Below are 72,089 nucleotides of genomic sequence, written 5' to 3'. Positions count from 1 at the left end.
ACCTTTTTGGTTTTAACACTTGTCTCAAAAAGGGGTTAACTAATTTCAGCTTCTTGGGTATTGATATTATGCCACCTACCTGGAAGAGTGGAAATAAAAATAAGAAAGCTTCTACAAAAAGTAGCATATTGGATATACAGTGAAGGAAAAAATTATTTGATCCCCTGCTGATTTTGTTTTGTCTTTATTTGAACAGTGAGAGTGTCACGGGGTCAGGTAGCGAAGGAGGATCCACTATGCAGATATGCACTGTTAGAGAAGTCCAGTAAACAGTCCGCGATCAAAGGGCAAAGGCAGGCGTACGTGGCGTGCGTTGCGTACGTTGCGTGCGTGCGTGACGTAGTAGCGGCCGATGCGGACCTTCGCCACGTCGTTCCCGGCGGTACGTGTAGGTGACGCGCCTGCACGTCCACTGTGTGGAGACGCGATCCCGGCCGAGGTGGAGGAGGCAGGGCTGCCCTGCCGGCGTCGGACCGCGGCGGAGGCGGGGCCGCGACACTGACGTGTGCGCACGTCGGCGGCCGCAGTGACGGAGGTGCCGGGAGCAGGCGAGACGACGCGAGCGCCGGAGGTACGTGCCGCAGCGGCGCACGTGACAGTATCCCCCCCACCAGGAGCTGGACCAAGGGGGAACAGCAGGTGGAAGCGAGCGACACAACGGGGGGCGCGAACGAAGCGAGCTGGCACCCAAGTCCGCTCCTCAGGGCTGTACCCCTTCCAAGCCACGAGGTACTGCAGGCCGTTATGAACCCTACGGGAATCAAGGATCCTGTCGACAACGTACTCCTCATGACCCTGGACGTCGAGCGGAGCAGGAGGCCGAAAGGGAACGGTGTACTGGTTGGCCACATATGGTTTCAGCAAGGAGACGTGGAAGGATCGCGGTATCTTCATGGTAGGTGGCAGAGCAAGGGACACCGTCACGTCGTTGAACTTGGCACTGACGCGGAAAGGGACAATAAAACGGGGTCCCAGAGTCTTGGACGGTTGGCGCAGACGGATGTGTCGCATCGATAACCATACACGGTCACCCACTTGGTAATCCGGTGGAGGTGTTCTTTTGGTGTCAGCAAACCGTTTACAGCGGCGTTGGGCTTTCAGGAGGACTTCCCGGAGGTTCTTCCAATGTGTGTCCATGTCAGACACACGACTGTCGACAGCTGGCACCGTGGAGGAGGAACGAGAAGACGGAGGAGGCAACACGACAGGGTGATAGCCTAAGGCAGCGAAGAACGGGGTACAGCCGATAGACTCATGAAGGGAACCATTGTACGTAATTTCTGCGAGTGGGAGGAGAGATGACCAGTTGTTGTGGCGGTCGTTGCTGAACAACCGCAGGTATTGTTTGAGTGTTCGGTTTGTCTTTTCTGTCTGCCCGTTGGTCTGCGGGTGATAAGCATTCGATAAGTGGAGCTGTATGCCGAGTCTATGGCAGAGGTGTCTCCAGTAGCGGGATATGAATTGTGTACCCCAATCAGACACCATGTGGAGAGGAAGACCGTGAAGACGGACGATGTGGTTGAGGAAGACGTCGGCCAGTTGCAGAGACGAGGGCAGACGCGGCAAGGCGACGAAGTGCACTTGCTTAGAGAAGCGGTCGATAACCACCAAGATGGTGGTATTACCTTGCGACCTGGGTAGATCCACGATGAAGTCCAGTGACACGTGTGTCCAGGGAACCGTGGGAACGGGAAGAGGATGCAGAAGACCTTGAGGACGCCTCCGAGAGGTCTTCTGGCGTGCGCAGGTATGCGCGGATGTCCTTGGTAAGGGATGGCCACCAGAACAACCTTCGGATGTGGGATTCCATCTTCTGAAAACCAGAGTGGCCTGCGAGAAGGGACTCGTGACCCCAGTGAAGGACGTTCATGTGGAGTCTGGGAGGGACGTAGAGACGACCCGGAGGAGGACGTCCAGAAGACGGGATGGCCCCTTGGGACATGCAGATTCTGCTCATCGTGCGGATGGACATGCCAGCGACAAGTCGTGTGGATGGTATGATTGGCTCGTCGGTGTGTCGGTCTCTGTGGTTGTCGTGTTGTCTTGAGAGAGCGTCGGCCCTGATGTTTTTGGAGCCCGGTCTGTAGGTGATATAGAAGTTAAACCGGTTGAAGAAAAGCGACCACCGTGCTTGTCGAGGGCTTAATCTCTTGGCGCTCTCGATGTACAACAGGTTCTTGTGGTCCGTCATGACGACCACGGGTTGTTCTGTGCCCTCTAAAAGGTGGCGCGACTCCTCGAATGCCATTTTGACGGCTAGGAGTTTGCGGTTACCAACATCGTAATTCCGTCCGGCCGTGGAGAAACCCTTGGAAAAGAAGGCACAGGGGTGGTATTTTGTGGTTTTGTCATGACGTTGCAATAATACAGCCGTAGTAATATAGGAGCAGAGATGAAGGCTTGTTTTAGACGTTCGAACGCCTGTCGGGCGTGTGTGGTCCACAGAGATGGATCGACACCTTTTTTTGTCATAGCGGTGATGGGAGCCGTTATGGTAGCATAGTTCCTGATGAAGCGCCTGTAATAATTGGCAAAGCCCAGGAACTGCTGGATGGCTTTGAGCGTTTGTGGGAGGGGCCATGCGGTGATGGCCTCGAGTTTGGCTGGATCCATGTGAAGGCCTTCGGAGGAGACGATGTACCCAAGGAAGGGCAAACTGGTCTTCTCAAAGATGCATTTTTCTGCCTTGGCGTACAAACCGTTCTCCCGTAGCCTCTGCAGGACAGCCTTTAGGTGTCGACGGTGTGCGTCGAGTGTAGGGGAATACACGAGAATGTCGTCCAAGTATACTATGACGTGGGACAAGAGCATGTCCCTGAAGACGTCGTTGATGAAAGCCTGGAATACCGCAGGGGCGTTGCATAACCCGAAGGGCATGATCTTATATTCGTAGTGCCCGAAGCGGGTGTTGAAGGCTGTCTTCCATTCATCCCCGGACTTGACACGAACCAAATTGTAGGCACCCCTGAGATCCAACTTGGTAAAGTATTTAGCCCCTTTCAAGAGGTCGTAGATCTCTGTAATGAGAGGAAGCGGATACCGGTTCTTGATCGTGATACGGTTTAGGCCCCTGTAGTCGATGCATGGGCGTAAGGAACCCTCTTTTTTGGCCACGAAGAAAAAACCAGCCCCGGCCGGTGAAGAGGACAGGCGGATGAAGCCTTTATCCAGGCTTTCTTTGATGTATCTTTCTAGAGCCTTATTCTCCGGTTCGGAGAGAGGGTAAGTAAGACCCCGTGGTGGATCGGATCCAGGCAACAGGTCGATGGCGCAATCGTAGGGCCGATGAGGCGGTAGTCTCTCCGCATCTTTTTTGGAAAACACATCCAAATAATCCCAGTAGTGTTTCGGTACAAGGTTTCTGGGGTCTGTGGGTGTGATTTCGAGGACGAGATTGAGTCGTCGACAGGGTATGACACAACACTCTTGGCAATGGTTGCTCCATGACAGTATGTCTCCTTTTCCCCAATCGATGTGAGGGTTGTGCTGACGTAGCCAGGGATGTCCCAGGATGAGAGGGGCGTGAGGAGACTTGATTATCTCAAACGAGAGCTGTTCCTGATGGGTAACCCCCACCAGCAGGGTCAGAGGTTTGGTCTCCTGTGTCACGAGTCCCGATCCCAGAAGAGAGCCGTCAACGGAGGCCACCAGAGAGGGGGCTTCTTTGGTGCGGAGCGGTATGCGGTTCTCTTTTGCCCACTGGTGGTCCATGATAATGCCCGCTGCTCCGGAATCTATGAAGGCGCGGGTGGCCACTACGTGATCCTCCCAACGGATGGAGATGGGCACCGTCATGCGTGTAGCGGGAGGAGAAGGAAAATGATATGTGCTTAGGGTGTCTTCTCCGGTGCAACCTAAGCGTTGTCTTTTACCGGCCTGGTGGGACAGGAGGGCAATAGATGGTCGGCTTGACCGCAGTAAAGACAGAGCCCCTGTGTCCGTCTGTGTTTCTTTTGGGCCTCGGTGAGTCAGCGAACGGTCCCTATTTCCATGGGTTCGTCGGCCACGGACGAGGAGGATGTGGCAGACGGAGACCTTGTGGGACCGGAGGTGAATGACCCTGTTCTTCCACGGTTGTGTTCGTTCGCCCTTTCTTGGATGCGTTTATCCACTCGGAGACATAGGGCTATGAGCTCCTCGAGATCCGCGGGGGTATCATGGAAGACGAGGGCGTCTTTGATCTTCTCATTGAGGCCTCGTCTGAAGGCGGCTTTGAGAGCGCCTTCCTCCCAGTTGGTCTCATGGGCCAGGGTGCGGAACACCGCGGTGTACTGGGACAAGGTTTTGCGGCCTTGCTGGAGGTCGAGCAGCGAGGACTCTGCGGTCTCTTTACGACCTGGAGCGTCAAAGACAGTTCTTACGGCTTCCATGAAAGCGGGGCAGTCCTCGAGGAGATACGATTCCTGCTCCACAAGGGGAGAAGCCCACAGTAATGCTTCGCCTTTGAGCAGTGATATGATGAACGAGACCCTTTTGGAGGATGTCTGGAACGCTTGGGGGTGGTTCCGGAAGTGGAGAATGCATTGGTTTAGGAAGCCACGGCATTCCTTCGGATCCCCAGAGTATTTTTCTGGCAGAGGGAACCTGGCAACAGCCCCCGTGCCCTCTGAGGTGTCTCTGTAAGGAGATTATCTCCCACTGTTGGGAGAGACGTCAAGGAACGCAGCAAGTCCGTCATGGCGTACACCTTCTGTTCCAGGGACTGTAGTTGTGTGGCCTGCGCAGCAAGACGCTGGTCTTGGAGGTCTTGGCGTGCTTGCAACAGCGCCATATCCGCGGGATCCATGTTTATGACCCTTTCAAAATTGTCACGGGGTCAGGTAGCGAAGGAGGATCCACTATGCAGATATGCACTGTTAGAGAAGTCCAGTAAACAGTCCGCGATCAAGGGGCAAAGGCAGGCAGAGAGGTCAAACGTATCCGAGGTCAAGGCAGGCAGAACAGTAGCAATAACGGGTAAACAGGTCCCAGGTCGTAGGCAGGCAGCAAAGAATCGTGGTAAAAAAGCAGGCAAAGGTCGGTACACAAGGCAATATATTAAATACAGGAAACGGCACACCCAAAAAGCATAACACTTTGAACGGGTGAAGACAGGAGAAAACAATGGGGCTTAAATAGGAGATCTACTTACAGGTCGCGGCGTTGCGTGTGTAGCGTGCGTGGCGTGCGTTGCATACGTTGCGTGCGTGACGTAGTAGCGGCCGATGCGGACCTTCGCCGCGTCATACCCGCGTTCCCGACGGTGCGTGTAGGTGACGCGCCTGCACGTCCACGGCGTGGAGGCGCGATCCCGGACGAGGTGGAGGAGGCGCCCTTCCCGGCTTCAGATCGCGGCGGAGGCGGGGCCGCGACACTGACGTGCGCGCACGTGTGACGGAGGTGCCGGGGGCAGGCGAGACGGCGCGAGCGCCAGAGGTACGTGCCGCGGCCGCGCGCGTGATAGAGAGACAGAATAACAACAAAATAATCCAGAATAACGCATTTCAAATAAATTATAAATTGATTTCCATTTTACTCAGTGAAATAAGTATTTGATCCCCAATCAATCAGCAAGATGTCTGGCTCCCAGGTGTCTTTTATATAGGTAATGAGCTGAGATTAGGAGCACTCTCTTAAAGGGAGTGCTCCTAATCTCAGTTTGTTACCTGTATAAAAGACATCTGTCCACAGAAGCAATCAATCAGATTCCAAACTCTCCACCATGGGCAAGACCAAAGAGCTGTCCAAGGATGTTAGGGACAAGATTGTAGACAAGGGTGGAATAGGCTACAAGACCATCGCCAAGCAGCTTGGTGAGAAGGTGACAACCGTTGGTGTGAATATACGCAAATGGAAGAAACACAAAATAACTGTCAATCTTCCTCGGTCTGGAGCTCCATGTAAGATCATCAAAACGGTGGAAAATCAGCCCAGAACTACACTGGAGAATCTTGTCAATGATCTCAAGGCAGCTGGGACCATAGTCACCAAGAAAACAATTGGTAAACACACAACGCCGTGAAGGACTGAAATCTTGCAGTGCCCACAAGGTCCCTCTGGTCAGGAAAGCACATGTACAGGCCCATCTGAAGTTTGCTAATGAACACCTGAATGATTCAGAGGAGAACTGAGTGAAAGTGTTGTGGTCAGATGAGACCAAAATCGAGCTATTCAGCATCAACTCAACTCGCCGTGTTTGGAGGAGGAGAAATGGTGCCTATGACCCCAAGAACACCATCCCCACTGTCAAGCATGGAGGTGGAAACATTATGCTTTGGGGGTGTTTTTCTGCTAAGGGGCCATATACCATCAAATCTTGGGTGAGAACATCCTTCCCTCAGTCAGGGCATTGAATGGGTAGTGGATGGGTATTCCAGCAAGACAATGACCCAAAACTCACGGCCAATGCAACAAAGGAGTGGCTCAAAAAGAAGCACATTAAGACCCTGGAGTAGCCTAGCCAGTCTCCAGACCTTAATCCCATACAAAATCTGTGGAAAGAGCTGAAGGTTTGAGTTGCCAAATGCCAGTCTTGAAACCTCAATGACTTGTAGAAGATCTGCAAAGAGGAGTGGGACAAAATCCCTCCTGAGAAACGTCTGACCTCTGTGATTGCCAACAAGGGTTTTGTCACAAAGTACTAAGTCATGTTTTGCAAGGGGTCAAATACTTATTTCAAATAAAATGCAAATAAATTTATAATTATTTGAAATGCGTTATTCTGGTTTTTTGTTGTTATTCTGTCTCTCACTGCTCAAGTAAACCTACCATTAAAATTATAAACTGATCATGTCTATGGGCAAACATACAAAATCATCAGGGGTTCAAATCATTTTTTCCTTCACTTGAAAACTCAATGCCCTCTTGGTCTTAATAGGGACTTTGATTTAAGTGCTTTTTTATAAACATTATTATACATTATATATTTTGGTGTGTATATACAATGTTAATGTACGTATTTCTAGATTTATACACATACATGTTATTCAATGCATATTTTTAATTAAATATTACCATTTTCTTTAATTTCTATGATCATTTATAATAGAATACAATATATTTGTCTATGTAATAGTTTCTATGTAGCAATTTGTAAGATATACCGTATGGCTGGGGCGTCCAACGTGCGGCCCTCCAGCTGCTGCAGGACTACATCTCCCATAATGCTCTTTCAGCTAAGGCTCTGGCTGAGGAGTATAGGAGAGGTAGTCCTGCAACAGCTGGAGGGCCGCATGTTGGACGCCCCTGCCGTATGGGCTCGGATATAGGCCGCACCCGAATATAGGCCACACCCTAAAGGTTTGGTGCTTTTTTAAAGAAAAAAAATTGTAATAGATATGCTGCCACTCTGTCCCCCCGAACCCCGTAGATGTGCTGCCACTCTGCCCCCCCGATATGCTGCCACTCTGCCCCCCCGAGATATGCTGCTACTCTGTCCCCCCCATATGCTGCCACTCTGTCCTCCCCCCCTCGAGATATGCTCCCACTCTGTCCTCCCCCCCTCGATATATGCTGCCACTCTGCCTCCCCCCCGACTTACCAGAGCAGACTCCCGGGTGTCTTGCGGGGCCGGCGGGGGACATCTATGCAATACGCGTATACAACTCCCGGTGCCCTCAGCGGAAGTCAAAAGTAAGTAAAAAAAATCGTCAAAAGTAAGGAACCTGAGGAGATCTGTAGAAACACAATGAGCCAGACGCTGGAGTCCCGCTGTCAGGAATGAACGAATCCGGCGATAATAGGGAAGCTCCAAGTCAGGATGTAAGTGTCCATGGAGGATCTGGCAGAAGGAGACCTTGTGGGACCGGAGGTGAATGACCCTGTTCTTCCACGGTTGTGTTCGTTCGCCCTTTCTTGGATGCGTTTATCCACTCGGAGACATAGGGCTATGAGCTCCTCGAGATCCGCGGGGGTATCGTGGAAGACGAGGGCGTCTTTGATCTTCTCATTGAGGCCTCGTCTGAAGGCGGCTTTGAGAGCGCCTTCCTCCCAGTTGGTCTCATGGGCCAGGGTGCGGAACACCACGTTGTACTGGGACAAGGTTTTGCGGCCTTGCTGGAGGTCAAGCAGCGAGGACTCTGCGGTCTCTTTACGACCTGGAGCGTCAAAGACAGTTCTTACGGCTTCCATGAAAGCGGGGCAGTCCTCGAGGAGATACGATTCCTGCTCCACAAGGGGAGAAGCCCACAGTAATGCTTCGCCTTTGAGCAGTGATATGATGAACGAGACCCTTTTGGAGGATGTCTGGAACGCTTGGGGGTGGTTCCGGAAGTGGAGCATGCATTGGTTTAGGAAGCCACGGCATTCCTTCGGATCCCCAGAGTATTTTTCTGGCAGAGGGAACCTGGCAACAGCCCCCGTGCCCTCTGAGGTGTCTCTGTAAGGAGATGATCCCACTGTTGGGAGAGACGTCAAGGAACGCAGCAAGTCCGTCATGGCATCCACCTTCTGTTCCAGGGACTGTAGTTGTGTGGCCTGCGCAGCAAGACGCTGGTCTTGGAGGTCTTGGCGTGCTTGCAACAGCGCCATATCCGCGGGATCCATGTTTATGACCCGTTCAAAACTGTCACGGGGTCAGGTAGCGAAGGAGGATCCACTATGCAGATATGCACTGTTAGAGAAGTCCAGTAAACAGTCCGCGATCAAAGGGCAAAGGCAGGCAGCGAGGTCAAACGTATCCGAGGTCAAGGCAGGCAGAACAGTAGCAATAACGGGTAAACAGGTCCGAGGTCGTAGGCAGGCAGCAAAGAATCGTGGTCAAAAAACAGGCAAAGGTCGGTACACAAGGTGTGTATGTAGCGCGGAGTTTAAGTAGAAGCACGGTGAAGTACGACACTGGGTGGGATTAATTTATTTCCAAGTGACTTCTAATGTATTATTAATTATTTATAATATATTAATATTATTAACAGTATATAATAATTTATTAATACCATATAATACAATTTTTATATAACCATGATTGCATTTGAATTGGTAAAGTTTATAATATTCATTTATTTAATTTGATGATTATTTTTAATAAGGTTATAAATAAAGCATTAGTCTTAAAGATTGGGACATAATAGGGTTATAATAATACCCCAAGCTGTACCGAGGTGCCGGTAAGATAAAACGGCATCCCCCTACTACGTGGACCGCATCAATCGTATTGCCGGTACCGCGACCTTACCGCATTAACGCATTACTGAATTGACGTTCCAAATTTTATAAGCATGGAGAGCAGAATGGATATTTCTGAGAGTTGACTTCTGGTTGATTTCTGGCTGATTGCCGGCTCGTATATTAATCCGTTTGATAAACCCTGCTACAAGAAAAAGGTTAAATGCACTAGAATCGAAATAGAACGAAAACCGTGATATACAACCAATTTCTGGCTACCAAATCCTCAAGAACTGTTATCTATCGGTGATACTGTAATATCGAGATACAACAGGGGCCCTCAGATAAGTTCATCTATTTTTTGTGCATATATACATATAGTTATATATATATATACATTTATATTTACCTATTTATCTACTCAATTCTATTTGGTGTGACCATTTCTTTCTGTCAAAAAACACTAAATATATATATTCTTTACCTGGGCTCAACTTCAACTGACAATATACTATCCTAGAATTTAATCCATGCAAATAGAATTTTGCATTGAATATGCCACCCAAACAGCATATATCCAAAAGCCGGGAAAAGGACAAGAAAGATCTTAAATCCAATAAAGGAGCTACATCCTTTTTCTCTCCTAGGCAACCAAAAGAGACTTTGGACTATTCACAGGCTGAGTCATTGTCCTCTATGTAGGATACACTGTCTAGTCCTACTAGACCCGACCATACATTAATCACGAAAGATATATTAAAGAATGCCCTGGATGACTTAATGGAAAACATAAAACAAGAGATTTCCAACAGCTCCAAAGAAATCAAGGCTGACATTGCTATCTTGACAGACAAAGTTACAAAGATAGAATCCAAGTATGACGCACTGGAGACACACCAGAAATTGATTGCGGAGACTGTTGGCAATTTAGAAAATAAATATCAAGCCTTACAAATCAAACTATCTGATCTTGAAGACCGCTTACGTAGATCTAATTTACGGTTCAGGAATATTCCAGAGACTTACTCTAACAATAAACTTCAGACATTCATACTCGAATTAATACAAGATATGCATATAGAAGATACTCTTCCAGCCAATATAATCGATAGATGCCATCGCCTGAGGAAACCAAAGGAGCTAGCAGAGAATATTCCAAGAGATGTCATCGTTTGCTTCTCTTTCATCCATTGGAAAGAGTCTATATTAAGATTCAGAAGGAATAAAACTTCAACCGATCAGAGATTCGCTGAAATCCAAATATATGCAGATCTCTCCCCTCTAACAAGGAGTTGGAGACGATCCTTTCAACTAGATCTAAAAATCCTCCGTGACAAGAATATTAGATACATTTGGACTTTTCCCAGAGCGATAAAAGTATTTTGGAACATTTCCGTAGAGATATTTACAGATTCAACTCTGCTGCGGGACTGGCTTAAAAAGAGAAACATATAACTATTTTTTTTCCCTATTATGCTTGTATAGATGAATATAATAATCTTTCATAGTTTTTATGACTATAATCTATATATAATCTGGCTGGTAGCTGTATGAAAGTGTTCAAATGGAGTATTTATCTATGGAAATTTTATTATTATTTTGGGAATATGTACCTTATTATGTTTGTATGGATGAACATTCCTGATTTGGTAATGTCTACAAAACCATATGTAAAGCAGTATATATATATATATATATATATATATATATATATATTTTTTTTTTGATGTCTGTTCGCTAGTAGCCTTTTTTCTCATGATCTATGGTATGGAATGGATTAGACCCTATATAAGCATAAAAATTAGTGGCATATTGGAAGACTAATAAATATCAGTCTATATTCAGAGATCATACATTTCAGCACTTTTCCACTGAGTATATTTATAATAATCTTTTACAGTTCTTATGATTGTTGAAATAGAACTGTATCCTCCTTCAAATATTGGGTATACACAGGTCATATATAGCTTTTAGGAACTATGGTAATTAGCGAATTAGTCCCCGAATAGATATTGCTCCTTTCAAAGTTTTAGGAGCTAGGTTAATTAGTGAATCACCTTTCAAATAAATACGGCTTTCTTATAAGCCTTCAAATATTGGTATATTTGAAGATCGACAAATTTTGTTTTTATTTTCTTTCCCTCTCTGCAATAATACCATCTAATGGGTTTCCTTGCACTCCTCCTTTTGGTTCACTATGAACCTTTGTATGTATTTAGATAATATGTTTATCCTTACAATACATAAGTCATGTTTATTTATGTTGAGAAATATTCTCCTTTATGTCTGTTTTATGTTTATTCATGTATATGAGAGTCTTCGGGATGGAGCTATATTATTTGAGGTTGAGGAAATATATTTGGATTGTGGGTGAGATACAGCTCCTTAAGTAGACCGAGATATAAAAAAATGACTTTCATATAAATGGGGGTTAAATGCATCTCAGTTAATACTCAGGGGATGAACTCGCCAACTAAAAGAAATAGGGTATATGCCTGCTTACGAAAGGAAAAGATTGACGTTGCATTTTTTCAAGAAACCCATTGGAGGAACATTGATAAAATCAGATGGGGCGGTAGATTATACCCACATACCTACCAAGCTTCAATGCCAAATAACAAAAAAAGAGGAGTGGCAATTACATTTTCTAATAAGATATAAATCAAATTGAACTTCCTTGAACAGGATAAAGAAGGTCGTTATCTCATTTGGGTCGGCACATTAAATGGTATAAAATATACGCTAGTTAACATTTATTTTCCCAACACATAGCCACTCTCACATCTCCAAAACAGGGGCTCTTATAATGGCCGGAGATTATAATTGCTTCCTTGATGATAAGATGGACAAAGAAATAGGCAAAAACAAGTCTATTACCAAAAATAAAAAAAAAAAAGATCTAAATCTTTCTGCAAAATGATACAAAAAGCCAATCTGTACGATTTATGGAGAATAAAATATCCTACAATAAGAGATTACTCACATCTCTCAAAAGTCCATAACACTTTCTCTAGAATCGATATAGTTTTTGGGGACGAAAAAGCATTAAACCAATTGGAACAAATTAAAATGAGGGAGAACGTCTGGTCAGACCATAGTTTAATTCAGTTTGAATTAAAAGACAAGTGGAATTAATTTCCATTTACAACCTGGCGTCTAGATAACTCAATTCTTTACTCTGAGGAAAACAGACAATATATTTCGGAAATTACTAAGATCTTTTTCCTAGAAAACAAAATAGGACAGACATCACAAGCTATTAGATGGTGTGCTTATAAGGCGGTCATAAGGGGCTATTTTATTAAAATAAAAATAAAAAATGAGACTGACCAATGAACAACCACTGAATGAATTATATATTTCATACTATAAATTACCCACAAAAGCCAGGCTTGATCCTACTCAAGAGTATACAAACCAACTGCAATCCCTCAGAGAAAAAAATTAATCAAAAAGAACTAGAAAGAATTAGTTATTCCTTGGATAAACTTAGAGTAAGATATTATCACAAAAGCAATAGGTCTGATAAAATAATGACTAATCAGCTTAAAAAGAAAAGAGCCAATGATAAAATAACTAAAATTGTGTCAGACGATATCATACGAATGACCCCAGAGGCTGTGGCAGAAGGCTTCAGGTCATACTATGAAAAACCGTATAGCATTTCAACAAAAACCAATGATAAAGCTATAGAGGAATAATTGGAAACAGCGAACCTGCCGGCTCTCTCTGCCCATCAGAAAGATATATTGTATAGACCAATCGAGAAAAAAGAACTAAGCAATATAATCGACAGACTTCAAAAGTATAAAACTCCAGGCCCGGATGGATTTACTAACTTTTTCTACAAAACCCTAAAAATAGACATAATAGACCAATTACTGGGAATGTTTGAGGAAATTGCGAAAGCTGTTCTATGTCCAAAAGAGATCCTGCAGGCAAATATCCTTCCAATATTAAAAAAAAATAAGAATCCAGAGGACCTAAAAAGTTATCGTCCCATCTCTCTAATTAATGTGGAAATCAAATTGTTCTCCGCGATACTGGCAGAAAGATTAAAACCTATGCTGATCACTTTGATTCACCCAGACCAGGAGGGTTTCGTACCTGGTAGAGATTCTACTAATAACACTAGACGTCTGATTGATGGGCTCGACCATGCGGAAAAAGCGGGATACCCCCTACTAACCCTGTCACTAGAAGCAGAAAAGGCTTTTGACAGGGTCAGTTGGGGATTCCTTAAAGCTACTCTTAGATCCTTTGGAATTACCGGTTGGTTCTATAACGCAATTAGTTCGCTCTACTCAAACCCAAGTGCACGTGTTGTCGGCCAAGGGCTTTGTTCCAGTTGGTTTAATTTGCAAAATCGTACCAGACAAGGGTGCCCATTGTCACCTATTCTATACACACTCACTTTAGAATCCTTTGCTAGGAAGGTAAGAAACAATCAGGATATAACTGGCATTAAGATTAATAACGAGGACTTTAAAATATCATTATACGCAGATGATGTGATCATCTCTTTATCGAATCCAATAACTTCAATGAAATATTTCCTACAAGAAGTGGAAAAATATAGTCTAGTTTCCAACTATAAACTAAACTTAAACAAGACTATAGCTCAAGTGAGAAATACCAATCGCCGGACTATAGATAACTTATATGAATGTTTTTCTCTAAATACAAATCTAAAGGAATTTGAATATCTTGGAATCCTCATTCCCGAGAAAATTGAAAATATTGTGGAGAAAAAATTTCTCCGCCTCTTGAGATCATCAAATGAAGCTATTAGAGAATGGCATAAACTAAATCTTTCGTGGTGGGGTCGAGTTAATGCCCTTAATTCCTATCTGATGCCAAAATGGAACTATCTGTTTAGAATGCTCCCACTAAAGTTTCCTCAAAGTTGGCTCGATATTATTCATACGAGCTTTATTAATTTTGTCTGGCGAGGAAAGACTCCTAGAACTAATACCAGACTGATGGGTGCTCGAATTAGAGATGGTGGCATGGGTTTTCCTCAAATAAAACAACAATATGAAGCCAGTATAGTACACCACATCGCCAAAACTTATCAAGAATCCTCTAAGCGAGAGGTCTGGTACAAGTTGGAACAAAAAACCTGTGAAGTTAGCAGTTTAAACAAATTTATCTGGTCTTTAAAAGACAGAGATATAATAACTTATATTAAAGACAAGAATAAAGTGTTAGAGAGCATTATACCGGAATGGTTAAAAATAAAAATTAAGGATTTAAGGATAAACTAATCGATTCCTTAGGTTTCAACATACTTGAAGAAGTTATCAATGATATCTCCCTGATACACTGGTCACAGGCTGGAGTTAATTTAATTACTGACATTATGCTACATGGAAAGATGTCTCCTTTTCCTACTTTATTAAATACATTTACGTCAATAAAACTTACTATCTTTAACTATCTGAGAGTCAAGAACTGCATTAACAAACACGTAGTCGGTTCACAGGATGTTATACTTCAGAAATTAGCCCAAATTTTCAGCCCTAATATTCTGGTAAAACTCCTCTCTAAATGTTTAGAACTAATGAGGTTAAAAGAAGGAAACAATGCACTCATTAAGGTGATAACACGATGGGAGAAGGAATTAGATACCTCAATTTCAACAAACGATTGGCTAAATGAGATTAGGAAGCTACCCCCCAGAATACATGACCTCTCTCTTCTGGAGACCCAATTTAAAGTCCTAAATAAATGGTATTTAGTACCAACTCGACTTGCAAGAATGTCCCTAGCTAACTCTAATGTATGTTGGCGTTGTCACCAGCCAACAGGGTCCTATCTGCACATTTGGTGGTCTTGTCTTATAGTTAGTAAGTTTTGGAAGGAGATCTTGTCCTTTTTGAAATTCATAGATAATATTCATATCCCAGACTCTCCTCTTTCCTTATTACTTCATTTAGGTTGCCCCCCCCTGACTCAGGTACAGCTGAATCTAACCATCCATACATGTTTAGCAGCTAAAAGACTTATAGCTAGGGAATGGAAACAAGACAATTTATTATGACACAGCTGGTAACCCAATTAAAATTTCAGGTTACAATGGAGAAGGAGGTCTCTCGGATTCTATATACATCATTTAAGAAAACTCAAATATGGGAAGTATGTCTCCAAAAAATAAATAACGTAATCTCAGGCAGTTGGATCACCCATCTATAGATCTACCTCTTTTTTTTTAATTTATTTTGCTCCATGTCCGAAGACCTCATTGTGGTTGTATGTGGTTTTTACTGTTGTTGAGTATCGATGTAATCTTATGTATTGCTCCACAGTTATTCGATAAGAACAAGGGCAAATAACATGGTCTTACTATTTCAACATATATCAAATTACTGTTGTATCTTACGTATATATGTTGTATGTACATTTTGTCTTCTATATTTTTTTTATATAAGAAAATAAAGATTAGAACAGGATCTATCTGTTCCCTCCACGTACGTTGAGCTTCAGACTGGTGTATTTTGTCTGTAATAAAAAAGGTACTAATGACTACTCACTACTAAATCCTAGGGCCACTACTCTATGATAATCCTACTTGACCTTTCTGCTGGTTTCGACAATGTGGACCACTCTCTTTTCCTTCAAACTGTTCATGATCTTGGTTTCTGTGACACTGCTCTCTTCTGGTTCACATCCTGTCTTTCTGATCGTACCTTCCTCCATCTCCAGTAACACTTCTGCTCCCCCTCTCAGTCAGGGTACGCCAAGGCTCATCTGTAGGGCCCCTTCTGTTCTCCTTTTACACTGCATCACTTGGCAAGTACCAATACCACCTGTATGATGATAACATTCATATCTACCTATTCTCTCCAGATCTCACTTCCTCTGTCTTACATCATGTAACTAACTGCCTTGCCTCTGTCTCTATCTGGATGTCCTCACAATGCTAACTTTGCCCTATCAATTTCCCTTAATGTTAATGGTGCAATCATCCCCTCAAGCTCACTGCATTGGTGTCACCCTTGACTCCTCTCATTCACCTCCCACATTCAGTCTGTCTCAAAAAACTGCCATGATTTGTTTCTTCTTAACAGAAGGTGCAACCAAGGCTCTTGCCCCTGCTCTCAGTATCTACCATCTTGACTATTGCATCCCTCTCTTAGCTGGTCTCCCTCTTACTCATCTAACCACTCTCCAATCCACCATGAACACCACTGCCAGTTTTATCTTCTTCTCATATTGCTTTACTAACACCTCTACCCCCTGTCAGTCTTGTCACTGGCACTTTATAGCAGTTGCCTGCTACATCTCCTCAATGATCTCTAAATACACTTCGGTCTCTTTGCTCATCCAAACATTTTCTTCTGTCCTCTCCTCTGATCTCTATTTTGCATGTACACTTGCAAGATTTCTCTAGGGCTGCTCCTATCCTCTAGAATGACCTTCCCTGGCTTATCCGTCTTCCCCCTGCCTTCAGTTCTTCAAAATATCCCTGAAGATCCACTTCAACCTTACATGTTAACACCCTCTTCCTCCCGTATTCTTTATCTCACCTTTCCTAGTCCCTTTTCTACAATACTTATACTAGTGTGGCTGGTCCATCCGTAACAGTGGTACTTTTACCTCTTGTGTAAGAGGAAGCTGTTCCCTAGAGAGATGTGTCATTAATAAAAAATAATTGCTTAGTGACCAAATGGCCAATTGAGGCATTAAGGTGCTATCTGGCAGGTGGTGCACTTATCCAGGTGATTGATCATACTCCAGTGAAGTGGCTGGCTACCATAATGGAATTTAACTCCAGATTAAAGCCTTGGTAGCTGGCCTTCCATCGTGCTATAATTTACCTCTGTGAACACCATTCTAAACCCAGTCTAATGCCTTGGTAACTGGCCTTCCTTTCTGTTTTTCCTTCTTCCGCGAACATGCCTTCTGCTCTACTTGCGGGTCCTTCCAACTCTGTGGGAAAGCACGATGCAGGGCATCCCTTGATCAACTACAATAGTTGTTATTCTCTACATCACTGACGAACGTGAATGTGATTAGTGCACGGGAGAGAGTATGGGGTAGATCTGAACTGCAGATTTTCATGCACTCCTGCAAGGCTGCCTTTACGTTGCTCGCACACCGCGTCTCTTCAATGGAGTCACATTAATTTATGTCATGTCACATGACTCTGCTCCATTCCTGGGCGGTACAAGAGAAGAGATGCTGTGTGCGAGCAACCCGAAGGCAGCCTTGTGGGAGTGCACGGGATTACTGGGACCCGCAGGAACATTGTCCTCCCACTCCAGCCCGCAACACCCAAAAAAGCCTGCGCCCGCAAGTTTTTTGAAGGGTCCCAAAGCAGTCCTCTAGTGTGGGGTGTCGTGCACTGATCACACCATGATCAGCAAGCATGGCTCTCAGATCCTGCTGGGTCTCTCCTCTTCTTCAAAGACCTTCCGGTGAGTATCAGCATTGAAACCTACTGGAAGGGAATGCCTGATCGTGCAATACTGACTTCTGCTGACAGGTCAACAGACAGTGTCAGGACCCGGGCCAGCAGATCAGGTAGGAGCCCAGTTGCAGGGGATACCAAGGGCTCTGTCTGTACCCCTTGATGCATCATGACTGGTGGGTAGGCACAAAACAGACAGAAAGCAGGACTGAAATGAAAGAATAAAGGTGAACTGTAGCGAGGACAGGGGAACTGTAGCGAGGACAGGGCAACTGTCAGGACACACACGACTTGGAAGCCATCATCCAGGGCACACGGCTTGGAAGCCCTCAGGCAGGGCACACGGCTTGGAAGCCTTCTGGCAGGGCACACGGCTTGGAAGCCCTCTGGCAGGGCACACGGCTTGGAAGCCCTCTGGCAGGGCACACGGCTTGGAAGCCCTCTGGCAGGCACATGGCTTGGAGTAAGTCTGGGATACACCAGGGTGTGGTGCACAAATCAGGATCAAAAACGAAGGTCATACACAGGAAATCGGAACAAGTAAATGGATCTTTAGCTGCAAATTTTATTAACTATGTGCTACAGTACAATAAATACATATTTTAAAACAGGTTAAAGGATATAATGGAACATTTAAAATGATAAAATGAATTAAAACATTTTACATAAAATTACAAAAGATACATAAAACCAGTCTTTGGGACATTCATTCAAGTAAAATGTTCCACATATTAAGGCACCAAAGTCTCTTTGCATTCATTGAAACCATGCAGTGTGTGTACATACCACTTAAAGCCATCTTAAGACAAATGGAAGGATTTATATATTCTTTATTAAGCAATAAAATATTCCTCTTCTTCCAAATTGCTTCTTTTACACAATTTATTATAATCCATAAAACACGCGACTTGTCAATTGTGGGACAGGTAAAAAGGCCATATAAAACAACTGTATAGCTTAAAAACCGAAGGCCACAAATCCATTTTAAAAGTGGGCTTGCCTTTTCCCATATGTCCTGTGCATAAAAGCAGTTCCAAAATATATGCAAAAATGTCTCATCTTGGTTCACTGATCTCTGGGGCACTTAGCCCTGTGCTGAAATTGCCTTGTTGGCAAACATTTGTGCACTACATGCAAGATCTCTCTGAGAGTTAGCAAGAAAGTGGCGACACACATTCTGCTCAACTCTTCTAGACTATGAGAGAGTATTGTGCCACTTGTTCAGTTCGTTCTTTTGATAATATAACAGCAGTAAACTTCTTTGGATTTGATAACATTTCCAGGCTAAAATCTTGGAGGTGATACAATTGTATTGTTTTTTCTAACAAGACATACTGCTTTGGTGGATTTAAAAGCACAGAAGAGTTAAGAGACAGCAAGTAAAAGTTATATTTCCAAAAAATATGACCAGCTGCGTAGCATAAAAAAGAAGCAAAGGTATCTTCTTTGTAAACGTTTTTAAAACACATAGTAAAAAACTTTATATATAAAATATGTTTGACATCAGGCATTACCACCATTCACATTTTCTTTGCACGCTTTGTTTCTTTTAAGTTTCTCACTTCTGGAGTTCCAGAAAAACACAAAACACACATAAGTTTCTTTGCGTACAAGTCAGGAGGGGGAAATACCACTCCTAAATACATCATTATTGGTTTGAGTATTGCCTTGAGGGTAAAAATTATCCCTTCCATTGTCAGCTTTCAGGTTTGCCATAATTCAATTTTTCTAAAACAATATCCCATGATCTCTCGCCATTATTTGCGTAATAAAAAAACACTCCCAGATTTTTAATACTGTCACCTTGGGTCTGGACAGCAGGTGTCTGACTGCCATCCCAATCACCAATAGTAAAACAGTCACATTTGTTAAGATTCAGCTTAAAACCAGAGGCACATGTAAAATACTCGTTCGAATAGCTCTTTTCAAGGACTCTGGGGTTGTGAGCCTTCACCTGTATCCCTGCCCCCCTCGGGATGGGGACACCCCTGATAAACGTATCCTTTCGTAGAAGGGCTAAAAGGCGTTTAATGGCACAGACAAAAAGAAGGGGTGAAAGCAGACATAAAATGTTGCTAAAAGACAACTTTAACATTAATATGCTGAATAAAATCATCTGGGAATGCCATTTTCTTTAAAACCATAAAGAGATATTCATGGGCTACACGATCAAAAGATTTTTTAAAATCAAGAGATAAAATGGCAGTTTTTGTTTAGGTCTTTCTGATACCAGATCACGTATTAGATTGAGGTGTTCCCAAACAGCATGTCCTGGGATACCACAGATCTGATCTGGGTGAATAACCTTATCTATAACAGCTTTTGTTCTATTAAAATCTTGACCATAATTTTATAGTCTGCGTTCAGTAGATTGATAGGCATGGGCGTAGGAACCCCTAAAAATCTGGGGGGACAGTATTTTCCCATCAGATCCCCACTTTCTCCCCATCTCTTTTGTTGCAAACACGTACAATAATATATAATTTGAAACACTGGTAAAAAATAATGTATGTTTAATACATTAAATATAGGAAAAAACCCTCTCCCTACCCCCCCTTCTCACACTATCTACCCTCTCCCTACCCCCCTTCTCACACTATCTACCCTCTCCCTACTCCCTTTGGTCACTTACCCTGCAGTCCTGTGGTACGCGCGGCTTCACTGCTGAGCGCCGACATATGACGTCATACGGGGGCTGGTGTTGCTGTTGTTACTGCCTTGGGTCCCGGCAGGCACGGGCGGGCGAATGCCCTTGTGCGACGGGCATCGGGGTCTGGGACTCATGCCTCAGATGCCGGCAATCGGGTGTCTGTTCGGTGACGTGGAGACGCGAGGGTTTCTCCTGGGGTCTCCGGGACTGCCAGCCAAGGTAGAGACCCCCAGAGACAGTTACTTACCCGCTCCCAGCACATGAATGGTGCTCAGTGCGAAGACGGGGTGTGACGTTGCCGCGTAGCTGGAGGCGTGGTCAGGACGGCTGGCTGGAGCTGCAGTGGTAACGTTGATCTAGGGGGCAGGGTTAGGTCTGGCGCCGGATTTAAAAATCCGGAAATGTTAAAAGGTAGGCATACTCTCTTGTAGTAAACAACAGAATGGCTTTGAGACTAGGGTGACACTTTACGTTAAAAATGATTGAGCAGACGGGCTCAATTCATTTTCAGATGGACGTAAAAAAGAATTGGGCCTGCCCGCAAAGATTATTATATAGCTGGAGCCGCTAAGCCAGCAAGATGACAGGTTGCATGGAGGAAACAAGTGAGGCTCAGCCAGGTAAATTGGTGAACTAGGGTGGGGACAAGGTTGCCACTGGGAAGCTGTTAGGGGACAAGATTGACACTGGGAAGTTTTTTGGGACAATGATGGCACTGGGAAGCTGTTTTTTGTTTTAAAGAAAGCTGGGAATGGGAAGCTCTTAGGGGACAATGTTGGCACTGAGAAGCTTTTTCGAGACAATGCTGGCACTAGGAAGCTACGTTTTTTGGACAAGGTTGGCACTGGGAAGCTGTTTAGGGGACAAGGTTGGTACTGGGAAGTTGTTTTTGAGACAAGGTGGCCATTGAGAAGCTGGTTTTTGGACAAAGTTGTCAATGGGAAGCTGTTAGGGGACAGGGTTGGCACTAGGACACTGTTTTTTGTGAAAAAAATGCTGTGAATCTGTTTTTTGGGACAAATCTGGCACTGGGATGGTGTTTTTGGGACACAGTTGCAATAAGGGATGCACCAAGATGAAAATGCTGGACCGAAACTGAAAATTCAGGATGCACTTGGCCGAAACCGAAACGAAGCAGGGTCATGTGACGTGACGTAAATTCCTGTGACTCTGCTGGGTTCCTGCTTCCGCTGGGTGGAACAAGAGCCGCTGCTCGTACAGTGTGTACGAGCAACGCACAGGTAAGCAGCAGAAATTGTCCACGTTTTTTTTTTATTTCGGCATTTTGCCCATAATGCCACTTTCGGCCGCTATGTTGTGGCCACCGATATTTCGGTGCATTCCTAGTTGCAATAGATTATAGTCAATTTAGGATACTTGAAAAAGCCCAGTTAGAGGGTGAAACTTGTTGTATAAGGAGGAGCTGAGTGGACTTTGAGAGACTTTTTAATTCTTTTTTTATTTTTGTTTATTTTATTTCCTAGTTATTTATTTATACGCGAATCTGCAGCCCTATGAGAGCATTTCGCACAGCAACCCTAAACTGCTCAACAAAATAGTGAGTTGCCATTGTTCACATTTAATTGAAATAATTGTTATGTTAAAACACTATATTGTGTTTTTTATTTTTTGTCTTTTATATATATATATATATATATATATATATATATATATATATATGGAGTTTTACGTTTGGAATCTGTAAGGTGCCATTTTTTTCATTTTTAACACTTGGGTGTATAAAGTGTACTATATTAAATTGATTGAATATGTGTTTTTTATATTTCTGGTTGAGACAACGAGAGGGAAGGTGCAGCTGGTGTGGTGAAAGTTGGAGTGCACACAACACTGTTTTGTGTAAGATTATACTTATAATTTACTGTATTGTTAGAATTGTATTTTCAGGAATATATTTACACCAATATATTTTTACTTATAATGTATTTTTTTTGCAGTTTATTATATATGGTTAGTAATTTATGTTTTTGTAACCAATGATTGCATACATACTGAAAAATGCACTGGCAAATACAATTTCGCCAGTCCCAAGCATAACCGATGCAATTCACTTGTCAAAGTGTCCCTGAATGTCAGTTAGGAAATGTTGTCACCCTATGTCAGACACTCAGTAGGACACTCTGACTAATGAAAATATATGAAAGAAAGGATTAAGAAATTACTTCATTAGCATTGAGAATCAGCTCAGTGTGAAAAGTCACCAAAAAAGATCAGTCTAGTGACAGTCTCCAGGGCTACAGATAAAGTGTGTTTGATGTCAAACTACATTACTGTGTGCAACACTGTATTTAAGATTCAAAGAAAAATATTTATTTTTCCATGGAACTGCCACTTAAACCTCCAGTTCTCCGGATTTGAATATTTAGTCTTTGTGAGTAGTTATCTTTTTTTCTGGAAGCTGATTAGATTCAGCAGCCCTTTAAAAGGCTAAGATGAGGAGGAAAGCCAATTACACCACTATAAAGAGCATATAACACTTACTACACTGTGCCCTATAACAGATTAAGGATGCTTCTTATAGACAACTAGAAAACAATGTATACATTTATTTGAATGTGTGTTTAGCGCATTGTACTATATAGAAACAAACAAAAAGACGACCCTGAAGGGTACCTTCCAAAGACCTCTTCATGGTAGGATGCCTTTTATTTGGTTCTCCTTTCCACATGTTTTCGTACAATAGAGGAACGTAATTAGCACTCATTGAAAGGTTTCAAACCCCCCTTTTATGGCTGTGGTAATGTTTTAGTCACACTTTACTCAAAAGGCTAGACGTGGCCTTGTCTTAACACCGCCACTAAAGAAATACACGACTGCCCATCGAGAACGCGCGAACTAAAATGTGATGACACGGCAAACAAAGAACAGCAGGAAGCATGTTGCGTCGAGTGCGCGCTCACTGGCCAGCTCGGAACCTAGTACACCGCGACGTGCTCGCTCCCGATGCTTGCACAGAGGGGGAGGGGGAGCGGTAGCTGCGTGTGTTGGAATGCGAGTACAGTTTTGTAAGCGACGGCTCCGAACTCTTGACGATCAATCGGTAAATGCTCAGGGACCAGTTCAAATACATTGATGGTCTGTAATTATTGAGCGAGAGAGCTAAAAAGAGGAGTAGGTAAGTGCTTTTATGAAGTGATCGGAGTTTTATTGAAAGCTACGTCCGGACATGGAGGTGTAGAGACTTTGGTGGGAGGGAGTGCTGAGGTCTACAGTAAACTTCAACTTGCTTCGGCGAGTGACTCGGGCCATCCTTGAGTTTGAGTGGCTTCTGAGCAATACTCATCACTGGGCTTTCTGTGTATCGAATCATCCGGTCTCCACGATGCTGATTGGGGGGGGAAATGTGCTGTTTGTTCTAACCTTGATGACATACAAGTTTTGTTTCAGGAGTTTGTGTGTGTGTGTGTGCGCGTGTGTGTGTGTGCATGCATGCGTGCGAGAGGCGCTGTCCAGGGCTGATCTCCACCACTTCTGGTGCAGGCGTCTGTCTGCACAGAGGAGCTGTTATTTGCAATCCTCCCTATGTTGTTACAATTTATGTATAAGGATTAGGGTAATGGAAGTTAGTTTAATAACGTAGATTGCATTCGCTCCATCTGTGTATCCCCTTTTTGTAATTTGCTTAACGTAGTTTTATATTCATGATCGAGGTTGTGTAAAACATTTGTGTATTATTACAAGGGAAACACGCAATGAGACGCGCTGATTATCCCCATAAAGTACAGCGGGGGCTCTCCCGCCCTCCTGGGTGCTGATCATTGCTTATGATTATGGTGTTTGTTGTCTGTTGTACCTCCGCTGTGGGGGAGGGAGTTGCCTTGAGTAATGTATCCCGAATCTACCCCCGTGACAGCAGAGCAGTTCATCGTTTACGTTTAAATTACGTTCGAACGCATCGTTATTACAGACGCTTGTTTACATTACCCTGTTGCTCTATGTAATTTTTCAGGGCCAAGAAAACTTCACCTCGAATCCGCTGCATTTTTTATATATTTTTAATGCAATACGTTTTCCATCTGTAATGCCGTTTATGCCATGCGTGGATACTGTTACCACCATTTGTAATTTGGTGTGGTGTGGTGTGGTGTGGAGGGGAGGGGGGTGTATTTTTTCGCACACACCATACCCAGGCCTCAGTACTGAAGCTGGACAGCGATCTTCGCTGCATCGCTATGTGTGTTGTCAGCTCTTTTCTTTCGCCCCTCAGCTGTTTCCTCAGCTGCCGTCTCATAGAATAGACATTTATTCTGCTCAAAGGCTTATTTGTTTTGCTTATTATTATTATTTGTTTCGCCGTTAACACGATGGTCTTCCCTGAATATAATATTATGCGTTTAATTGTTCTCCTCTTTTTCTGGAATCTGTAAACATTATTTTTTTTTGGAAATTAGTAGAGTTTATCTGTATCAAACGAAGGTGCCACCCCTCAAAACAAAAAAATAATAATCCCTTCATAAATTCTTGACTCCTCCCAGTCGAAACTTGAAAGTTTGGAGAGGAGAGTGGCGCTGCGAATGGGGATGGGCGTGGTTTTTCCCAAACTTCAGAGCTTAGATCACAACTTTCTTCAAGCAGACCCTCTGTTTTTAGACAGAGCAGGAAACCAGAAACACTTGCAGATCGAATGCTTCTTGCCAGAGGGAATTCTAGGATGTTAGGTTACAATTAAACAGATGTGTTTTGTAGTTTTTGTGATGGAAGCAGACTGTTTTCTTTGTACTGGGATGTGTTAAGATTTCAAAGTGTGTATGCATTAGTTACAGAAATCCCTGTTGGATTGAAATAAGTGTTTTATTTCAATCCCATTTCGCCATTTTTGTGATGAATGACTTTAGGTAATGATTTAGGTAATCGCTATGTGCATAATACACACGGTCTTACTTACAAGCCAAAATTCTAAAATCTGAATAGCACTAGTAAACGCAGAACACATATGCACCTTATTCATATTTCATTGGACCAACAAAATATGTACCATAGGTGGGGAGAGGTGATAATGGTAAGTCAAGGTTGGAATAAAGAGGGTGGGTACAACAGTATTTGGAAATGACATCAGAGTTATAAGGGGTTCTGTAGGTCATTTTTGAGGATAAAGGGAGTCAATGGAGTGACTAACACAGTGAGGCAGCAGATGAAGAGCGATGGGATTCAGGATGAACTGGAGCGGTGAAAGGCAGTAGAGCGGAAGACCAGTTAGTAAGGAGTTGCAGTAATACAGATAGGATATAACTAGGCAATCAGTATTAGGGGGGGGGGGACTGATTTGAGATGTTTCTTAGGTGAGGGCAGGAGGATTTGGTCAGTGACCACCAAAGGCAGCAAACTTGATCTGTTGGATGTATTGTGGAGTTTTTAACAGCGATAGAGATGTTAGGTATTGTGGAATTAGGATATGGTGGTTATGTGGGTAAGGAAATGGGACACAAAAGATGTGATCAGAGGGGGTGTGATTTGAGCCAGGAGAGAGTTGTCATGCATGCCATAAAAGTGAATGGTCTGCAGAAACAGGTGGTGGTAAACCTTGTCAAAGGCTGTAGAGACGTCCAAGAGTATGAGAAGGGATGATTATCCTTTAGTTTTAGCAGCAAGAAGGATATATATATATATATATATATATATATATATATATATATATATATGTCTGTGTGTAGACAGAAACACACTTTAAAATTAAATAAGTCCGTACATGACTTGTAGCTTGATCTGTATTGTTTAACTGCTGTATAATGGTAAATGGGTGAAACTTATTTTATGGGTCTAGTTTTCTAAAGTGTGGTACGGTATGTCTGGTTTCCCTGCTAACATTATTAAACTAACAATTCAGACGGCTGTATTTTGGAAAGAAGATCTCTCTGCAGTAGTAGTTATTTCAGCATTCTGCATGTGTGTTTCAAAGAGTTTATTAAGTATAGTTTACTTAAATGCTGGGTTAAGTCTCTATTCATTATCAAACCATACCCTTTTCATTTTAGTGCAGTTGAAAAAAAAAATAGTGCATACTTATCTTATTATATCTTAACTCTACGAATAAGGTAGTCCAGGGCTCGACAAGAAACCGCTTCCTGTGGCCCAGGATTTTGTAGAGTTGCCCTTGTGTGTCCGGCACCTTATGCTTTCCTGCCGTGGTGTGGTGTAGCTGGTGCAGTGAGGCTGCCAGCAGGGTCATGTAATGCAAGACACTTGCCTCCATGCCCCCCCCCCAAAGGCATAGGCTTATCTTTTTCCATGGATTCACCAGATACTATAGTGTCAGTTTGTATATGTTTAGTGCTGAAGTCAGCCTGTGAGTGGAGCCCTGAGGTAGGGTGTTTTGGTTTTCTAGGGCACTCTTTTCATTGTGTATACCATACACATGGACACATTCCTAGTCCATAGGTCAGTGTTGCTACTAGGTTTGTGACAATTGAAGTACCAAATGTGTCATGGAAAAACATACCATTAACAATAAATGTGTCTGGCACATCATGTGTCAAATGAGCTTAGAAAACGGTCAGCGGTCACTGTTTTTGCTCAGCCAGTGTTGCTGCAACTCCTCCATATCAAGGCATTCAGCAACACCAAAACAATAAGCAGGGTCACCTGTGCAGGGAGTCAGTAAAATATAAAAATATTTTTTACAAAAAATTAAAAAGAGGTGCCCAAATACACTAAAACCCCTTTTTGCCCCAAAGTACAAAAATAAGAACAAACAGTGTAGAATATTAGGGGCAATTTATGCCCTTATAAAATAGCAGATGCTCATACTTATGGGTCCGATGTGTATTTAAATCTGAAAGAGGCTATCAAGCTATTTCAGTCCTTCTCTGGAGACCTATAATAAGGCAGGGACTGCTCTATCCTATGGTTTGGTAAGTCATCCTGTCTTAAGTAGATCTATCAGTGAGGGTTACTCTACCATTGTTCATTTAGTAGTAGAGTAGAGGTTGTAGCCGTATTAGTCCAGTGGTGTCAATCTCAAATAACAGATGGAATAAGTATCTTGTGATAATACCTTTTTTATTGGACTAACAGAATTTTAGAATGACAAGCTTATCTAGTCTAAAGTCTAAAGCATATCTGAGCAAAATGACACATAGAATTCAATGTAGTGTGGCAGGAGAGGGGGGGGTGCTTACTACCCCGATCTGATAAGGGAGGGTGAGATGTTGTAAAAGTATGTGTCCCTCCAGAGGGTCATAAATGTTCTGAGTAGGGAATTTGGAGGGGGGGTTTTAGCACTGCTGAAGATAAATTAACAAAAAAAAAAAAACCATAAGATGGTAGTGCTCACATATAGGGAATAGGAATGCAGTGATGAATATGAGAATGGGATGGGAATGTATATGTGTACACATGTTGTCATATATACAGGTACATATAGATGAACATGGTGCACTAAAAATACAGTACATATAGCAGGTGGGGGGGTTATGTAAAACCTGTGTAGTGGGACAGGAAACCCAAATCGATATTGAGTCCTCTATTCTTGCTGTTGAATAGTTGAATCATTCTGACTTCAAATGTTTGTCTTTCTTTGGTATTACTGAAGTCCCCTTTCAGTACTTTGATTTTTAGGTCCTTGACAGAATGGTCATTTTGCGTGAAATGGTGTCCCACAGGGGTGCAGTAGGAATTTTCCTTGTTGTGTTTAATGGAATGTCTGTGCATGTTCATTCTTCCATTTAATTGCTGGCTGGTTTCTCCAATGTAGCATCCTAGGTCACATTTAGTGCATTGTATCATATACACTACATTGCTAGATGTGCAAGTATATGATCCTTTAATACTGTAGGTCTTGCTGTTGTGGGTGGCTATGTTGTCTGTGCATATGTGTTGGCACAGTTTGCAGCGGGGCCTTTTGCACGGTGTGGTCCCTTTTTCTTTATTAATTCTGTCGATGGGTAGTTTCCGGTTAATTAATTTTTGTTGCAGGTTTGGGGGTTGTCTGAAGGCCAAAATGGGGGTTTCAGGGAAGATGTTTTTTAGTGTCTCATCTTCTGCTAGCATTGGCTGTAGGTCTTTGATGGCTTTCCGGATTTCTTCAAGCGCTGGGTTATAGGTGACTACAAGTGGTACACGTGTAGAGATTCTTTTTTCTCTATATTGTAGCAGGTGTGTGCGTGGAACTTTGAGAGCAGAGTTGATTTGTTTGTTGATAGTTTTTGATTGGTAGCCTTTCTGTTTCATAGATTTGGAGAGGTTGTTTAGATGCAGGGTGCGGTCGTTGGGGTCGGAGCATATTCGATGGTACCTGGTTGCTTGGCTGTAGATGATGCCCCGCTTAGTATGGGAGGGGTGAAAGCTGGATTTGTGGAGATAGCTGCATCTGTCTGTGGGTTTTCTGTAAAGAGAGGTGTGGGTTGTTCCATTGTTACATCTTACTGTAGTGTCCAGAAAGTTTACGGATTTTGTGGAGTACTCCGTTTTTAGTTTAATTGACGGGTGAAATTAGTTAAAAGAGGCATGGAATTGTTTCAGTTTTTCCTCGCTTTCGGTCCAAATGATGAAGATGTCGTCGATGTATCTGTAATATTTGTGTGGTTTGGTGTCTTGTGTTTCAAGGAATCTCTGTTCTAGGTCAGCCATGAAAAGGTTGGCATATTGAGGTGCCATCTTCGTCCCCATAGCCGTCCCCATGATTTGTAGGTAGATTTCATCACAGAACTGATAAAATTCATCCTCACACATAACTATTTTGCTTTCAACAATGAAATCTACCTACAAATCATCATCATCGTAGCATGATCTTATATTCAGTCAGGCTACCAACCCAGAGATTATAATCAATTTGAAGTCTAAGATCCTGTTGCCAAGAGCACAAGGCAGTACTAACATGTGGCTTTTCTAGGTCTTCTAATATACCATTTTTTCAAACAATTAGGAATTACCTCTGTAGAAAACATGCCCATAATCTTTTGGCCCAAAGCTGATTTACTCTCATTGAATATGTGAGAACGTAAATACCAATACCCGATCCGCAAAACTTTGAAAACTTCCGAATTGCCAATATTAAATTCTTTGGAAAGTTGTGAGAAAGATTTTATTTTTTTTATGATCATGATATCCTTAATTCTCTTATTCCTAAAGTTAAGCCATTTTCCAAGATGTAATTGAGAAATATTGTATTGAAGAGTTTCTAATGGATACTTAATCGATACTTACAAGAAGACCAGAATTCTATTAAACTTTTAAGAGGGAAAGGGAGGGCATTTATAATTGATTTTAACTTATGGTGGTGCAGCCATAATAGACATTCAAGGTTTGACATTCCAGTCAATTCTTGTTCAATTTGAAACCAACTTTCTCTGTTACAGATCTTATGTTGTAGCTTCAGGATATGCATCCGCATACTAGCCTGGACATATCTCCCTAGACTGGGGACATTCAGCCCCCCTTACCTTTACTAGCATAAAGAGTTTTCTTTGAAATTCTTGACTTCTTGTCTGCCCATATACTTTTTTCAATATTAATTTGAAAGTTTTGAATCCACATATTCAGAAGTTTAACAGGGATCATAATATGGATTTTTAAAATTTCCAAGCAATCTATTAAGCTAACAGCAAAGCTAAAAACTGAACAAAGCCGTTTCCAGAATACAGTTATCATTTTAAAGTTATTAGCCATTGATGAGCTTAAGAAACATGTCTGCCACTGTGATTCTGCGTTTCCTTACTTATCTGAATCAAAGAGGTTCACAGAGCTTACGATGTAAAATAGATCTTAGCTTTTTATGTCTCTTTGTAATTTGTTTTTCACGGCCTGGCAGTGATATTGTTGTTAATTAAGTAATTCTTGCATTTTTAACCTTTTTATCTTTCTCTCCCTGCTGTGAACTCTCCTATTTTTTTGCATCCTCCATGCTGCTAGCAGTCCTCCCCCAGTCTTGATTGTTGCTCTTTTGCTTGAAGTGTTTGTTTCTTGGATAGGTTTAATTTTTTTTACAGGCAAGATATCTGGCTCACCTTTTACTATGCTTTTGTTTACGTTTTCTGTGCCTCTCCTATTTCTTTGCTCTTTGTTTTGAGGATCTTACGTTTTACAACAATATCAATGTCATTTTCTTACACCAGTCTTTCCACATGTGTGAAAACTATCTTCTCTTATTTTAGGTTGTTGATCTATTAACATATATCCATTCTTTTTGAAAGTGTTTAATTAGAATGTGTCAACATGAATAGAACCAAAGAGAATTGCTACATCAGTTTTAAGAATAATTTAAACCTTATTTGTATTAAGATGTCTGTTTACGTTTTGAGGTTGTTTGTAAACGCATTGTTATTAATTTCAAATTTAAGGTGCCATCTTCCTTTAGTACATAACTAATGAACTCTGAAAAAGTATTATTTGTATAGAGCCAACAATTTACGCAGCACTTGCAAATATTCAAGGAGTATGACAAAATTAGCATTCACACAACAAGGCAAACATTTACATTGGAAAAAAGTGCTTTGCGCGCTAGCTTACATTCTTAGACGCAATATGTTCTTGCTTCTTCAGAAATATATATATATATATTTTTTTTTTTCTTTGCAGTTCTCGCCATGGCTACTCAGATGGTTAGTCAAACAACTGGCAGCAACCCGTTCTGCAGCAATGGCAATTTTGGTATTTCACTGGATGGAGATATGTATGGTTTACATGACCTTTCTAAAGCTGATATGGCAGCCCCTCGCCTGATCATGTTAGCCAATGTGGCTCTAACAGGTGAGGTTAGTAGCAACTGCTGCGATTACATCATGGAAGAAGAAAGGCAGATGGCAGAGTTAACAACTGTTAACGACAATAGTTTTTCTGACAGTGACAGCGAAAGGGTTGAAGATTCAAATAACACAGAAAATGATTCGGGAGCCTTTCAGATCATGGAGATGGAAACCCCTGACCAGCCAAAAGATAAGGAATGTGACATCCCGTTGGCTGTTGCAACTGAAGGATTTGGTGCTGACCTAGAAAAGGATGCTGATACTCCTACAGCTACAGAAGATAAAAATAAGTGTCTTAAAAGCAAGCCATTTCGATGTAAACCTTGTCAATACAGGGCAGAAAATGAGGAGGAGTTTGTTCTTCATATTAAGTCCCATAGTGCTAAGCCTTACATTGATGACACTCCTAAAGATACACATCCTAAGGAATCCGATTCTTGCATGCCAGATGATGCTGATTTCTCCAAAGGCCCTATACGTTGTGATAGATGTGGTTATAACACCAACAGATTTGATCACTATCTGGCTCACTTGAAGCATCACAACAAAGTTGGTGAAAATGAGAGAGTATATAAGTGCACTATATGCACCTATACAACGGTCAGTGAGTACCATTGGAAAAAACATCTCCGTAATCATTTTCCAAGGATAGTCTATACATGCTCACAGTGCTCCTATTTTTCTGACCGTAAAAATAATTATATCCAGCATATAAGAACACATACAGGTAAGACAATTGTTTCAACACTTTCAAGAATGTTTTTACAAACTTCCCACTAACTGTTGAAATATGTAATCTAGGTTTTCATGATGTCTTCGAAGTGATACTTAAGGTACTTTTAATGTGTGTTTCGTAACTGAGAGCAGGCAAGGAGGAAAGTACTCCCACTGTGTTCAGTAGGAGTGCCAAATGGGCATGCCACCGATATCCTGAATAAAGTGGTCCTATAGGACCATTGAAGTACCTGGTATGCCATGGGTTAAAATTTGGTGCTGCTTTGGTATAAGTGTCAGCAGGCCCGGACTGGGACAAAAAATAGGCCCGGGCATTTAAGCCTGAGCAGCCCATTTTTATTTATTTATTCATGTACCATCTTTGCATTTACTCACTCATTCACACAAATCATTAATGCAGTCTCACAAATCATTCAAGTAATTCATCCACACATGAATTCATTAATTGTCATACGCATTCACACAATTCATCCACACATTTCTTCATTCTCATACGCATTCACGCTACCCCCTCTCCCCATCCTATCTGCCCTTTTTCACTATGTTCCCCCTTTTCACTATGTACCCACTTCTCAATATGTACCCCCTCTCACTATCTATCCCCTCTCCCCATTTCTCACTATCTAACCCCCCCTCTGCCCCTTCTCACTGCAACCCCCTCCCTCACCCTACTTACCTTGTTGCCGGAGCAATCTGCAACTGCGACCGGGCCCGCGGCGGGGCCGGATTGACTTAGGGGCTGATGGAGCTGCAGCTCCAGGCCCCTACCTTAAAATAGGCCCAGTCAGCCCCGGACTGACTGGGCCTATGCGGCCTCATTAACGCAGGGCCCCTTAAGCCCGCCACAACTGCGACCGGGTCCGCCACTCTAAGGGGCCGGGAAGCCCCCCCAGGGCCGGCCTTAGGGGTCTGCGGCCGCACAGGGCTTAAATTAAAACATCGGGGTTTTTTTTTTTTTAAACTTTATTTAACATCCTCCATGTTAAATAAAGTTTAAAAAAAACCTTTATTTAACATGGAGGATGTTAAATAAAGTAAAAAAAAAAAAACAAAACAAAAAAAACCCCGATGTTTTAATTTAAACCCTGTGCGGCCGCACACTCGTAAGGCCGGCCCTGGTGGGGGCTTCCCGGACCCTTAGAGTGGCGGTCGCAGTTGCGGCGGGCTTAAGGGGCAGGTGCCCCTTGTGCCCTGCATTAATGCGGCCGTAGAGGCAGTCAGTCCGGTCCTAACTGGGCCTATTTTAAAGTAGGAGCCTGGGGCTGCAGCTCCATCAGCTCCTAAGTCAATCCGGCCCTGCCGCGGCCCGATGCCCGATGGCCAGTCTGGGCCTGAGTGTCAGCCACAGTGAAAGTGTTAAAATACAACAGAAGCTAATGCTGCAGAAAGCAGTGTGTCGTGGCCTCTGATGACCCCTGTCTGATCACACGTGCTGTAGAATTGCTTTCTGATAACTTTTTAATCTGCAGAGAAACTGCAATAAGCTCTTTGAAAAAAAACATATTAAAAGAAAAAATTAAATTACAACAGTTATTCCTGTAGTCAACAAGGTTCCCAAGAGTATCTTGATGGTAGTTAAAATATTTTGTCACACTACTTCATGAGAGCAGAGCTAAAAATAAAAAAATTAGCTTTAAATGTTCGAAATATGAAAACATTCCTAACACTTTATACCCTGTCTAATAGTGTTATTAAATTGATATAGACACCGTATTTGCTCAATTATAAGATGACCCCTTCCAATTTGAAAAGTTTTACTAGTAAATATTAATGTAAATTTTTTTTCAGATTTAATAAAAACTGATTGAGAAAAATGATTTTTTTGTTTTTATTTTATTTGCCACTCTGCCCCCCAGAAATGCCTTATACCTCCCTATATGCCACTGCCCCAGGTATGCCTTATACCCCCCTATATGCCACTCTGCCTCCAGAAATGCCTTATACCCCCTATATGCTACTCCCTGGTGTCTAGTGGGGGCAGCCAGTGGATGTCTGCGTGATGTGTGTAGAAAACCTCCGCTGCCCATTAGTTCCGCCATGGCATGACTGAGCACCGGAGGGTCATGTGATGCTGGTGCTACGGCTTAGAAGTCCCAGAGGAAGTGACAGCAGCAGCGGAGGTTGCCAGAGAGGAGGATCCAGGTCCCCAGGTCTTATCGTGAGACCTCATTTTGAGGTCCAATTATAAGACGACCTTGAATATAAGACGGTATTTTTCAGAGCATTTGCTCTGAAAAAACCTTGTCTTATAATCGAGCAAATACGGTGTGTGTGTGTGTATATGTGTGTGTATATATATATATATATATATATATATATATATATATATATGGCTGCAACAACTAATCGATAATGAAAAACGTTGCCAACGGATTTCATTATCGATTAGTTGAATCTATTTAAAGGATTATAAAATTAGGGTTTTTTCAGATGCTCTGAAAAATACCCCTTGTTTTATAATCCTACCTCAAATAGAGGTCGGATAATAACAGTAAGATCCAGATCCCCCGCAGAGCTGCAGGGGACCCGGATCCTCCTCTCTGACAGCCGGTGGGGGGTGTCTGTGCGATGCTACTGTGCCTCTGCCACTTCCGCCGTGGTTTCTATGATGGACGTGACCTTCTGTGACGTGACTTTCCGGTTAGGGATGCACCGAAATGAAAATTCTGGACAGAAAATTCAGGATGCACTTGGCCTATACCGAAAATGACACCATGTATATGATATGTGGGGATAGGCTTGTGGGATAGGATGACACTCCTATCATGCCCAGAGTCCAGCATGTACTGGCTGCCTGGGCAAAATTATGAGTGTGATTGATGTTAACTGCTAGTACATCAGCCAGTACATGCTGGAACCTAGGCTGGATAGGAGCGTGATCCTCTCCCAAAAGCAATCTAGAGCTTCCAATAAAGGTTCATGTCCTATCAAACAGTCCTATCAAGCCCAGAGTCCAGCACGTACTGACTGTCTGAGCATTATAAGAGTATGATTGCTAACAGCAACTGCTAACATCAATCACACTCATCCTTGAACCTGGGCATGATAGAAGTGTAATTTCTGCTAGCTTTTGCTACTGTGGCTGCTTGTGCATGATAGGAATGTCATTGCTATGTTAAATGTATATGATTACTAACAGTAATCACACTCCTATTATGCCAAGTCCACCAGTACATGCTGGAATCTGGGCATGATAGGAGTCTGATTGCTGTTAGTAATCATATATATTTAATACAACAATGACACTCCTATCATGCACAAGCAGCCAATACATGCACACAACCTACAGCCTCCCTGTGCCCTGCCCCCTACTAATACATCCATGCTATCACATGCATATTCATTCATCACAAACATTCCTTCCTTCATTCACGTATACTCATTCCTATACCCTCCCCCACCCTTACCTGAACTGCAGATCTTCCGGTGCCGCTTGCAGACTTACGCAGGGGCCGCTGTCTCCCTCTGCGTTGCTCACCGTCTGTTTGAACTTCTCTTGACCTGCCCAGGGGAACAGGAATGGGGAGGAGTCACGTGAGGTGACACAAATTCACGTGACTCCGCTGGGTTCCTGCGTCCTCTCAACGGAGCAAGAGACGCAGCTGAGCAACACAGAGGGCAGAGGCAGGGCCCCTGAGGATGATTACTTTCGGTGGTTTTTTTTTTCTAATTTCGGCATTTTGCCGATAATGATATTTTCGGCCGATACATTTCAGCCACCGATTATATCGGTCCATCCCTACTTCCGGTGCTTCACCATAGAAGCCCCGGTGGAAGTATCGGCCAGCACAGCAGAGGTGGTCTGCGCGCATTGTGCAACGTTCGCCGGCTGCCAGAGAGGAGGATCCGCCGCGCTGCTGCAGGGGACCCGGATCATTCTCTCTCTCAGCCGGTAGCCGTAGGTGTGATACGCGCAGACATCCTCCTCTACTGCCAGTACTTTCACTGGGGGCTCTCATGGAGCGATCAGGCAGCAGTGGAGGGTTGGGGCTGGTCTCCACACTCGTGTGGAGACCGAAGAACCCCCTGTCCCTGAAGCTGCCTCTGGCAGCTGGGATGCAATTGATGGTCTATAGACCAGCCATTGCAGGGGGGCGGAGTCTCTTTGACTGCTGTAGGCTTCCATGCCTACAGAAGTCATCAAAGAGTGTGTGGGGGCTCGTTTTTGCTGTTGCTAGTGGAGCCAGCAGTGGAGGGTTGGGGCTGGTCTCCACACTCGTGTGGAGATCGAAGAACCCTCTCCCCCTGTCCTTGAAGCTGCCTCTGGCAGCTGGGACGCAATTGCTGGTCTGTAGACCAGCCATTGCAGGGGGAGTCTCTTTGATGACTGCTGTAGGCTTTCATGCCTACAGCAGTCATCAAAGGGCTTGTGGGGGCTCGTTTTTGCTGTTGCTGGTCTGCCTGGGCTTCCAGGCAGACCACCAGCAGCAGAGACCCCTACAAAACGGGGGGGAATTAACCCCTAAAATTCGGCATTGAAGGGGTTAACGCTGCACTGTCGCTCTCATGGAGCGATCAGGCAGCTGGGGGGTGTTGGGTCCACACACAACCCCCTTCCCTAAAGCTGCCTGTGGCAGCTGAAAACACGATTGCTGGTTTTCCTGCAACCGCGTTTTCAGCTTACAGGATCACTCCGTGGGAGTGATCACAGGCTCGGGGGCGGGCTCGGAGTGGCTGTAAGAGGCTGACAAACACCTAGGCGCCAGGACAAAATTCTCTGTCGCCATGGCGACCTGGCGCCTGGGATTTGTCGAGCCCTGATATATACTATATAATATAGTATAGTGTTCAAGGGCCCTGATACCCCATATGCATAGTTCTTATTGGTTATTTCCCTACATGGGGGGATGCTGGTAAATGTCCTGTAGAAGAAATGCTTTTAGAAGAAGTGGTTTTTAACATTTCATTTCTAACAAATATTGTGTATGTGTATATAATATATTGTGGGAGAGAACTAATTGAGGAAAGGGAAATGGTGTTGAAGAAAATGTTGTAAAATAACAAAAATGGCTGTAATTTTGTAGCTGTACAATAGCCCTGGTCCTTAAGAATTTCTGTGGTAAATAAAACTCTTAACTTCTGTCATAGGAACGACATTTATGTTTAATCCCTGCTGGGATTTCTGGGTACTCCCTCTGCTGCCTGATCAGTTACTGTGGTCATCAATCAGAGAATGGAGCTCTGCTTCCTGATCACAGTATAATCAGTGCAGTAGTGATCAGAGGGAGAAGAAGGGGAATCTTAATTTAGAAAAGCAATAACATTTCGAAGGGAAAGAAGATTAAAAAAAAAGGTTTTGGGTAGCCCAGTGAAGTCCAGGACAGCACTGCAGCTCACAAGCTATGAAATGATAATAAAAAAAAAACCTTTAAAAAATCTGCCCAGCAGCCTTTACCTTTTCCACTAAAAGTAGCTAACATGAAACCACTAACAATACAATATATGGTACTATGTAAGTCATTGATGTGGCCTCCTAGAACATGTTGGGCATTACTTTAATTAGAAAATGTTGCTGAATATAAATAGGTTTATTTATATAGGTTTATATGTGCAGTGGCACATATTGTGTTGCAGAGATTCAACATTACTTTTTTTCTTCTATTCTAATGTAGGGGTTTTTATATATGCTAGCACTAAAATGTATTACTTTTCATGTATTTCTATGAACTTTAGGGTAAGAAAAATCATTGGCCCTGACGGAGTTAAAATGGTTTGCAGTTTTCAAACCAGTTTTCACTAACGGATTTGAATATTTACCAATATCATTTAACCATTAATTGGATTTATTTAAATATTTGAAACTTTTTTAAGCAATTCTGGTTTAGACAGAAACTCCAGAACTTTGAGGAGGCAGTTGAGGTTATTTATTTAATAATGTCATAAAAGGAACATCCATTTTGTTTATTTAAAATAAAGAAAAAATGCAAATTAAAGGCATAAAACGTGAAAGATTTCCATTAGGACTAGCTTTTGTACATTATTAGAGTTTACCAGTTTGATTCCAACACTGTAAAAGGAGACACTGTAAGCCTTCGACTTAAAGGAAGCCTGAATGAGGTTCACTTAAGAGAAAAAACATTATTTTTTAATGTGCTGACCACATTGCTAGCAAATGAACATCATATATTTCAACCACATATCCTTTTTGGTGTTTCACTTTGAATTAAAAATCACAACACGCAAATATAAATATTTTTTTTGTATGTTTGGTTTTATAGGAGAACGACCCTATCAATGCGATATGTGTCCTTATTCAAGCTCACAAAAAACTCACTTGACAAGACATATGCGAACACATTCAGGTTGGTGTCTGTTAAATTTTTTGGATGTTTGTATGATGGCTAGGTGAAAATAAGCTATACTGATAAATGATATAACAAATCTGCTTAATATATTTAATTCCAGTTTAAGTGTTAATTCCACATCTTACACATAGAATTTAAATTTTTACAGGGCTGTCAAATTTTTTTAGCACTGTCCAACATATCTGTCCCTCTATTGCGGGCAGCGGGGCCTATGGGCCAGAGGGGGGAATCTTCTGATATCTATTAACTGTCTCACGATGATGTGAAATCGAGGTTTGTGCTATTGCAGCTCACACATGAAATACTATAAAACTGTGTGCCGCAAAGTAGGTGAGTAGTACTCTCCTCCACTGACAGTCTCCTAACTTGGACACCTAAAATATTGGAGGATAGGACACTTTACATTAGTATTCGCGGTCCTTCAGAAAATGTAGCTAGCACTTGGATCCCTGTTCAAGCACAAGACATGCTACAATTGTTAATTACTACTACTACTACTAATTTGATGACAGCACTGTGTTACATAAATGTTTATTTAAATATTTTTTTTACTTTCATTTGTGACTGTTAAGTGTTATGAACTGATTATTTGTATTTCAATCTTAACATGTTATCTAAACTTGAAGTTAACACATTTTTCTCTAAAGTTGTATCATTAACAAAGATTTCTGTTTTGTCTGTTCACAATGCCTTCAATGGACAAGATGGGTATGGATTCTGTATTGTAAACTGTGCTGTGTTTATAGTTATTCATATTTTGATTTATATGTGAGTTACATTTTTGCTTTTTATATTTTTTTTGTATTTTTATGTCTTTCTTTAAATTATTTTTTGGAAAGCACCTTAAAATTTCTTGAGTAAATCATATGTTATGTTATAAATAGTTTATTACTTTTTTTATGCATGCCTTTCAACTAGGGATGCACCGATATATCGGTGGACGAAATATATCAGCCGAAAAGGGCATTATCGGCAAAATGCAGAAACAAAAAAATAAACGGCCAAAAAATAATCGTCCGCAGGGGCCAGGCTGCTTACCTGTGCGTTGCTTGCACAGTGTGCGAGCAGCGTCTCTTGTACCGGTCAGGAAAAGCAGGAACTCAGCAGAGTCACGTGAATGCAAGTCACATGACTCTGCTCCCTTCCTTCTTTCCCTGGGGGCGGGACAAGAGAAGTTGCTTGGACAGCCGGGCCCTGCAGAAGTCTGCGAGTGAGAGATCTGCAGTTCAGGTTAAGTGGTGGGGGAGGGTGTATGAGCAAGTATGCATGATTAAGGGAATGAATGAGTGAATTAATGTTTGTATTGTATGTGTGATAGCATGGATGTTTAAGTGTGGGGGGGTAGCATGGCATAGGGAGTCTGTAATTACACTCCTAGCATGTACTGGCTACCTGGGCATGATAGAAGTGTGATTGCTGTTAGAAATTATATATATGATTTTTTGGTCCAATTTTGGTGTGTTAACCTTTTTTTAAAAGTAAGTAACACACCAAACTTACAAAAATACAATAACAATATCAATTTATATATGATTATTAACCGCAATCACACTCCTATCATGCCCAGGCAACCAGTACATGCTGGAATCTGGGTATGCCTGGGCATGATAGGAGTGTGATTGCTGTAAATCATATATATATATTAATGTTATTGAAATGTATTTTGTCCAATTTTGGTGTGTTACTTTCCATAAAAGTGTGGGTTTTTTTTTTTTTTTTTAAAGGTTGGGGGGGTCATTTTCGGTTTTGGTCCAGAATTTTCATGTTGGATGCATCCCTACTTTCAACCAAAATTATCTTTGTGTTGTTACTAATAGGGATTGTTTGATTTGTTTTTGTAGGTGAAAAACCATTTAAATGTGAGCAGTGCAGTTATGTTGCATCAAATCAGCATGAAGTGACACGTCATGCAAGACAAGTCCACAATGGACCAAAGCCTTTAACATGCCCACACTGTGATTACAAGACGGCTGATCGAAGTAACTTTAAGAAGCACGTAGAACTACATGTTAATCCACGACAGTTCCTGTGCCCTGTATGTGATTATGCTGCATCTAAGAAATGCAACTTGCAATATCATATAAAATCCAGACACTCTGGATGTTCAGACATCACAATGGACGTGTCTAAAGTTAAATTGAGAACAAAAAAAGGAGAAGCAGGAGTTTTAGATGATACCACAAGTATCCCTGATGACAGTGCAAAAATAAAGGAGACAGAAGGAAAGAAACCTGACAAGACTATAAAAGTAGAAAAAAAAGAAAACAGTGTGAAATCTAAAAAGCAGATTGCTGATACACTCATTGGGCAAGTAACCAGAAGTGGTCGCAGGTCACTATCTCAAACTAAGCCTGAACAAGATGATGCCAGTCCTGAAATACCTACAAGAGTTAAATGTGGTAAAAGAAGGGCTACTTCACCTGCTGATTCAGTGAGGCCAAATGCTACACAAACTGGCATTACAAAAAAAAAGAAATCTGTGCAAAAAAACAAGCTATCTCAAGAAGTCGTTATAAAAGAACTCAAAATGGAACTCCCCCAAAGACAGAAGGTAGATGTGAAAAAAAATAAGGAAAACAAACTTGTAAAAAAACAAAAGAAATCTGGTATGCATGGCTCAGACAAAAAGAAAATCAAATCAAAGAGAACTATTCCAGAGCAGAATAATGAAAAGAATGACTCGTGTAAAGAGCAACCTCCTGTGAATGAAACTGATCCTCCAGTGGGTGTATATAATGGTTGTTTTTCTATTCAGGAGCACGTAGAAGTAAGTGTTGAAGGCTCAACTACAAAACCAGAGGAGCCAAGTGCGGAAGATATGAATAGCAAAGCTGAAGAGCCTATAACCGATAATTGCACCAACCACAACAATGATGTTTCCATGCCATCATCTCCTCAAGGTGTCAGTAACAAACAAAATGAGTTACTGACAATAAATAGTGAAGAGTTTGTTGTACAAGATAACGAGAATTCTATCACAAGTCCTGGCAGCCCAGTGTGTGATTTACAGATTAAAGAGACTTCATACAGTAATGTAGTCTCTGATGTTATCCTAGCAGATAATTCTACAGAGCCTCTTCACTGTCAGGACACGTTATCAGCTGATATTGCAGACAGACATAAACCACAACACATGCATTCTGAGCCCTGTAATGACCCACAAAGTACTTGCAATTTGGAAAACATTACAGATCAACAACGAGGAAACCCATCAGAGGAACTCTTATATGAAGTATTGAAGGACATGTCAAAAAGTCCTGATTTAGATGCAAGTGAAGAAGTTGGAGAGCAGCAGATGTCAAAAGAAACTGGCAATTTAGAAATAAACATGGACCTGGAGGAAGAAGACAGAACTGATGAACCCTGTAATATGGTAAACACAGAACTAGTAGAGAAGGACAATAGACAAAAAACATGCTACTTAGAAATGAATGTAAAACTAAATGGGTCAGACAAACCAAAAATCTGCAGCAGTTTAGAATTAAACACTGAAGAACAAGAAACAGATCAATCCAGTGGAAACCAGAGCACGCTGGTAGAATGCTGCTCAGGAAATATACAGGACCATGATGCAAAAGGTATCCCAGCTTCTGAGTCACAATGCAATGGTTCTAGTAGTGAGGAAGATGAAGGAATACATAGTAGCCATGATGGCAGTGACATAAGTGACAGTGTGTCAGAAAGAAGTGATGACTCTGGATTAAATGGTGTGCCTTCTGTACAAGAAACTCAAAACACTAAATCTACTGTTGAGTTGAATTCTTCTGAAACAAATATTCTGAAGGAAAAATTTGTGTGTATATTTTGTGATCGTGCATTCAAAAAGGAAGAAGAATATACAAAACACCTAAAACGTCATTTGGTTAATGTTTATTATCTTGAAAATGCATCACAAAGTCAGACATAGATTAAAAAACCAAAACCTTTACATGAAAATAATATTATATGGTCTTTCTGAACTAATGGAAGGATGTCTTTCAATTTCTATCTGTGAATTGGGCTCCAGAATTCACTTGGACTACATTTTTATTGTGTACATTTTTAACATAACTTTACAATCTTCCTTTTTTTTTAGTTGTGTCATCAAATCAGTTGAGTATTTTTACAAATCTGTTGTAACAAGCAGATATAGTTAAAGTTGGTGATAAATGTCAGTGGTATTCTTTGTAGTCTTTAGTTAACCTGACTAGTGCCAACTTACCGAGAATGCGTTACATTTCTTACCACAAGCAGAGTAAGGTGTACCTGACATTTACAATATGTTAAACATTGGATTGTGCATGCAACTGAAACTTCAGAATAAATGATTGTCAATATAAAAATTATGCTGCCAATGGAAACAAACGTTTTCTGAACTGGTCAAATACATGTAGCACATAACTACATTTTGATACATGAGCACTTTTCATGGGAAGTTGATTATTTAATAGTTAGGGAGTGTGTGTGGTTGTTTGTTTTTTTTTGCAGCACTAAATTGTGGTGCTTTTACATAAGTAAAAAAAAAAACTATATTGAAAATTTTACTTATGCAGTTCAATATTGTACATAGTTCCTATTCAATACTTAGAAGCATATATTGTATAATAATTTGAAATTAAATTAGCTCTAAATACACTCGTTTTATGAAATGAAAACACAGATTGGTGTATATAACTCAGATTACAGCCAAAGCTCTTTTGACCCTTTATATATGGACCTATAACATCCAAGTTTATATGTATGCTATATTTGCATTGTAATCCAGGTGCTTTTGTGGTTTTTCTTTGATATTCATTAAAGTCAAAAGTATGTTGACATTACCCTGCTTATTTTAGACACATGTAAATCTGCATGTCACATGTTTTTTTTAAGTTGCAACTGATTGCAACTTAAATTGGGCTATATGATTCATATATATACTGATTCATTGGGCTATACAGATTACTAATTAGTCAGTGGAAAGTTGGCAACAGTTAAAAGTTGCACTTATCAACTACATTTTCATCATAAATAGTGAGTGGTAGTTTCTGAAAACTTCTGGTTTGCCAGAGGTTGTTAATCAGAGGTTGTTAATCAGAGGTTAAGAAGGTTGCCATTTCCATGTCATAGCTAATGCGGATGGATAGGATAGCTAATCAATTTGCAGTTCATGTGGAATATACATTTATAGAATGCACTAATTTTAATTTAACGTAAAAATCATGACTGTAGCATAAAACCCCTGAATAATGAATGTCCTCCTGTTTTCTTTTTAACCTGTTAATGTCACAAGCAAAATCAGTTTGTTTTGTTGTTTTTTTTAATAAGTGGATGAGAAAGTGACACTATGGTCCATTTACAAAAAATGTAGTACCGAAAAAAAATGGCTAAATTATACATTTTCACACACTGCCAGTTGTTGGGGGGTTTTTTTGTTGTTGTTTTTTTTTTTTATTTTTTTTTTTTAAGTATTCCAAATCGTTTTATTTTGGTAGACTGATTTTAGGAATAAAATCTTCCCAGTGTTTTGTCAATAAATCTAACACTTGCTGAGACAATCAATGTGAACCCGAGTTCCATTTGTACTCGTAAATATATATTTTGTGCTATGTTTAGTGTATGAAAATGTTTGTAAGCTACATCTGTAACTCAGCCACATATGTTTTATAAATCAGTCACTTGGGGAATGTATGTGTATTTTTTGAATGTTTCCATAGACATTTGTGTGTGTGTGTGTGTGTGTGTGTGTATTTACACACATAGACGATGCCTGGGCAAATATGACTTAGGTTTTCCAGTTTGGAAGGATTAATTCATTCTAAAGTATTTTCATAAATAGAAGAGATGACAAAAGGAATGTTAAATATCTATACTTAACTAATCTTTGGAATAATATAGTGGTCTAGAGGGGTGATTCATTGGTTTGTAAGGTTTTCAGTCATGCAGGATAATTTAGTGCTGCTTTTGGATGTTCGTAATCATGTCTCATTTATCTTGTTGAACAATATTCACAATACTATACCTGGCCCTCGCACAAATAAGCTAATAGCATGATTTAGTTATTACCTAAATTATTTCATTGCATAATTTATGCGTATAGACCAAGCACCGTTATTTGAATGAGTACCACCCAATAAAATGAAATGGCTGGTGTTTTTAGCTTTTAACATTGTGTTTAATGTTATTGTGTAGTGCCGGTATACTTAATTAACCTGCCAGACATTATTTAAAAAAAAACAAAAAAAAAAGCACTATTTTTATGCCAAAAGCTGTGCATAATCTTTACTGCCTTTAAGCCCGTAGTTAGGGTCATGGGATTTAAACACCTTTTGAACAGTTTTATGGGTACAGATTTATTACACCTGATGCTGTCAAATAGGCTACTAATATTTAATTGTGTTGTTGACTTGTTCTGTGCTTTGTGCCCATAATTCCAGGGCCCATACGAAGCATCTTTTTTGCAACTTGGAGTCGAGATATTTAAGCAAAACACAGCACTATATTTAGCAGCTTGACAACGATGGGCTTCATTAACTTGCATTGCTCAAGCTTCCTCCCACTTTTGAAGTTGGAGGCTTAAATAAATATCCATGGTAAATATGCAAAACTAGATCATGGTAAAGTAAAATATAGATAATTTCCTTAAATATTTGATCTATAACCACAGAAAACTGAAATGGACAAAACTTAAACTATATGCCTTCCGCTCTACCAAAAATAAAGGTCTGTAGATATTTATTTGCATGCAAACACTCATTTATACATTAATGTTGTTTGGGGGTGTTTCCATGCACACTTGTTGCTTATGTTATTAGTATGGTACATTTTGAGTGCAATATTTTTTTCTTTTTCTTTTTAAGCAAGCCAAAGGTAATCTTAATTATGTAGCACTCTAAATGAACATTGATGAATTTTCTAATTGAATTATTGGTAAATAGAAATACTGTTGGTGTTTAATAAAATTTAAACTTGTTTTGACTCATTTGATGCATAAATAGACATTTAATAAACTTTAATAATCATTGTGTGTATATTCCAAGTTAATAAAGTACTTAAAATGTTACTGAGTATGTGGGATTTATTGAAAATCTTATTAGAGATTTAAATGGGAAGTTCCATGGAAGAAAATATTTTTCTCTGAGCATAACCTACTGTGCTGTACGCAGTCATGTAGAATAGAATAGACAAAACCTGGTTTTATCTTTGTTTGTTCCAATAAACTTCCTTTATTTACAGACCAAGATACTGTCCTTATCAGTCATGTGATATTTTGGATTACTTGTTCTTGTGCAGCTGTCTTAAGACATATTACTCAAACACAAACTGTTTTCAAATCTGTTTTAAGATAAGGAAACTATATTTTGAAAATGTTTTTTTTTTCATTTGGAATAGTTGGATCAATTGCATTAAGTTTACAAGACCTAGCAACAAGTCAAGCCTAGTAATTATGTTGAACCATGCATGAAATAGTGACACTAAAGATATTGAATTTAGAAAAAGCCTAAAAACCCCTACTGCATTCATATAATTTAAGTATTATTTCCTGGAGTTAGATAATGAAAAGTGCATACTTATCAAACAGGCAGTTCAATATATAAAAATGTCTTGAATGGGGCACCCACAGATCTTTTCTGGTTACAGTTGAGAAATATTAATCTGCAAGCTAGAGAAAGGTTTGGCAGGTCAAGGAGTTTACATTTTTGTTACCATGTGAAATAATACATACTTAAAATGCTTTCTTTTAAAATAAATTACCTTAGGTAGAAGCTGCAGCTCCCCATCTCCTCTGTGGCCCGATGATTCTGTTGAGTAAAACTTAGATTTGCTGAATGGTATTTTACATGGACTCATTTCGTTTTACTCCATGCATACTACATGCATATTTGTTAGTTATTGGTGTTAGAAAATTAGACCCCTGTCTAGTTTACTTCCACTCCTGGCTGCAGCTAATAAAACCAGGAAGCAATAGTGCAAACACTTTTTGTACATGCTCATTGAAGTCAATGAAGCCACAATCACATCAACAAAACATCAGCTTTCTTAGAGCATATATGTGATTGGCTGCTGCTATTCCAAATGTTTTCAATAGGAGCTTAATTCCTGTTTAATAATAAGAGTTCTACTAAGCATGTGCAAGGAGAATATCTTGGTATGCTCCTGAATGCATCACACATTGATTATGTGGCATTTTATTAGAACTAGGCATGATATGGCCATACCTGGCAACTTTTGTCTGCCTGGAGCCCCCCTTGAGGGATGTGGGTGGTTCCGCTGACGTCGCATGACACTACACTGTTTAAGGTGGAATGGGTGTGTAGTTGTTACCTCCTCCGTGACGTCTTCTCTTCCAGAAGCAGGGATGCTGAGACGGAGCCCGCGCGTTCAGCTCCCTGCTCATTCCGTTGACAGGAGCCGCCGCCGGCTCTATCCTCCTAGACGCGTGTCCCCACCGAGTTCAAGGGATCTTGACGGGGGCGGGTCTCGACATCATGAGAGCCGTTCTTAAAGTGACATTTATCTTTATTTCTCCTCCCCCTAATTAGGTGAGTAGGAGGATCTAGTTTCATGCCTGTGATAGTGCCTTATTGCCTACACTAGCGTTTGACCTGCATTATCTTCCTGGTATTGATTCCAGCTTGTTCCTGACCTACGTAGTTTGCTGCCTGCCCTGACCTTTGCTTGTGACTCCGACTACTCTTTTGCCTGGCCATCAGAAATTATTATTATTTTTTATTTTTGTTCCTGAATTATCTTGTACTTTCTACGTTGCTATCAGTGGTTATCGGCCCAAATCTCTTTTCTGCAGCGCGGATCCACAGCCTGTACCTCTGTCGTGACAGTAGTGGCGCATGTCAGAACTCAGCTCCAGCGACTCAGAGTTTTCCAGGGGACCTTGGGCAAAACTCAAGAGTTAGGAACTGCTTCCTATAACATGGAGAATACCCATACAATGGACACATTTGGTCCATGATCTAGAAGATTCATTCAAATTTCAGTCCACACTACCATAAAGATGCTTTATCTCCTAATTATGTGTAAAAGTATAAAGGCAAATTCAGATATACTAGAAGGTGGGCTTAGAAGCTTTAGGTGTTTCCAGCAAACAACAATGATTTTCCAAACTATTTAGAGATACAAGCAGTTTGACTAGGGTGACCACATGTGGTCACCCTAGTCAAAAGATTTTTATGTGGAGGAGAGAGAGGGGGCGCTGATCGGTCGCTAATGAAGTTTTCAGCAACTGCTCAACCCCCCTCATTCTCCTCCGCAAGGCCTCTAGCTCGGTAGTCATATTATGGCGCTCAGCAGTGACGCAGCACGCACCGTGGCAGAGCAGGGAGACAGAGGGGGTAGAGGGTAGATAATGAGAAGGGGGGGAGAGGGGGTAGATAGTGAGAAAGGAAGGGAGAGCGGTAGATAGTGAGAAATGGGGTAGTAAGAATATTGAAATAAAGAGTCAGAATGAATGAATTAGTGTGTGGATGAATTGTGTGAGTGAGAATGAATTAATGTGTGGATGAATTGTCTGAATGAGGGAGAGAATTATTGAATGATAATGCATTTATGAATATGTGTAAAAGATTTGTGTGGCTGGGTGAGAGAATAAATGATTGTGTGAATTAGTAAGTGACTGTAAAAGTGTGTATCATAGATGTATAATTGATTTGTGGAAAGGCAAAGATGGCACAAGCAGGGTGTTTGAGCCTTGGGGACCAAGATGGCACTGTCACGACCACCACCACACTGGCACTTACCGCAGAAGTTTTTCTACCCAAAGTACTACTGCTGAAGGAGAAGCCCCCGGCGGCAGCACCCCAGGATTTAGAGGATCCCAACAGTAAGGAGGCCAGGTAGAGGTAGGTAATATTGGAACGGAGTTGGATCAACAAGGTATTGGTAAAGCGTAGAAGGATCTGGTAAAGGATCCCGCAGGGTGGAGATGATGCCAAAACGGTAGTCAGGAAAGCTGGGTCAGAGCACCAAAATCGGGTAGTCATACAAGCCGTGGTCAAAATCCAGAGAGGGTAGTCGAACAAGCCGGGGTCAAAATCCAGAGAGGGTAGTCAGACGAGCCAAATCGGAAGCCAAATCAGAGAAGGTAGCGGTACAAAATCAGCAGGCAAGCAAAGGGTCAATATACTCAGGAGACTAAACCGCACAGTGCACACAGCAAGACCACAACAGGGTAACTGGGAGGATGATTTCCGGATTTTTAAATCCTGTGCCAGACCTAAGCTCCACCCACTGGATGACATCACTGATGCAGCTTCAGCCTGCCATCAAGACCACGCCCCCAGCTATGCTGTGACGACACGCCCCCGTATTCTACTCAGGAACCATGGATGTGCCGAGATCGGGTAAGTACTTGTCTCTGGGGGTCTCCACCTCATGGTGCCCGTCGCGCACGGGCATTAGCTTGCCCGTGCTTGCCGGGACCCGGGATTGTGACAGGCACAGGCAGGGTGTTTATGGGACAAAGATGGCATAGGACAGGCTGTTTGGGGACAAAGATGACAAGATGGCATGTGTGTTATCTGGGTGCTTGTCAGGTTCTATGCCTGTAATTTAGGGGTTTTTATCTATACTTTTAATGCTTTTTCATGTGTATTCCAATTGATCTATACTTGCAAAGCTGGGCTTGTGTGTTCTGTTGGTCTATACCTGCAATGCTATGTTCCATACATTATTTATGTATACCTGCAAATACAGGATTTGTATGTCTGATTTAATGCCTTCAGTGCTGAGTTCACATGTGAATTTCAATTGATCTATACATGTAAAGCTGGGTTTGTGTTAATGTGTTGATCTATACCTGCTATGCTATCTTTCCACACATTTATGTATACCTGCAAATATAAGGTTTGTATGTCTTATTCAGTTGATCTATACATGCAAGTGCTGTTCTCTGTTGTTTATTTGATCTATACTTATTTTTTGGTGCGGGAGTGGAGGGAGTGTTTGCATGCTAGGGAGCGTGGCCCCAGGGAATGCTTGCGTAGGGTAAAATCTTTTCAATGTAAAATGTATTGGCAGCAAGGGGCTAATATAAATATATATATATATATCGGCAGCAGGGGCTAATATTAAAGAAACTGCCAGTTCAGCTGTAATTTTTAAATCATATTTCAATCATAGTCTTTACTTCAAAGTACATATTATGTAGTTAAAAATGCTTGTCTAATGCATGTGTATATATATATCTATATATCTATATAGATATATATATATAGATATATATATATAGATATATATATATAGATATATATATATATATATACCCTATTGGCTCGAATATAGGCCGCACTTTTTTCCCCCACTTTAAGTCTTTAAAGTGGGGGTGCGGCCTATATTCGGGGTCTAGCGCCCGACGCCCGTGACATGCAGTCCCGGGCGCCGGACAGGCAGCGGGGTTAGGATACAGATCCCCCGCAGCGGTGCAGGGGACCTGTATCCTACTCTCCGATACACTCAGACAGCCTCCCCTGCCAGCACTTTCCACGGTGGGGGGATGCCGGCACAGGAGGTTGTCTAAGTGCATCGAGCAGATGTCCCGGCAGCGGAGGTTGTTTACCCGCATCGCCGCAGCCAGTGACCGTCCGCACGATGCGTTTAACCTCTGCCCCCAAGACTTACCAGAGCAGACTCCCGGGTGTCTTGCGGGGCCGACGGGGGACATCTACGCAATACGCGTATACAACTTCCGGTGCCGGCACATCCGCTGACGGCCCCGCAAGACACCCGGGAGTCTGCTCTGGTAAGTCGGGGGGGGGCAGAGTGGCAGCATATCTCGGGGGGGGGGACAGTGGCAGCATATCTCGGTTGGGGGGAGGAGGACAGTGGCAGCCAAGGGCGTAACTAGAAACCTCAGGGCCCCGGTGCGAGAATCTGTTACGGGCCCCCCCAACCCATCTATCCCTTTCTCTCTATCTCCCTCCCTACCCCCTCTTCTCACGATCTCCCCTCTCCCTCCCTACCCACTCCCCCTTCTCACGATCTACCCACTCCCCCTTCTCACGATCTACCCACTCCCTCCCCACCCCCCTTTGTAGGTCACTTACCGTCAACTACTGCTCAACGTGAAGCGCCGGCAGCCGAGACAAACGCCTCACGCTCCCAACACTGCACTCTGGGCAGCGCTGAGGCAGGTGACGGCTGCAGCAGCGGAGTCCGGGATTTCTGTCAGTCAGGGGGGCCCAAGAGGTGCCGAGCGGTCGTTTTCAGCAACCGCTCGGCACCCCTTTGGCCCCCCTGACTGGCAGAACTCCAGGGCACGGTCGCAGTCGCGACCCCTGCGACCCCGGTAGTTCCGCCACTGGTGGCAGCATATCTCGGGGGGGGAGTGGCAGCATGTTTTTTTGGTGCTTTTTTAAAGAAAAAAACTTTCTTTAAAAAAAGCACCAAACTTTTAGGGTGCGGCCTATATACGGGGGCGGCCTATATCCGAGCCAATACGGTATATATATATATATATGTATGTATATATGTATGTGTATATATATATGTATATATGTGTATATAGATATAGATATATATATATATATATATATATATATATATGTATGTATATATATGTATATAAATATATATATAAATATATATATATATACATATATGTATACACACACCTGTGTGTGTGATCTCATGCTCTTCATAGTGTGTACCTGAATGGCAGAAATAAAATGTGGTCACCCTAAGCATGACAACATACTAAAGAAATGCTAAAATTACTATTGGAGACCTATATATATATATATATATATAATTAACAGCAATCACAATCCTATCATGCCCAGGTTCTAGCATGTGCTGGCTGACTTAGCATGATAGGAGTCTGATTGCTGTTTGCAATCATATATATGTATATATTAATACTGTTATTGAATTATTCTGTCCGCACCAAAGTTGGACCAAAAAAAATAATTGATCACACTCCTATCATGCCTAGGCAGCCAGTATATGCTGGAATCTGTGCATGAAAGGAATGTGATTACAGCCTCCCTATGCCATGCTATCCCCCAACACTTACACATTCATGCTATCTGAAACCCTCATTCACAAACATTCAGCATAACACCCATCACTCACACACTCACTAATCCACTCTCCCTGAATCTTGTCCTACCTTTCTTGTGTCACTGTCACTTTTCCTCCTCCTCTTCGTTCTTCCTCTTCTTCTTGTTCTGTGTCCTGTCCTTCCGGTGCATAGAGCGTGGAAGATGGTGGGCGTGACTTCAGTGTTGTGCACCGGGATTTGACATCAAGTCCCGACGCACAGCCACAGTTGCCACGTGCATAGTTTCTGGAGGCATGCCGGCACCCTCAGATGAGCGGCAGCCGCGGCGGGTACGACGGCCGCATTCAATCCCGCTCGCAGCCGCTTAGTTTGTGGCGGCGTTAAATATTCGTCTGCTGGCCATCCGGCCGGCCCACCGGCCACCCGGCCCAGCCCGCCCCTGCACTTTGGGACAAAGGCTCTTTTAAAAGTTGCTGTTTAGCTGTAATTTTCTTCTTTCGCATTTTGTGCACCCACACACATTTATATATTGTTTTTACAGGACAAGCTGGGCTTTCTTTAAATACCATTATTTTTATCATATCTAATTTACAACAAAAAAAAAGACTTTTTCCCACTTTTATTTGAAAAAATATTTTACTCATCTGCAAAAAACTAAGGAAAAAACCTTCTAAATAGATTCTGCTATTTGTCCTGAGTTTAGAAATACCCAATGTTTTTTTGCTTTTTTTTTGAAAGTTATTGGGCAATAAGTACACGTAGTGTTTTGCTATTTCAAAACCATTTTTTCCCAAAATCTGGTCATTTTGCCTCATGTGCTATTTTGAGTATTTTTGAAGCCGGCCAACGCCCCATCAAACCATATATTTTTGAAAACTAGACACCCCAGGGTATTTCAAATGCTATTTTAGCCCTTTCCGTGCACCAATTCTACCATTAGCCTTAGTCAAACTTTATGGTAGTCATTTTTTGTATTTATTTCACACACATTTTACTTCATGTGTGAATTTGCCGCTCCTGGTATGTGTCACTGTCACACAACACCCCAATATGTGTTCATCTCCTGAGTACAGCAATACCCCAATGCATGGGTTTGTTGGGTTATTTGGGAGGTAAAAAGCCAAAGAGGTGTGATTTTTTTTTTTGGCATTTGGACATCTGGTCACTGTGCCCAAGTTTTGTGAAGATATAGCGCTAATTGTAGGACTTGCTCCTAAAAAAACATATATATAATATTTATAAATATTATATATATTCATTTGGACTTTTTTGTGACAGTGGGGGATTATTTTGACATATTACCTTATTTTTAAAATGTTTGTATTAATTTTTTATTTCATTTTACTAATCACAATGTGATTAGTGAGCTGGGCTCAATTGACCTCCATTGTGAACTCATTGATCTGGCCGTTGGCACTGCCATCATGTGAGTGGCGGCAATGCCATCCACTCATGGTGCTTGTGGTTGCTTTTCGGAGCGATCAGGGCAGGGGGTTGTGCCAGCAACACCGATTATGCTTAGGAAGTGATTGCTGATCGCTTCATATGTACTGTTTTAGCCGGCTGCCATTATTTTTCGGGGGAGGGCTTTCCTCCCATGATCCACAGCCAGCCCCACATGTGAGGCTTCCGTGGATCCTGCGATGTAGGTATTAAACAGCAGCCCCATACATGTACGAGCTTTGTCGTGAAGGGGTTAAAGAAGAAGCCGAGAGAGAGGGGAAAAGCGGTAGCTAGCTCTTTTTGAGCCCGATGCAAGAACAGAAAATCCCCCCCCACACACACACACACACACTATATCTATACAGAGGTTATTTTGAGAAAAATTGCAATATCATGAATTTCCTTGTTATTTATCTGAATTTAAAAAAATCATAGATAAATTTCCCCAAACCCAGTGATTTATTCACATTTTGACACTGAGGGTGATACTCCCATCAATATATACTGAGCCTGACAGTGGTACAGTATAACTCCCATCAATATATAAATTCTGAGCTTGACAGTAGTTTACCACAACTCCCATCACCATAACCACAACACTATGACCCCTATCATTATATAGCTATCCAGACACTGAGGTGAGTACAGTGCATCTCTTACCAGTATAACAAGATATACTGTACCACAGTCTCTCCCATCACTTTATAAAGAACCAGATACTGACATTGGTACAGCAATGACTCCCAAGATCAGTGTATTAATATCACTTTTTAATTGTATGTGCTGGGCCATTGATTCAAGCTTTCCTAGTTTTTACACCAAGTAGCTATATTGTGTCCAATAATTATACGTTATTAAGGGCCAGTTTAATTATATATAAAAGGACCAGCTAGAAGAAACTATCAAAATCCACAATTAAGAACATGAACATTGATTCATCACAGATCAAGAAATTAAAACTGGTTGCATCCACTGGACTTGCCCAGTACCCAGATTGCCCTCATAGGACTTACCACAGCACCCAGGATGCATGCACAGGGCTTGCTGCAGTTCCCAGATTGCACTCATAGGACTTGCCCAGCACCCAGAATTCACTCATAGGACTTGCGGCAGCACCCTGATTGTATCCGCAGGACTTGTCCCAGCACCCAAGTTACATCTAAACAACTTGCTCAGCACCCAGATTGCACATATAGGACTTGCCCCAGCACCAACATTGCACTCAAATGAACTGCCCCAGCACCCAGGCTGTACCCAGAGAACTTGCCCTCATATAACTTACCACAGCACCCAGGATGCATGCACAGGGCTTGCTGCAGTTCCCAGATTGCACTCATAGGACTTGCCCAGCACCCAGAATTCACTCATAGGACTTGCGGCCGCACCCTGATTGTATCCACAGGACTTGTCCCAGCACCCAAGTTACATCTAAACAACTTGCTCAGCACCCAGATTGCACATATAGGACTTGCCCCAGCACCAACATTGCACTCAAATGAATTTCCCCAGCACCCAGGTTGTACCCAGAGAACTTGCCCAGCACCCAGATTGCACGCATGATATCTCTCCTATATGTTTCTTTTATTTATTTCAATATTCTTACTACCCCCCTTTCTCACTATAAAGCCTCTCCCCCTTCTCACTATCTAGCCCCCTTTTTAGTTCAGTTACCCTGCTGAAGTCCTGAGGTGGGCGCGCAAGACCTCTGTCTCTCTGCTCTGACGCAGCTTCACTGCTGAGCGCCGGGATATGATGTCATATTCTGCTGCTCAGTATGAAGTGACTGCACTGAGACAGATGCCTCCGTAAGGAATTTCACCTTAAACATCGTGAAGTTGTTATCTAATCCTTCAAAGGCTGATCTTTACATTCTGGTGCCATAGGAGTTTGGTTAATTTATAGCCAGGTGCTACTGATCTTTTAGTGCATTACAAATTGCTGTATGTAATAGTAGAGTAATTGCAGTAAAACCAAACACCTGTAGGTGCCAGAATTTTTTTTACTGCATTACAAATTGCAGAACGTAAGGGTAGATAAGCTGGATGCAGTAATACCGAACACCTGTAGGTGGCAGAATAATATTGAGTATACTGAAAATTTACTACATGACCAAAAGTATGTGGACACTCCTAATTATTGAGTTTTAGTGTTTCAGCCACACCTATTGCCAAAAGGTGTGCACAATCAAGCACATAGGCATGCTATGTCTTATACTGACAAACATTGGCAGTAGAATGGATCAGGCATCACTAAGGAAATCTGATGGATGAATCTGAGTTTGGCAGAATACAGTGCCTACTGTAAAGTTTGGTCATCTAGGGCTGTTTCTCAGGGTTTGGGTTAGGCCCCTTAGTTCCAGCAAAGGGTAATTTTAATGCTATAGCATACAAAAACATTTTAGACAATTGTATGCTTCCATTTGTGGCACCAGTTTGGGGAAGGCCAATTCAGAGACTGATCAGGAGCCTCAGAAAAGTGTAAAAAAAAGAAAATTAAAGTTAAAAACAAAAGTGGGCCAACAGGGATCAGAGATTATGGTACAATGCGACACCGCAACCCCCCCCCTTTGGTATACTCTGGGAGTTGTAGGGATAAAGAGGTAAGTCCTGATTACTTACCTCTTTATCTACGTCATAAACCATTCAGACTGTCAGTTGAGCCTAAAAGTTAAACTGAGGGTGATGTCCTCTCCCTGATCCTCCAGTCAAGGGGGGGACGTTACCACAAGCGCTGTCATCTTGCCCTTTGTCAAGTTTTCGGCTGAACCGACTGGACAGGGAACAACATTTTTCTCATGTATGTGTGCGTCAGTCTGAGTATGTTAGTGTGTGTAAAAATGCAGGGTCTAAGATGCATACAAATCGCTACAGACAATCCCGCTCCCGTGTGGGAATCCTGCTGTCCCACACAAAAACAATAATGCAAAAATGTTAGTGTGTGTGTCTGGGTATATTAGTATGCGTGTGTTGAGTTGTCAGTATCTGAACATATGTCTGGCTATGTATGTGTCTTTGTGTCTGGCTATGTTTGTGTGTGTATTTTATTGTGTGAACATTAGTGCGAGTGCCTAGGTATTTTAGAGAAAGTGTGTGGGTATGTCAGTGTGTGAACATGTGTCTTTGAGTATGTTAGCGTGTGTGTCTTGAAAGTGACTTATGGAATTAAAAGAAAGGACATCCTCTTCCCAATACCTTCCTATGTCATTAAAAAGGCGTATCACCAAAGCAAGACAAAACTCAACTTTATTGGGTGAGGAATAAATGTTGCCCAATTCTTGGTACGTATAATTATCTGTTTGCATTTCTACATTGAGTGTGTAGACAACAAAAAAAGAGTAGACACTTACAATATGGCAGTTCTGTCATCTCGGGAAGGTTCTGAACATTGAGATTATGGTGCTTGGAGAACATATCCAGGTTACTCAAAGCAGCAGCTCCAGAAATATGATCAGGAAAGATTTATTTCTCCCAAGGCATCACTACTATTTTCATCAAATCAGCTCTCTCGTGACACGAAGAGCTGCTTTCCTGTCAGCCAAGTCAGATATTGCTTACCTGATCTACTTCGCCACTATACACTATACTATCTTGTCTTGAGTAGGAAATGTTTTTTACAAATTGAGTTTCAATTGAATGCTCTAAATGTGCTATAGCAGTGCTAGCAGTGCCTACTTAGCAGGGCAGCTGCATTTTGGAAGGTCCTGGAGGCCCAAGTAAGTGTAGCCCAGCAGGTGCGTACCTAGAAACCACAGGTCCCCAGTGCAAAAATTGCCCCGGGGCCCTAAAACTCACCAAGCAACATGTCCCATAGTGCCACATTTGCTTCCAAACAGCCTGCCTGTGCCATGCTAGATTCAGATTGTCTGTGTATGCACCAGGAGTTTAAAAGAGAAATGGCGTTTAGACAGGGTACTTTTTATTTAAATTTTTATTTTATTTTGTAACTTTAGATTTTTTATTTTTTTTTGATAATTAAAAGATTTTTATTCAGATCTGTAAAATGAGATACCGTAAAGTAACTTGACAGTGTATCAGATGTCATGGAAACAAAATGGATCAATCCAGGATACACATCTGGACGAGTGGCTAACAGCCATTAGAAGAAATACGTGGGATCCCGTGAAGGAAAGATGGTGACCATGACCTGCAGGGAGCAGTGTGGGCTATATGTGATGGTGGGCTGAGATCTAAAGCGGCAGAAAAAAAGGATCCAGAGTTTTATATTTAAGTTGTGTGGGTGTAGAATATCTTGTATAAGAAATGAAGTGGAGATGTACAGCCGTACAGGCGTTATGAGTACGTGTAGTGTAAAGTGTAAATAATAACAAAACCAATAAACAAAAGCAAACGAAAGGAAACAGAGGATGGCATACAGTGTTGGCAGGAGCGAATGTAAAAAACAACGGGTACAAACGGTATAACAGCAAATGTCATACAATGAGTAGCACGCCCTTACGAAAAAATTACTGCAGTTTTTCTGATGTAATACTGCAGTTTTTTGGACATGAAAAAACTGCAATACTGCACTTTTACTGCAGTATTACTGCGAGTTGGGGTGAGGGACCAGTTTTCCAATCACGCTATGCACAACTTTGTAGCAAGGAAAAAATGAATAATCAATTTGCACACAGGGTTAGGGAGGGGGTCAGGGAAGATTTGTAGTAATGCAATTTCGGGTAGTGGGTCCAATCGGAGATGGAGAACGAGATGTATGGTGGATAGAACTGGGCAGGACCACCCAGGCCCAGACTGGCCATCGGGCACACCGGGCATTTGCAGGGCCGGATTGACTTAGGGGCTAATGGGGATACAGCTCCAGGCCCCTACCTTAAAATAGGCCCAGTCAAGACCGGACTGACTGGGCCTATGCGGCCGTCCTTAACGCAGGGCAAAAGGAGCACCTGCCTCTTAAGCCCGCAGCAACTGCGACCGGGCCCGCGACTCTAGCAGCGGGCCCGCTACTTACATGGCAGACGCGCGCGAGCAGCGTCTCTTCTACCGCCAGAGGGACGCAGGAATCCAACGGAGCCATGTGACTTACGTACCCTCCTGCGCGTCTGCTTCCCCTGTGCAGATCCGCGGAAGTCTGCGAGCGGCGCGTACATCATCAGTTCAGGTAAGGGGGTGAGGGAGGCTGTATGGAGTATGTGAGATTGAATGAAAGAGTGAATTAATGAGTATCTGTGAAGGAGCGAGTGAATTAATGTTTGTGAATGAGTATATGTGAATGAGTATCTAAATGAGGGAATTAATGAGTATCAATGTATGAATGAATATCTGAATGAGTGAATGATTATCTGTGAATTAGTGAATAAATATTTGTGAACGAGTGAATGAATATGTGTGTGTGATAGCATGGATGTGTAGGGGGGGGCAAAGATGCCACAGGCAGGCTGTTTTGGTGGCAAAGATGCCATAGGCAGGCTGTTTTAGTGGCAAAGTTGCCACAAGCAAGCTGTTATGGGGGCAAAGATGCCACAGGCAGGCTGAGTGAAACCGTCCGTGGAAACCCTCTTGATGCGGGTGTCAGTGTGGCAAAGCCTGTCCCGGTGTTTGTGATTGGGTGTCAGTGTGGCAGAGCCTGTCCTGTTGTGTGTGTGTTTGGGTGTCGGTGTGGCAGAGCCTGTCTTGGTGTGTGTGTTCGGGTGTCAGTGTGACAGAGCCTGTCCTGGGGTGTGTGTTTGGGTGTTGGTGTGGCAGAGCCTGTCCTGGTGTGTGTGTGTGTGGATGTCGGTGTGGCAGAGCCTGTCCTGGTGTGTGTGTGGGTGTCAGTGTAGCAGAGCCTGTCCTGGTGTGTGTGTTTGGGTGTCGGTGTGACAGAGCCTGTCCTGGTGTGTGTGTGTTTGGATGTTGGTGTGCCTGTCCATAGCCTGTCCTGGTGTGTATGTCTGAGTGTCAGTGTGGCAGAGCATGTCCTGATGTGTGTGTCTGGGTGTCAGTGTGGCAGAGCCTGTCCTAGTGTGTGTGTGTGTGTTCGGGTGTCAGTGTGGCAGAGCCTGTCCTGGGGTGTGTGTTTGGGTGTGGGTGTGGCAGAGCCTGTCCTGCTGTGTGTACAAACACAGAAAAGAACCCCAGCACTCCAATCAGCTTCCAATCCTTAGGTTACTTTATTCAAAGAAAGCAAAACAAAAAAGCAACATTTCGGCCAAACAGGGTCTTTGTCAGGCTCAAAAGGATCTGTTTGGCCGAAACGTTGCTATTTTTGTTATGCTTTCTATTTTTGTTTTGCCCTTTTTCCTGCTAGCTCCCAGCTTCCTGGGAGTTGAGTGCTGAACCATTTCTTCTTTTTTTAACTGTCCTGGTGTGTGTGTGTGTGTGTTTGGATGTCGGTGTGGCAGAGCCTGTTCTGGTGTGTGTTTGGGTGTCGGTGTGGTAGAGCCTGTCCTGGTGTGTGTGTCTGGGTATCGGTGTGGAAAAGCCTGTCCTGGTGTGTGTGTTTGGTTATCTGTTTCCTTTATTTACAGTAGGAACTATTTCATTTTTACTTATCCAAAGATAAAACGCCCTCCTAAATTTGTAGTGACTTCAGGGGACAAAATATTCAAGGCCCTGAAATTATTTAGTGGAAAAGATAAGGTATTGTGTTATTTACTCTATAATATTTATTTCAAGGATAGTCACACTAAATTGTGGCTTCAGGCTTCCCATGTTGAATGACCAAGTATGTATATGTATGTACATATGTTTTTTCATAAAAATGGGCTGCTCAGTCTGAAATGCCCGGGCCTATTTTTTGTCCTAGTCCGGGCCTGGGACCACCGTATGTGTAGCATAGATCCTTCCTGACTACATCCCCTCCAACAAAGTCTGGAGTAGCCCCTGACCATATAAGAGAGTCTCACTGGGGTCAAGTACCATCTACAGCTGATTTTTTTTTTTTTTTGAAGTTCTAAATGATTCAGACAGTGAGACACTCCTCTCATCATAGTTTCAGATTCAAACCAAGAGTCTGATGGAAAGGTTTGCTGTAACTCTTTCTCCCAGGCCCGCATGTGGGGCAATTTTACGAGTGGAAAATTTGGAAACCAAGAGAGAGTACCAGTGAGAGATTGCTCCCTTGATATCTGGAACTTTACGAAACAGGGAGAGGATCGGATGTACCTCGTATGGAGATGGTAAGATGGTAATTTTTGATTTTTAATGTTTTTTTTTATTATTCTTTTGTTCTAACTTTCAAACTTAACTTTTTATTTTATTTATATATATTTATATATGTTTATTTTTGACTGTTTATTTTTGTTTTTTTTAACTGTTTATGTTTACATTTTTCATTATTCATTCATTTATTATTTTCTCCTATACTTGAAGGTCTGACTCTGTGTACATCTTGCTCCATGTATGCGTGCCTGGATGAATCCATCCAGGTTCCATATCTCTGTGGCAGGTGTGAGTAAGTGGCTTCTCTGGAAGCTCGTATTGGAGATCTTGAGAAGCAAATTGCAACTTTGAGATAGATTGGCAACCTTGAAAGGGGAGCAGAGTGTATTGGGGGTAGGTAGTGGAGTGGGAGGAGATAAGATAGCTGGGTAACAGGCACATAGCTGGGTGACAGTTACACGTGGTAGCAGAGGGGGAGGGAAGAGGAAAGGTTTAGCTAGTCCTGACCTTGTGCAGCCTAACAGATTTACCCGTTTAAGTGAAGATGTTTGGTGCATCAGCTCAGGAGTAGCTGTAATGGAGGGAGCTGGAAAGTGGATGGTCCTAAAGAATGATGTCAGGGAAGTAAACTGAGGAAAAAGAACCTCCAAGGTAGTTGTGACAGAATGACCTGTCATACAAGGCCCAAAGGTAGACAGAGATGGCTCCAGCCAAAGATTGCATAGTCAGGAACTCCATTGTGTAAACTAATCCCATTAACAGGATTGCTGCCAGGGGGAGATTCAGTAGCTAAAGGGGATTAAAGGCTGGGTTGTCTACATGTACCTGTTTATCAATGTTGTGACGGAAGCCTCCATCACCGAGACCACTGGAGAAGCCTGACTGCCAGCCTCCTCCCTATTGACTATGGGTCCTGGGTTTGTAAAGACTTCTGTGGCTACCCCCAGCAGTATCCTCTCATCACTGGCTGAGGGGATTATCTCCAGCAGACAGCCAGGATCTGCCACCAGGGAGTGACCGCCATTGTTTAATGTTGTATAAATCAGTCTCCCTCCCTATTGTATTGTTAATCCCGTTACTGCCCCTGTTGTCTCTGGGAGGCAGATTAAGGGGGCAGTTTGTGTCCCAATATCTTGTTTTAGGGTAAATCAAAATTTCTTTATTTTGTAATTTTTGCAGTAAAAAAAAGGGGGGGGATACAGAAGGAAAAAAGGGAGAAAATGCGGGGTAAAACAAATAACAATGGTCACAATAAGAGACCTACAGTGACATATCCCAATACAAGAGGCAGGATGCAGCATGTGCGTAAAGAATGCAACCCAGCGAGAGGCATTAAGACATAGCTGACAGTACATCGTAAAATGGGCAGATCATATAACAACAGCGCACTTGTGCACGGGAGAGCCATATGACGAGAGATAAGGAGGTACACATGATAACCCCTAGGATAAGGGTGCGCAAATTAGTACAAAGGGCACCGTGTTGTTGCATACATGGTAGCCAGAGGAGCTCCCTTTTCAGCTGCCTCAAAACGTAAGGGGAATCACCGAGGCGGGGGATAGAGGGGGGAATACAGGGAGGAGGGAAGGGAGAGGAAAAGAAGGAGAGTGAAAGAGAGAAAAAAGAGACACAAAAAAGAAAGAGGGGGGAAGAAGAGGAGAAGGAAAAAAACAAACAAAAAAAAAAAAAACCACACAAACACCACAACAAAAACTACCCCACCCGGCCATCACAGCCGAACGCAAAGGGAACACATCTCTGTGGAGCTAATCCAAAAGAGGGCGTATAAGGGGGCCTGCGACAAACTCCAGCCAGTGAAACCAAGTCTTCTGGTACCTCGCCTCCGCACCTGTGGCAAGCAGGTGCAACTCCTCCAGGACCCTCGTTTGTTCAACTCGGAGGACCCACTCCTTAAAGGTAGGCGGGGCAGGATCACCCCAGTGCTGCGGGATGAGCGCCTTAGCCGCTGTGAGAAGATGGCGCGTAATAGACCTGCGGAACCAACGTTCCGAGAGGGGGGTATGAAGGAGAAAACAAAATTCGGGCGTGAACGGGACTTCACTGTCCGTGAGGCGTTGCAACTGGGTATGGACAGATTTCCAGAAAGGAACTATACGAGGACACTGCCACCACAAATGCAGGAGAGAGCCTGGGGATGCGTCACATCTCTAGCACCTGTTCGGCACGTCGGGGCGGTAGATAGAAGTCAAGGCAGGGGGACGGTACCATAGGGCCATCAGCTTATATGACATTTCCTGGTCGCCGGCACTCCTGGAGCAGCAATGAGTGAAGACGCATATCTTCTCCCATTGTTCCATCGTAAAAGCGACCCGCAGCTCGGATTCCCACCGTCCCATAAACGCAGGAGGCACCGGGTTAAGCGCCTCAAGGAGCAGACCATATAGCCGTGAAATGCCATGTGGAGGGAGCTCAGTAGCTACACATAGGTCCTCAAACACTGTGAGTGCTCGGGACAAGTCATGTCTCCGGGGGAGTGACCGCGCAAAGTTACGTAGTTGAGCGTAGTGGAACGCGTCTAAAAAAGAGGGAGGCGTGCGAAGGGAAAGCTGATCCAGAGGCTTAAGACCCTCGTTGGAGAGGAAAGTGCGGATCTCCGACCTCCCGCCCCCAGACAAGGCTGAGAAGAGGGCCCCGCCCATCCCAGGGGGGAAATCAGGGTTATTCTGAACAGGAGTCAGCGGCGAGGGTGTCAAAGATAGGCGCGTCTTCCGAAGAACCTGAAACCAGACATCAAGAGTAGCCCGTATGAAGGGGTGAGGCAAAGCCGCTCCCCGAGCAGTAGGGGGCAGAAGCCATGGTAAAGAGCGCATAGGAAGGTCCAGTAAGGCAGATTCAACAGCCACCCATTGTTTGTGTGCTGGGCTGTGGGACCATTCCAGCACACGCAGCAGATGGCACGCCCTATAATAAGTGCGAGGGCAAGGCAGGGCCAGACCGCCCTTAAATTTGGGGAGAATTAGTGTGGCAAGGCGTACCCTAGGGGCCCGAGAACCCCAGACAAAGCGAAGAAATACCGTGCGCAGAGAAGCGAAGAAAGAGGGGGGGACAGTGATAGGGAGGGTCTGAAACAGATACAGAAAACGAGGCATGACGTTCATTTTGAGCACGTTGATACGACCCAACCAAGAGATCGTCAACGACTTCCAGGACCTCAGATTAGACCGGAGAGTAGTCAGTAAGGGTGAGAAGGGTCAGGCGACAACCAGGTCCCGAGATATTTGAGCTTTGAATTACACCAGGTAAAAGGGAACGAGGTCCTCAAGGGACAGACCACCTCATGAGGAAGGTTTATATTCAATATTTCTGACTTGGAGGCATTGATTTTGAAGTTTGTAAGGGCACCATAAAAAGAGAACTCCCGGAGGATGTTGGGGAGAGAGATCTGGGGGCGGGACACAACGAACAGCAGGTCATCTGCGTAACCTAAAATTTTATGATGGGTGCCCCCAGCTCGTAACCCACAGATATCAGGGTTCTTCCGCACGGCTTGGAGTAAGGGCTCGACAGAGAGCACAAACAGCAGGGGGGAAAGTGGGCAGCCCTGTCTCGTCCCGTTTCGGATAGCAAAGGAACCCGAGAGGGAGCCAGCCATTAACCCGAACGCGAGCTGAGGGAGTGGAATACAAGGACCGAATCCAGGTCAACAATCCGGGGCCGAAACCCATATGCGACAGGTTGGACAGCATGAATGGCCAGTCCACCCTGTCAAAGGCCTTCTCAGCATCCGTGGAGAGCAGCATGGTCGGAGTGGAGGTGTGTTTGGAGTGGAGGTGTGTTTGTACTGTCCCTAGCTTCACGCCCGGGGATGAAGCCCGTCTGATCCGGATGAACCAGCGATGTCATGAAAGGCTTAATTCGGTTGGCAAGGATCTTGGCCAGTAGCTTCAGATCCGCGTTCAGCAGCGAAATCGGGCGGTAGCTGCTACATTGCTCCGGGTTCTTGCCTTCCTTGGGAATGAGAGTAATCGCGGCCGACAAAGTGTGATCCGGGATACTACCGCCCGACAGAATAGAATTGAAGGCTGGGGAGGACTTAAGGGCACAAAGAAACTCTGGCAGTGTGATTGGGGAGTCTAGAGTGGCCGCCTCATCCTGTGTGATCTTCCGTCTAACAGTCCTATCAAGATACGACCTGATTGCTAGGGACTGACTGGGAGGTGCGGGGCCAGAGGGGGCCGCACGAAGGTTGTAGAGTCCCTCGTAATAATTCTGGAAACACCGAGAGATATCGGAGGGGTGTGAGTGAAGGAGACCACTCGAGGAGCGTACCTTGGGCACGTAGGTCGGTTTCCGTACGGCCCGCAAATCCCGAGCTAGATATTTACCTGGCTTGTTGCCATGCTCGTAATATATCGCCTTGGTTTTCAAAAAAGAAGTGTGCAGTCGACGATTGAGGATCGAGGCCAATTCGCTCCAGAGAGACGAGGAGCTGCAGGTCGCTTCCGGACACAGAGGTTTTATGCGCCTGTTCTGCCAAGGCTATCTGGGCATAGAGCTGGTCTATCCGCTCCTGCTCTGCACGCTTACGCTTAGAGCACTCCTTGATAAAGTGCCCCCTAATTACGCATTTATGCGCCTCCCAGACCGTTAACTCAGGGGTACCCTGGAGGAGGTTATCCTGAAAATAATGGCGGAGGACCTCGAGTGACTCAGCACGTCCGATAAGACAGATTTGTTGAGACGCCAGGAGCCCCCAGTGGCACGGGGGAGGGGGGAGGCCAGGGAGAGGGACAAGGGGGCATGGTTCGACCAAGTCGTCGTCCCAATAGAAGAGCGGCGGAGGAGGTTGGCAAAGTGGCAAGGAAGAAAGAAGAAATCGATGCGGGAATACGAGTTGTGCGGTGTGGAAAAGAAGGTGTAGTCCCTTGTATCAGGATGGAGGGCCCTCCAACAGTCAACCAGCCTGTGAGTCATAAGGAGTGATTGGATCCTACGGAGGACGTGGCGGGGGGTCCGCGTTGTCCCCGAAGAGGTGTCTAGAGCCGGATACAGTGCTACATTAAAGTCACCCCCTAGGACTAGGATCCCTTCCTGAAAGCCATTAAGCTTCTGTAGTACAGAACGAAGGGCAAGGTGTTGGCCTCGGTTAGGGATGGTAGACATTCACCAGTGTGTACATTTGATCCGCGATCATGCCCTTAGCCAATAAAAATCTCCCCTCGGGGTCAGCTATGACGCCAGAGGCGCGGAAGGGCAACTGGGCAGAGAAAAGAATCGCCACTCCCTTAGTTTTTGCCAAGGGGTTGTTACTGAAAAAAACGGTGGGGTAGGATTGGCAGGAGAGCCTAGGAGCCCAAGACCCCAGGAAGTGAGTCTCCTGAATAAAAGCGATGTCTACCCAACCTCTGCGAAGGTCTCGGAAGAGGGAGGAGTGTTTCTCAGGGGTGTTGAGGCCCTTGACATTGAGTGAGAGCAGGTTAAGCCCGCGGGTAGGTAGAGTCGACATTGAACAAACAAACAAGCACACACAAAAAAAAAGGGGGGGTAAAAAAGAGAAGAGAGGGGGGGGGAAGAAGCGAGAGAGGAAAGCAGGAGGAGGGAGTAAGGGAGAGAAAACAGGAGAGGGGAGGACCGGGAAGGGTAAGGGTCAGGACAAGAAAAACACCAACGGCGCCCGACGGGTAGTATAAACCCGACAGCAACAGGGCGTCTCTGTGCAGGGGAGATGTCTAATCCGTAAGGAAAGGCGGAACCGCCAAAGTGAACAGAAAAAGAAACACAAAAATGAGTGAACCATGTGCGGGCCGCCGCCCACAACCTTTTGCTAGAAAGAGCAACAAGAGCGATGATAAACAGACCGCTATGCGAATCAAGACACAACAATTGAGAGGGGACATCAGAGAAACCTCAGGAGTTGTCAGCGTGGAGAGGAAAGGCCTAGCATCGTGGCCATAAAAATAATAAGAAAATAAAATTAAATAAACATATATGAACACATAGATATGCACGCATATATACAGATATAGTAACGTACACGCGTATACATCACAATACAGCAACGCGAATGGAGGTACGTCAATGTGATGTAGTATGCGCATTGCCCGCAGGCGTAGGTGGAAGGTGAGGTGCAAGCATCGCGTCCGGATGGAGGCGCGGGGCAGAGGCTCCAAATGTGTGAGAGTGTAAAGAACAGGGAGGTCAGAAAACAAACAGGACGCATGCACCGAAGCCAGGAATAGTGCATCCTCCTGCCGCTACATTTTGATACTGGAACATATATAGAGGCGGAGGAAAAAAAAAGAAAAAAAAAAAAAGGGGGGGTAGATATGTATAGGTAGGCTTACAAGTGTAATGTAGTGCGTGGAATGTGTGGAAAGCCCGTAGATACAGGCTCAGGAGAAGGGGCCAGAGGGCAACCAGCACGCATGAGGAGGCACAACATAAAAACAGTCCAAACGTGGACTGGTGCAGGTGCTGCCTGGGCTGCAGGACGAATGACATCCAGGGCGCATGAAATGGACCTGGCAGAAGTATATATATATACGTATATGGGGAAAAGAAAAAAAAAAGGGGGGGGGTGGAAAGAGTATGATGTGTGTGTGTGAGTGAGAAGTTACAACTCAAAGGCAAACAAAAATCATATCACTATGCATACAAATAAACAGCGAAAGGAGGCGACGCATCCTTGCAGGCAGAGCGATCCACGCCAGCCCACATAGATAGGAACAGGCAGGCACACAAGTGTGATGTGGTATGCGCAACGCCCGCAGGCACAGGCGCAAGATATAAACTCTGCGCACGAAGGAGCCAGAGGCAAAAAAAAAAGAAAAAAAAAAGAAAAAAAAAAGGGGGGGGTAGGGGGTAGTGCGTGGCGCGTGTGTGTGAGTGGGTAGGTACAACTCAAAGGCAAACAAAAATCAAATCACTGTGCATACAGAGAAACAGCGAAAGGAGGCGACACATCCGCTCAAGCAGAGCGATCCACACCCGCCCACAGCGACATGTATAGGCAGGCAGACAAGTGTGAGATGAGAAGGGCAAGCCCCGCAGGAATATACACAGGATATAGGCTCTGTCTATCGCCTGGGCTGCAAGGGGAAGGTGTGTGTGTGTGTGAGAACCCTGGCACCCAAAACCGCAGTGGGGTGCATGGGTGTGTGTGGAGATAACGACAAAGTGAACAGAAAATCATACATATTCAGAAGCAACAAACGGAGGCGACACATCCGCATGGGCAAAGCAGGGCACACCGGACAGCGCTGGAAACATGGCGATCCTCAGCTGTAGAGAGCAGAGGGAGAGGGGAGGAGAGAAAAAAACAAAAAGAAAAACACAAAAAAAAAAAAAAAAAACCCTCAAAGGAACCATGGGACACGTCACCTCCAATCCCCTAAACCCAAACCCACACGAAAGATGGGAGCGGCATAAGGGCTTCAGGGACCAAATGAATGCAGGGGCACAAAACCTCCTATAAACAAATAAACAGGGGGGGGAGAAAAAAACAGTAAATAAACAGGGTTGCCACGACAGGTAGGCATCATGTGCGGTGCAAAGTCCTTTACTCCTCTATCGGGCCCACACGGCGAGAGGCCAGTAAAGCAAGAGGGTCAAGCGGAGAGCTGCGTCGCGTATCAGGGCGCCGAAGTCTGCGAGGCCCGGGTGGGGGACCGACGAATCTGCCAGGAGCCGCAGACATATCCACCCACTCAGGGATCTGGAGGTCCGGCAAGGCTAAGAAGCGTAGCACCTCCGGAATATCATGGTGGTAGCGGATAGGTAGGGACCGGTTGGCATGCCGGATTACTAAGGCAAACGGGTAACCCCAGCGGTATGGTATGCGGAGCCGACGTAGCTCCGATAACGCCTGAAGCAGAGCCCGCCTCTCCTGAAGCGTCAGGTCGGAATGGTCCTGGTAAATGGAAATTGGGTGTCCATGAAAGGACCACTCACCAACCTCCCTGGCGCGGGCCATGATGGTTTCCTTGAGGCGAAAATCAGTCAGATGGCAAATTATGTCCCTAGGAGGGGACCCCGGATCTCCACGTGGGCGCAGGGCGCGATGAGCCCTATCTGCAGGCACGGGAGTGTCCAACGGACGGTCTAGGAGGCCATTGAAGATCTCCCTAAGTAAGCCGAAGACGTCCTCCAGCGCATCCGATTCTGGGACCCCTCGGACCCGGACGTTCTGTCTCCGGCTACGATTGTCGATGTCTTCGACCCGCCGATGCAGCTCCCTGAGGTAAGTCGCGTGGCAGTCACCAAGGCGTTGAGATGAGGCAATGGTAAGTTTCTGCTGAGTCGCCGAATCTTCCAAGGCCAGGACCCTCTGTTCCAAAGCAGATAGATCCGTGCGCAGGGCCGAGACTTCGTCGCGGACCACCTGCTTAAGTTCGGCGATGAGAAGAGAGAAGTCAGCCTTCCATGGTGCTGAGGAGAACAGCTGCACAACCTCTGGGGGATGAGACGATGGAGGCGGATGCGCGATGGAGGCCGATTCCTTCGCGGAGGAAGAGCTGGCTGGAGATGCCGCCTCGTGGTCCCCAGAGGCCTGGGAGGCCAAGTCAGCAGGGGTGCGAAAATACTCGCAGAGAGAAGCCGAGGAGGACCAGTGACGGTTCACGGCGGGAGAGGGGTCAGAGACCGTCTTCTTATTGCGTGCCATGCTAGTGTAGCGGCAGAAATCTTAGGAGAACGAGCGAGCAGCGGCGGAGCAACTAGTTCATGCGGCCATCTTCCTCGGCGGCCAGACACGCCCCTGTTTTATGTAAATGTGTGTTTTGCTGGATATTTCCAGGCCTGTGTGTCCAAAATAAATCAGTCTTCGTTTGGTTTTACCCTACACTGAGTCTCGGCTAGTGACTGGGGAACCGGGGAAAGTGTGTTGTCCCAGGCTAAGGGAGCACAAGACAGCGGAGGTAGTCGGTCGGACTGGCCAGATCCGTGACAAATGTTAAATCATGTTAATGAAGTTCTGTGGATATATGAGTCTGTTTTACCACAATAAACTGTTCATTCCTGCTGTACTCAATTCAAGGTAGTTGTGTCTACTTATTGGGTACACATAGCAGGCTTCCAAGGTGTGCATGCTGACTGGTGCTGGAAGTGATTTCGGGGACAACAGGAGGATACATGTGGGTGATCTCTGGGAGTTACTACAGCTCTCTTGGTGAACCCGTTACATTGGTGGCAGCGGGGGGAACCTCCTTGAAAACGTCCCAGCGGAGTACCACCAGGTGTACCAGCAGCAAGCTAAAGATGGTTCCACCACTACAGGACGTATTGGTGCGCAGCAGAGTCATGGGCTACTTGAATGCCTGGATGGAGGCTCTCAGAGTGGACCAGGGTGTCCGGGGAATAGTCCTCCCATCCTCCGAGGAATGGTACGTGCTACAACTAGATTGGCGAATGCCGTACCTGGGAGAGCAGCCTCAAGAGGACTTGGTGGCTGAGTTGGAGAAGTTGCTTCCACTTGAAATGAGTGTGGATACCACGCCGCACAGTGGTGTCCAGAGCTGAAGGATGACTACCTGCCAGAGGGCGATGACTTTGGTGGCCCGAGATTGATAATGGAAAGCCTACAGGAGGACCAAGAATTTGGGAGCCCATGGAAGTATCGGTGCAAGGAGATCCCGGAATTCAGGGAAGGATGTGCCCTGTTACCTGCCAGACCTGTGGGCTGTTTTGGATTATTTGGTTTACCAAGAATGGATCCTGGAGCAGGCCTACAGAGAACTATTTGACCGTGCTCAGCAGTGTGCCCCAGAGGAGGTCGATCCTGTGAGTATTATACCCCCACCAGAAGCACAAACAGTCAGGCAGAGCACAGCAGGCCTCAGCCTGCTCCCTTCACTCACCCCAGACACTTTGCCCTATTGCCCTCAATATGGCCCAGAAACTGACCGAGACCCCTCTGCGTGTCCCAGCCAGATCCCCCAGCTGAAATGCTGGCATTGAGGCAGAGTGCTGCTGGCCTCTGCCCACCTCTTTCCCTTGTTCCCAAGACTGACCACAGCAACCAAGGAGGGTCTGGTCAGGCAGCGCCAGAGTTGGTGATACCCCTGGATTTTACAAATGCAGCTGAAGCACTGCCCTCGGGACAGAGTGCAGCTGGCCTCTGCCCGCTCCCCTCTGTGACCCCAGCTCTATTGGCTTTACCCCCGCAATGTTGCCCAGAGGTGGTGATTTCTATGGATCCTGTAATCCCGGCAGAAGTGTTGGCAATTGGAGAGAGGCAGGTCGACATCTCTCCCCAGCAGATGGAGTATACAGGAGGGGATGCATGTGGCTTCCCTTCCCTCGCAGTGGATCATGCAAACATTTGTACCATGCAGGTGGATTGGACTATGGTCGTCACCTGCAGTCCCCAGAGGTGCCAGACAGTCAGCCAAGAACCCCATATGGAAGGGACCCCAGCCTCTCTGTCTTCTCCCCAGCGTCTGAGAGGACTCCAGGGAGAAGGCACATTTAGCCCTTTTTCCCAGCAGCAGTTACGTTATTTGGGAGAAGCAGAGTGCGGCTGGGAGAGTACTGCTCTTTTGTTAAATTGTTTTGGGGAGTACCAATTTGTGGCTGGCAGTGGTGGTCCAGATATACAGACTGACTTCGGAGTCAAACGGTGTGGGATCTTATCAGACGTCAGTCTCCCCCAGAAAAAGGAGATATGTGATGGAGTGTGTGACTTAACTGTCCATCACTGGGGCCCCTGGAAAGGACTGAAAGCAAGCCCTCGCGAGTGGGACTGTTGTCTTCGCCTGGGACCAAAACCGTGCTCCCCAACTGAAATGGTTGCAGACCCGATTGGGGTCTGGCCCCAGTTCAGTCATCTTTTTAAAAGGGGAGATATGTGACAGAATGACCATACAAGGCCCAAAGGTAGTCAGAGATGGCTCCAGCCTGGCTGCCATACACATTGCACAGTAAGGAACTCCATTAACAGGATTGCTGCCAGGGGGAAGATTCAGTAGCTAAAGGGGATTAAAGGCTGGGTTGTCTACATGTACCTGTGTATCAATGTTAATTCATGTTAATGAAGTTCTGTGGATATAGGAGTCTATGTTTTACAACAATAAACTGTTCATTCCTGCTGTACTCAATTCAAGGTAGTTGTGTCTACTTATTGGGTACACATAGCAGGCTTCCAAGGTGTGCATGCTGACTGGTGCTGGAAGTGATTTCGGGGACAACTGGAGGATACATGTGGGTGATCTCTGGGAGTTACTACAGCTCTCTTGGTGAACCCGTTACAGTAGTGTTTTCAGAAATATTACCTGTGCCGCGCGCAACAGTAGAAAGGCAGCAAGAGATTAGGGAGGTTAATCCGTGGCTAAAGTCATGCTGTAGGAAGGAGGGTTTTGACTTTTTAGAGCACTGGGCTAATTTTGCACTTGGGCATAATCTTTATGGCCGTGATGGATTGCACCTAAGTGGAAGAGTCTGCTATGCTGGGGGGGCAGGAGGGCTGGAAGTTTGGAGTGGATTTTAAACTAGTAGTTGGGGGAGATAGCACAGAAAGGAGATCGGCTTTAGATCAGAGCAAGAGGGTGGAGATGGTGGGAGGGGCAAGATCAGAACAGAGGGAGTATGTAATGGTAATAAACATTCACAAAAAATACAAGACTTATAATAATATTAAATATATGCTTACTAATGCAAGGAGCCTAAAAAACAAAATGGAGGAACTAGAGGCAATAGCATACACTAAGCAATATGACATAAAAGGCGGGGCGGTAGACTAAAAAAAAGGGAAATCAATTACTTGTTGGGATATGTTATAAACCACCTAATGTTAATACTGATGAGGAAGAAGAGCTGTTAGAACAAATTAGGAAAGCTGCACATCTGGGTAACATGTTAATTTTTAGAGATTACCCAGACATAAATTGGGACAGATGTACTAGTAGTTCTGCAAGGGGATTCAGTTTTTTTTTTTAACCTGTTAAATGACACCTTCATGTCACAACTAGTACAAGCACCAACTAGACAGGACTCTTATCTGGATCTTGTTATTAAAAACAATGTTGATCTATTGTCAAACATTCAAGTAGGGGAGCACTTGGGAAATAGTGACCACAATATGGTGTCTTTTGAAATACACTCAAAAAAGAAATTGTACATGGGGAATAACAAAACATAAAAAGGCCAGTTTCTTCCATACTTCTTCTTGGGATCATAGGTACTGCATGCATTTTCATTCCGCTGCATCTTACAAACGAAATGGAGTCTCCATTCTTATACATAAACAGCTACATTTTCAAATCCTTACAATATATTCGGATCTCTTTGATTAAATGGACTGATCCATGACCAACCAGTAACGATAGTAAATGTCTATGCACCCAGCACTCCAAAGTTTTTTGGTGGGATAGCCCAGTCTCTCCTTACGGCACCACCAGGAGGTCTTATTGTGGGAGGTGAGTTTTCAAAAATATATGGTTTGATGGGGTAAATTGAATTGACATCTTCAAAGATACCCGAAATAGCACATGGGGCAGAATGACCAGCTTTGGGGAAAAAATGGTTTTAAAATAGCAAAACGCTACTTGTAATTATTGCCCAATAACTTGCAGGAAAAAAAGCAAAAAAAAAACCCCATAAAAATATTAGATATTTCTAAACTGAGGACAAATAGAAACTATTTAGCAGGTTTTTTCATTAGCTGTTTTGGATGAGGAAAAGTTTTTTTTTTTTTAAATGGGAAATTGGATAATAAAATGGTATCTGAAGAAAGCCCTTCT

General features: G+C 43.6%; 1 protein-coding gene and 1 long non-coding RNA gene across 2 annotated transcripts; both read left to right on the top strand.

Moving 5' to 3' along the window:
* The first annotated feature begins 23,117 nt into the window (after positions 1–23,117).
* REST (RE1 silencing transcription factor) lies at positions 23,118–42,741 on the top strand. Its single transcript, XM_053463757.1, has 4 exons — positions 23,118–23,277; positions 30,675–31,568; positions 37,795–37,878; positions 39,723–42,741. The coding sequence occupies exons 2-4, from the start codon at positions 30,683–30,685 to the stop codon at positions 41,786–41,788; spliced, it is 3,036 nt and encodes a 1,011-aa protein (XP_053319732.1). The 5' UTR covers positions 23,118–23,277; positions 30,675–30,682; the 3' UTR covers positions 41,789–42,741.
* A 137-nt stretch (positions 42,742–42,878) lies between these two features.
* Positions 42,879–44,902, top strand: LOC128491585 (uncharacterized). Its single transcript, XR_008354033.1, has 2 exons — positions 42,879–43,166; positions 43,309–44,902. It is a non-coding gene; the product is annotated as an uncharacterized LOC128491585 (long non-coding RNA).
* The last annotated feature ends 27,187 nt before the right edge of the window (positions 44,903–72,089 follow it).

This window comes from Spea bombifrons, chromosome 1 (assembly GCF_027358695.1).
Source record: "Spea bombifrons isolate aSpeBom1 chromosome 1, aSpeBom1.2.pri, whole genome shotgun sequence".
Classification (NCBI taxonomy): Eukaryota; Metazoa; Chordata; class Amphibia; order Anura; family Pelobatidae; genus Spea; species Spea bombifrons.
Note: the sequence above shows the minus strand (reverse complement) of the source record. Positions and strands in the feature narration are given on the sequence as shown.

Bases quoted from the DNA above. Each gene is read 5' to 3' on its own strand.
- REST (XM_053463757.1), top strand. From the start codon at position 30,683: ATGGCTACTCAGATGGTTAGTCAAACAACTGGCAGCAACCCGTTCTGC. The intron at 31,569-37,794 runs GTAAGACAATTG...TTGGTTTTATAG, and splicing joins GCATATAAGAACACATACAG to GAGAACGACCCTATCAATGC. The intron at 37,879-39,722 runs GTTGGTGTCTGT...TTGTTTTTGTAG, and splicing joins ACATATGCGAACACATTCAG to GTGAAAAACCATTTAAATGT.